Raw genomic sequence first — 72,089 nt, forward strand, 5'->3', positions numbered from 1 at the left:
CAGTGGTGTCTGGCCACAGCTGTGTGCTAGGATGTTTAAGCTGCAAAGATGAAGAAAGAAAATGTGCCTTAATTCATTTCTTATTACAATTTGCCAGGCTTGCTGGCACCTGTGAAATTGTTTTGGTCACAGTAATGTCTTTTCAGAAAATATTACATTATAAACAAAATCTGTTGCTCAGCTGAAAACTTGATTTATGGCATGCAGCTATTCTACCTAACAGCTATATATAGTATATTGTACATCTTTGACAAGCAATTAGATGTTTATGAAGACACTTGTTGCTTTATAATCCTGCTAATTTCCTCATTCCCAAAAGCAACATTAATGTTTGCTAATGAACTTCAGATTAATTCACTTTGAATTATTCTCAACCCTTCTTCTGCCCCCCGTGCATACTAGATGTCACTAATTTTGCTTTGGGGACCTTAAAAGGATTTGTTGTTATGAGAGTAGATTCAAATGGCCTGTGCTATTATTATTTAAGAATTTGGTTTACCTTAATTTGAATTCAATTATTCTCTAATGTTCTGAATTTGAGTTGAAAGATAATGTGTTAAAAAATAAAAAGACAAATTATATAAATCAATACAAATAAATTGTATGGATGATATGGTATGAATAGGTTGAACTGTTGATATGTTTTTCTTTAGCATCTAATGATAAATAATAAATTGAAACAAGCTCAATGGTCTGAGTTCATTTCATAATGATTTAAAGCAATATCACATAGGAACCAATTGCAGTATAACACATTTTCTTAAATAAAGTGAATCTTATACCTGCTGATTCCATAGAATATAAGAAAGTAAAAAACAGTGATCAGCTTTTCCTCTAAATATTAAAAATAACCCCACTCTGCTTATCTTACTATTTTTCTTCAGTCTTCATCTTCGTAATAACTGACCGGGATTCACTATCTACATAAGTACAAACACATTTGAAAATTTATTGTAATAAATATCCGTTTCTTGCTTTTGAACTCAATATCAGCTGTGAACCCAACAATGTAATCTTTGATTCACGCCACATGAAAGCTTTCATTCTCTGCCAATAGCTGCTTGCTAAGATATTCCTGCTCTCCTCTTCTTTCCTTCACAGATGATGTGTTACAAAATGCTAACTGGGATATATACCGACCGCCGGTCAACCAAAAGGGCTAAGAAAATACTCACAGGAATGAGATAGGATGCAATTCTTCCTCATCCATGTTGTTACTTTCATATGAATACAATGTTACCTGCTAATTCAATGAAGGCACCAGGCATGTTAGCATTGCTCTCACTTGTCGGATACTCTCTATTTTAAAAATCAGATATGATTTTATTTGGTTCATTTTAGGTGCATCAATTAGACTAAGGTGTTTAAATAATTCAAATACATAATCTACAAACCTGCCATAACACCTGTGGTATTCACATGCATTCTATCAAATGAAAATACATAATCAAATAAAAGCACTCATCTCAGTGATACGTAAAACCAACATTTCTGCAATAGTTTAAGTCTGCAGTGGAATTCTCGGTGCTGAGTACTATTGAATATCAAACCATTGTACAGAGACTCCATAACATGTACTAAGTATTTAGGAGGTAGGTGATTTAGAAAATTTAAATCGCTTTCGAAGTTTTCAATATTTATGTATGGCAAAGTGATAGAAGAACAAGTCCTAAACTAATCACACAAATTCACATAAATAGTCAGAATACATAGTTACTTTGATGATACTTTTTATGGAAACAGAGAAAAATAAAATTGTAATAAACAAAAAGTTGATTATATGTAGAAGACTTAATTTTCTCTGTAATAACTGATGTTTCCTCCAGTTATTACATCTCAGAATAATGTGAGAGGCATCTTGCATGTAAGATGAGCTACCTATCGCTGCATTACATGCTTCTGATGGTGCTTCTTATCCTCAGTGAGTTTCTTTTAAGTAGTTTTGCCTGAAGGGAACATAGCCATGCACACTGTGCAGGAGGTGATTTTACTGTGTGCCTGAAATTTGAAAGGCGTGACTCATTGTCCTTCATAGATTTTTATGGCATAATAACTCACTGGCAAGTATATGGAAAGAGTTCAAAGAGCAGTGTGGAAACAATAGAGATTTTCTGGATTTGAACAGGAAATACGTATATATATTTTCCAAGTTATATCCAGTTATTCAAAGAGAAGAAGAGGAAAGCTCAGAAGGAACAAGTTTCTCAGAATTCTCAGTTCCTAACTGATGTGAATTATGTCATCTTGATTATACAAAATTCTTCTGGAACTTTACAAGAGATTATTTTATGAGATTCATGGTGTTAACATTGCTTTTGAAGCTGAAATAATATCTGAAGTTGTTTTCAGCTCTCCAAATAGTACCAGGTTTTCAACTGGTATTTACATTGGTACACATTTACAATGCAAAAGAAACTAGTAATTCAGCTCCAGCTTTTACAGATGTACACAGAGGCTGCCCTGTTTGGACTAATTTTGGACTCAGAATTAATGTGTTTGCTCTGAAGGCAAAAGCATGTTGTTCTGAACTCACAGGCTATGAACACATGGTACTGATTTGGAATACTCACTGTCACTAATTTTGTTATTCCTTACTTTATTTTTTATTTTATTTTATTTTCCAAATGTCCTAAATGGAAAACTCCTTAACCATGTTGTATTCAAAGCAAAAAAAAAAGAAAGAAAGAAAAAAAAAAAAAAAAAAGAAAAAAAAAATCAGCAAATGAATCCATGGGCTTTTTGAAGTTATTCTCTATTCTGTATCTCACTTTTCAAGGAGTAGTCAAGTCAATAAAGACTTTTCACTAAAGTACAAAGGCAGTACTTTAGTATGCTCTTTGAATTCAGTGCAGATTTACCAGCTAGGTCTTATGAACACTGTAACAAGTAACGTGATATTGCACAAAGGAGACAGAAGCTTTTTATTATCGTTATTGAAAATTATACTGAGGTGACACAATCACATGCATGTTTACAAGAGTTTTCCAGAACTTCTGGCTTGTTTTAGTTTAATCACTGATCTGTAGAAGCTAAAGCATCAGTGCATTATCATATATTTTCATCCAAAATCCAAAACACAACACCAAAACAACTACTTCGAAGAAAATTAACCCCAGATGAAACCAGGACAAAAAAAGAATGGGCATACATAAGGAAGATTTGATATAGATATATGGAAATACTGAAGAGTAAGAAATGTATACAGCACTACGATTAGACTCCAGCTGCCAGATGTGATTTTCTATTGACTTCATGATGTCAAAGATGGAAACCAGAATAGAAGATAAAACACAGGTAAACTCCAGCTGGTCAAAATAACTGATTTAACAGAAATTAACTTACCTGTTTTATAATAAAAATATATATTAATCTATACAGACATCTTACCACTGAAAAAAAAGTTATTAGATCTATACAGAAACATAAGAGAAAAGAGGTAATGTTGTAAGCAGTCTTGTTTCTGATCTTTAATATATATACATGTATACATATATACATATATATATATATTCCCACACATGTAAGTGTTCAAGAGACATTTGGATAAAGCTATCAACAATCTGCTTTGATTTTTGATTAGCTCTGTAGTGGTCAGGCAGTCAGATTGGATAATCTTTGAAAATCCCCTCCAATCAGTTAATTCTATTCTATTCTATTCTATTCTACTCCAATCCAATCCAACCCAATCCACTGAAGGTATGACTTCTACTTTTGAAAGTTTCAGCAATAAAGTATTTGTCAGCTACTTTTGGAGAATCTTTGCTTTTTCCTGAATTAAGAATTGAGAAAATAATATACATGTTTTTATTACACATTTCCAAGTAAAATACAGGTTTTTGAGACATTGTATGTATATATATTATGTCTCTTGTCATTGCTTTCTAGAGCTGGGTGAAGATTACATTAATAAAATATATATATTTTTAACATGTTTTATGATAAATAATGGCAAAATGTTTCAAGGATGAATTCTTTAATGAGATCCAAAACATAGATTTAGGAATAAATATTTAGTCCATTTTAAAATTATTTTAAATTATAACAAAGAAGATATACATGTTCAGGGTGAGATAGAAGAGAAAATAAGATTCTAGCAAACACTGTGTGTTAAACTAACAACTAAATAACAGTTTTATGCCTCAGATTGACTTATTTTACTTTCAGGATGGTAAGCATGTGCAAATCACATCATCTCAAAGCAATATATATAGTAGTAGCAGTACAACTAAATTTAAAGCTTTGAGAGCAAAAGTATTTGAATTATCAAGCCAACTGATGTCATTCCTAAATCACTATTCTAGGACATAAATGAAACAGACTCTAGGCACTGTAGCAAAGCCATTACTTTATTCAAGAGGTCAGGTTATTCTGTTATTATTCATTAACATTTTGCATTCAGTGAATTATATATTCAAGAGACTTATAAATAATGAACATTTACATTTCAAAAGTAAGAAACATGATATTAACAAAATATAAGACACTCATTCTAACTAAAAATTTAAAACACAAATGCTAAAATCACATTGAAATAATAATCATAGTAATAAGTGTCCTTCTAGACAAACCAAGTGAAATATTAAAATCAGTTCTTTCTAGAACAGATATTTCTATTTTAACCAAATTTCCATTGCTAGCTAAATCTCAGGCCCATCTTAAATTTCTAATTAAAATGAAAAGAGGATATATTACAAAATATAAACAACTCATAATTAAAAAATAGTTACTTTATCAAAAAGAATATACAATTAATAATATGTATAATAAAGTGTTCCAAACAGGAAGTGAAGTACCACAGAACACAACTTTTGATTACGTTATTCAACTTTAACTGAGAAACTAGAAAGGGGAAGATTTAATCTAGATTTTTCTCTCTACATCTTGCTGAATTAATTACCTACTTTAATTCAGTTATGTATTTCCTTTTAATCCTTATCAACACTTACTCTAAAAAAAAAAAAAACAACCCACATAATCATATAAACATCACATAATTTCTTTTATTCAGACACAAACCTTCTTCTAAGTCATTGGTATGACCTCAGCTTGTTCTCACAGCCTACATGGAAGATCTTTGTTGTCAAAAGGGCTTGCTCCCTGGGACAATGGGATGGGAGTCACAGTGGGCTCTCAGGGAAGCCAGCAGAGACAAGGAAGGGAAGATAGGTGATAGTAAAGAGTTGGGAAATAAAAGCAGGAAGTCTTTGTGGAGAGCAAGAGAGGCTTCCACAGTGTAGCTCATGGTTTTCCACTGATCCGAAGAACTCATCCAGTAACCTGTGGGAGAGTGGGAGAAAGCCAGGAAGCCTCACAGCAAGCAGGACTCAGTGGGTTCTTTCCTAAGAGTTTTTTTTTTCCTAGGGAATTCCTGTGCCAGTGTGGTTTATTTTCTTGGGGATTCCTCTCCCAAGTACTTAATTTAGTGGAGCCTTTTATCCCCTGCTTCTCGGTTTCTTTTTTTTGTTCTTTTCTCTCAGCTAGCATGACACACCTGGACCCACAGATAAGCCAGCAGGGCACAGTGCCTTGTCATGCATGAGCACTATCACCTTTTGCAGTGGTCAGCTCCTTCTAGGCAAACCCCCCTCCCCCCACCCGAAAAAGACTGCTTGTACCCTGGCTTTTGCTTATATTTACAATCATAAGCAGAAGTATTGCAGCACAGTAACACCCACCACTTGCACCCCTAGATAATTCGCTGTTGTCAGTTAGTGTCTTATAACCAAAAAATCCTCACTAAGTGAGCTTTGAGCCAATAAACAAACAAATAAATAAATAAATAAATAGATAAATAAATAAATGAAAGAAGGTTTCAGGAAACTGTCTTTCACAGTGTCCTACCACCTTTGTCTGATAAGCAGCTCATAGTTGCTTAAGTATTAAAGTCTACAGCAAATTTAACTGGCCATATATCTTGCTCAGCAACCAGCAGGTCTGATGTCATATCTGTCAATTTTGTAAGGAAATCGTAATGCTCTAGAACATCTGAAATGATACAGAGGCCTATAATTTGTACTCCCAAATTTCTGTTCACGACTTCAAACACACGTGTAATGCAAAAACAGTTTGAAGTAATTTGGAGCCACATGGGTTATCAATGAAGACAATAAAGACAAAGCAAAGGAATTAGCTGAGAATTAGTGCTTTTGTAATTCCTTTTGAGGTCTGTGGGAAAAAAAAAGAGGAGAGAATAAGCCTCTAAGCAAACAACTCTTAGAATTCTGAGTGTACTCTCAGATCTCAAGTACCTTCAATCCTACGCAGTCAGACAGAAAATTTTCAATGAAGTCTTCCAGGTTTTTTTTTTTTTTTTTTTTTTTTATGGTATTATGCTATGAATTCCATCTGAAAATTAAACTTATATAACTAACAGATTCAATTAAAGTTTAATAATATTTTCACAGCCATCTTGTGATAATGACTGTTGAGTTTCCAACAATTCTGGCTTTCAAAATGGAAGAAAATATTCTCACATAAAAGTTCATCTGAAATTCAGGCAGAAATATTATGCAGTAGACATCTGACAACCATCATACAAAAAATGCTGTATTGCTGAGAGAAAAATAAAATCACATTTTGAAATAGATGCTGCAGATTGTTTAGCAAGAGTAGCATTTAAGTAGTAAGATTTCTAAGCATATATGTCCAATTATGCTGAGAATAAAAGGGAATCTGGTGTTCCATAAATAAATACACTTAAAGAGAAGGGAATACAAAGGGAAAAAAAAATCAAAACACAAGAAATGGAGCTTCCTGTGATTACAAGTAATCATTCTTCTTCTAATGTTTTTCACGGTTCTTATCAGGGAGTATAGTCCCAAATCTTGCTGCAAGAGCTTTTGTTTGGATGGTAACGTAGTATTCATTTCAAATTAATGTTATCTGGGCACAATTCCTCTTCATGTTAGTTTTCCAGATATTTGTTTATAGCTGTAACTTGAGGTTGAAACACAGTTCTGAAATAAAAAACATGGCTTCATTCATATACTTTCTAAATTAAAACTAACTTGAAATTTAATTTCAGTAATGTCACAAAATTTCACAATCAAACAAGTAAACAGAACCCATAAAAACTGATCAAAACAAGCAACTAAGAAACCTTCCAAAAGATTAGACTGGAGAATAAATTAACATCATCAGTTTTCTGAAATAAAAAACTCTAGAGATGATAGTTTCATGGAACACCATAATTAATCTCATCTTTTTTCTTTAATAGATATTTTGTAATCAAGTACCTTATTTCTGACAGTCTTGTTAAATGTATTTTATTTATTCCATTCACAGCATTTGTTGAAAAACTAGTACTCAGCTTTAAGGATTGCTTCTTCAATTTCTGATAGCAAAAGATCTTAAAATCCAAAAGCTTGATTCTTTCCTTAAGCTATACCAATTGATCTTAAGAAAGATACTATATCTTCCCCTAAGCTTTGTCTTATTTATGTACTTACAGTGTTGCAGCTGCAATCAATATAACTGACTTAAGTCCTAAATTATGGTAAAATTAAGCGAATGATCATAATGCCTTTTTAATGCAATTAGTTAAAGTTTAAACACTCTGTTCTCCTGAATGTATCTGCCTCCAGTAGTTCTAAGAAACATATTCCTTTTACATTCATTATATTAGTCGCCATTGTAATACCTTGCTGTTTCAAAGATGTGCTGTGTTGATTTTATGGCTTTAAACCAACAATACATTAAACAGATCAGTGATTTTTCAATATTTGTATGGGGGAAAAAAAGCACAATGAAAGACTACTAATGCTTAGACTGTTCTAACTTTTAGGAATTCCCTTTTTCTCTTTCATACACGTAGATAAGAAATAATTCTACCTTGTTTTCAAGCAATATCATTTTCTAACACAGTAGTTGTTTTAATTCAAAATTACAGGTCATTCTATGCTTTAAATAGTATCCAGATCTCACTTTAGATTAAAGTTTTGTATCGCAGTAATTCCTCAAGGATGTTTTATCAGGATGTACTCACATACTCAGTTTTACTCACAGAATTTTGGTTGTTTTGTGCCAAAATTGAGGCTCAAGATATATATAAATTGGCCAACTTAAGTCCCATATACAAATGCAAAGTTCCTTGCAAGTTCACATTTCTCATCAAGAACTATAAATTTTTTTAAAAAGCCAAAACTATACAAAAGAAATGCAAAAACTCCATTTTGGAATACAAATGAACTAAATATGTCTTTGAGGAGTACATTATGTAATCACAACATATCCTAATAAAAGCTAATTAGTTTAGTTTTGTATGGAAAAATACAATGCAAAAAAAAAAAAAAAAAAAAAGTGTTTTTTAAGTATCATATCCCGAGTAGACATTTCAAGAAAGGCTTCTTCAGAAAATGTATATCAGAAATAATAACTATTCTAAAATGAATCATTATTTGACAGGACTAATGCTCTTGTTAGAACTTTCATACTAGCATTCTAGACATCTTATTGATTCGTAAATCTTGCAATTTGTAAGTGTTATTCTCATATTTTTATTAATTGTGAACACACTGACAACAAAATTATCCATCATGACTAGTAGATTACTATATAGGAAAAGAGTAAGAATGATGCATAACCAAGAAGCTGGACAAAATAAAACAAACAAAAAAAAAGATAAAAACAAAACCTTCAAATATCCGTGGGATATAACTCTGTAGAACTCTGAACTTCAAGGCAGTGTTAAGAAAGAATCAGCTTTAAACAATAATATAAATTCACTTTAATATCTCTTAAGTATGCGAAAATTGTTCTGATTTTTTTCACTAGTTCTGAAGTCAGTTTTTGAAGTAAAGAAGAAGCTCTTATTTATTTCTTAGTTCAAACCATAACATTTCCCGAATTATTTGACTCAAGGAGAAACAGTAGCTTTTTGATTTGCTAATAGGTTTTTTGTTGTTTATGATCATTACCCATTTCTGCTACTATTTCCTTGATTTCTGTAGTTCAGTGGCTGATGTTTCATATCACTCTAACAAGATTACTATTAACATTTTTTTAAAGTTGTGATCAAATATTACTAATGAAAGATGCAAATTTCAACAATAATCTCCAAAAATATATGAGTAAAATTGGTCTTTGAGTCCTTCTATTTCTATTTACAAATTTTGGTTCAACGTTCCTGAAATACAAAGTTAATCAAAAACTGCTAGCTAGATAAACTCTTTTCCTTAAGAAACATAGCTTAAGAGGATAGAGCATCACGTCTTAGCAGTGAGGATTTATGTCTGCAGCTTGAATTGTTTATTGTCCATTTCCAGTAAAATTATTTATTCCAGACTAAAGGTTATCAAATTTCATTTACAGAATGAGTTCTGCTGACGTATTAATTAAGAATAGGAAGGTAATCTTCAAAAGTATAATTTGTGCTTTTCCTCCTCTCCTACAGTTCTGAATTCTATGTTGTGTGACTTAAAAAAAATAATCTGAAACCAGTAGAATTTTTTCCACTGCAACCAATGAGTTTTTAAACAAGGGTCATTTATGCAAATGAAATAAAACTGCTTGAGCCATTTGCAATGCATAATTTAGCTAAAAATGTTAACCTCTCCTTCTGTTCAAGACTTATCTGCAAGCAGATCACACATTTCTTCAATTATTTTTTTTTTCTATGTAGGCCTGCTATCTGGAAAAAAAAAAAAAAAAAAAAAAAAAAATTACTGTAGTGATTTTATAATCACAAGTATTCATCAAGTATTCATCTATTTATAGTTGTTTCTGGTAGTGAGTACAGATTTATTTCTGTTTTTATTTCAAATGCTGTAGTTTAAAAATCTCTTTTATTTTATTTAGAGAGAGAGTATGACCTGTTTATCCTGTTCTTGATATTAGTATTTTCAGAATCAGATTACAGGTAGATCATTGGATCATAGAACATAGAATAGTTAAGATTGGAAAAGACCACTGAGATAATCTAGTCCAAACATTTCTATGTCCCTGCATCCCTCTGACCCCATGTCCCCATATCCTCATGTCCTGTATCCCCGCTGCAAGCCAGAGTTCCCTCCTAGGTCCAGCAGCACTTTGGATGGTGCCATCACCTGCAGGTGAGAGCTTGTTGGAAAATGATTGCACCTCTGTGGTTCCAGCTACTGCCCCCAAGCCCTTCCCCAACAACCCTTCACGGAAACCAGTAGGTTGCTCCTAAATAACCCAACTTCTGCTGAAGTGACGTTTTCTGCCCCACGCACACGTGAGAATGGCCCCGGGTTCTCAGTGCCACTGCCCACACCACAGAGTGCCACAGTGCTGGAAAGTGTGACTCCGCCCCTGCAGTAGGTGCCATGGTACAGGCCCATGGAGTTCCCATTAACACGTTCACGTGGATTTCAGGACCGGGGAGAGGCAGCGCTGGGGGAGTTGGGGCTTTTCTCTCCCCACTCCCCTACCCAATGCAGTATGAAGTTGCACTGCTCTCTTTTGCACTCATCCTTGTTGTCACTCCTGGAGCAAAAGCTGCACCCACACCAGCAGGATTGGGAAGCTCCGAATGTTCACCCCTAAATGTGCGTGAGCAAATGCTGCCAGTGCTGCTCTTTGGACAGACTCCTCATGTGGGAGTACAGCTGTGTGTCCTTGGGAGCGGGTGGATATTCTGTGTGATACTGTAGAGAGTTTCTAGAAGGGAGACTGTGAGATGGTGTATCTGGTTTGACTTTGTGAGAGGTTGAAAGGATTAAGACAGACATGTAATCTCATCAGTATCTACAGACCGTTTCCATGCAGAGGAAAACCTACTTGCTAACCAGGAGCAGAGCTCACTTGGGAACCTTAGGAACCTTACACTGTAGATTTTAACATCACAGAGCCAATATCTTAGCTTTCTATCAGTCTGGACAGTGTGGTGTTGCAATCTCCCATTGTTTAGCCTGTAAGACTCAGTGAGACTTCATCTGTTCATGTCATGAAGAAAGCATAGATTGTCTGCAAAAAAAGTACTAGATATATTTACTAGAAGCCCAATTTCTTGTGCAGACTGTGTTTGATTTTGGACAGAGGCTTTTTCTTTTTTTTTTTCATTAAATGCAAGAAACAGGAAATGCAGTTCAGCAGGTAGGACATCGGTCTAATTAGAAGAGTAATGCTATACTGTCATAATCATTTCTGACAACTTAAAGAAAATAAATTTATTTAGTAAGTTGTAAACATATTCTGCTATAGAATGTTAGCAAATTGCTGATACAATGTGATCTTGAATAAGCAATGTCTAAAGCTTATAAATATTTAACTGCAAAGAAAAAAAACAGTCTAATGTGTTTATTGGCAAAAAAAAGAAAAAAAAAAGAAAGAAAAAGAAAAAGAATAAAGTAGTTGCTAATAAATGTATCAGTTTATAAAAGAAATAAAACAGTATAATAGAAATGCCAATTATACCAACATAATTATGTAGATATAATTAACAATATAAGACATTGATTGGATGTTACCCATAAGAAGAAAAGAAGTGATCATTTAAACTTTCTAATAGGAAAAAAAGAATGAAACTATATTATAAACATGCACTTTAGATTTATTTCCTATATGGGGAGAAAATTTGCACTGCATATTACTCAGTATCTCCTTCCCCAGCTGGGATTCTCTTGAGTTCCAGTCTATATCACACCAGCAATGCTTAAATTAAAGCTCATATGCTAAAATCAAAAGGATCCCAAACGCAGCTTATTTTATATTTCTTAGATGATGTCTTTGGGGTTTACCGTATTTCATTAAAATACTCTTTCAATATTCAAAATTTGTTCTATATTTCTCCCAAGTGGAATTAAGCATCTGACTGAGGCCCATTCCAGTCATTGCCAGATGATTCTATTTTTTTAATGATTGATTAGTTTACTCACTGAAACATTCTCATACTCTCTAAGGCAGGAATGGGAAAGTTTTGATGTGAATGTAATACACTCTTTATCATCAAAAGAAGCATAAACTTTGTCTAATCTTTGTTCCTGACCTACAAAATAAATTCCAATAGCACGTGCTCTGAAAAGTCAAAAAGCATAAAAAATTTGTCTTCCTCTTTTCTTATATTCTAATTTGTTATAGCTGACATTTTCTTTAATATACAAATGTGCTTTCCTCACATTTCCATTTCCATTCACATGTACAAAGAGGCATTTCTGGGAAAAAAAAAAAATTCAAATTGATCTGAGAACTGAATGGTAAATTAATTTGTTGTTTTATGTCAAGGCAAAGCTGGATACAACTTCTATTGTGGGTAAGGTACTAAGAAGCATGCTTCAGTCCTATGGTAAGACTCAGAAGAATTGATTGCATTCTTTCGTAGCTTAATAATTTGACTTCTGAATTAATTTGTTGGCCTGTGATTTAATTCAGTCCTACTTTTGAGATTGATTTCCTAATTAAAGTATCTAATTTCTCTAATAATTGATAGTGCCTTAGAATTAAAGTTAATTGCTTGATTTCTTATTTGTTTGGTTCTTTCATAGTTTTTCATAAAACCTGTAAAGATATGTAGAAAGTGATTATACAAAAAACCTACCAATTCATACTGACAGTCCTGAGAGTTTACTGAAGTATATCCTTTTACCTACTGAAATAATTAATTATCTCTCAAACTCAAAAATATGTTCCCAGACAGAACAAAGGATTTCAAGAGTTTGGGCAAGTTTTCCATGATGCTAAACTGAATGATTCCCTATATTTTTTTTAAATGACACCACTCATAATCCTGCATAGATTGTGACATAAGAATACCCAATATGTATATGAACTTAAAGACTGTGGTCATAAATTATGTGAAAATCAACACCTTGTAACACAGTTCTCATGTACAGAAAACTAAACAAATGATTTTGTATTTTAAGTTGTAAACACCATAATATCATGCTGTAGTAGAAATAAAGTATAAATTCTGCTTAGTATTTTTAAATATTTTACCTGTTGCTGCATGCAAGAAAGTAATGTAAAAAGAAGAGACAAAATTACATGAATTTTCTCCTCTGTTAGCATTGTAAATAGCATATATGTATGCACATACACATATATGTACATATATAATATATGTACACCTTCAGATTTTTCCTGAAAAAAATTTCTTTTGGCTTTTTTCATATAGAAACTTGTATGAAAGTAAGAAATGTCAGCAATAGAGATATAGTTAAAAGCTTCACACTTGAATTTTCAATTAATTCTTTTGTGCAGAATGGAATGTAAGAGCCCATACTTTTAGTCAGTGATGTTGAGAAAAATGAGATACAAATGAAAGGAGTTAGAGGTGAGATCATATGCGTATTTGACGAGCTATAACAGAATTGTTTGCAAAGCTTTATTGAAATACCCACTTTCATTTATCATTGTTAGCACAGCTACAAAAATCTGAGATGTAATATTCCTATATAAATTAAACCAACTATAACAAAATTAGACAAGAAAAGGAACAGAGAATATTTTATTCCAAAACAAAAATATTATTCAGGAAAATATCTATACATTATTACTTTGATTTTCATAACAACCGGTTTGGGTTCATTTCTTTAAGAATGTCTAAAACCTGTCAGAAGATAAAAATCAAGGATGTGGAATAATGTTCTTACTCTCTTTTGTCCAAAGGGTAACTTCCGTATTCTGGTAAGCCCAAGCTCATCTTCCTAACCACTGAGAGAGAAGATTATCATTCCTCAAAGTGCTTTATTCTCTTCCACTGCATGCTGCAAGATGATAAAGTCCAGGCCAACCTAAATTGTGTTAGATGAATAAGAAGCTTTGTTCAAACAAACACCTGTTCTCAGTTCACCAAGATATTTAATTTATGAATAAGTATATAATCATCTCCAGAGGCAACTGAAATCAGATAACTTTATCCCCAGGTTCTCATCAAAATATCTAAATGGAAAATATCATGAAAGAAAGTCTTATCATGAATTCAATTATATTTTCTTATTGTCCTGTATGTATTTAGACTACGATGTGATAGAGATGTAATATGCAGGGACACCAAATAGAGATGAGCTCATAAATACAGTTGAAAGGCAATGAAAATTCACCTATTAAGGGAATTCAGATTCAGAGTCAATTTTTTTTGGTTTCTATATTTCATCATTTTCTTATGCAACAGTCATAATATTAGTAAAAATGCCTTAAAAGTTGTTTTAGTCAAACAGATAGATTTCCAATGGCATTTTCAAAAGAATTATGTTATTGAATGTATCATTCCGGTTAAAGGGAAATATGAAAATAATAATACAATCTGGCTATTCCAAGAATGAAATAAAGGCAAAAAATGCAATCAATATTTTATATTGGCTTGCTTAACACTCTGAAATTTCCTGTGACATTGTAGTTTGTGATCAAACTAAAAAATAATGGAAAACGAAAAGATCGTAAAAATGATGCAAGTTTTTGAGTAAAAGAGAAACAGCTGAAAGAAAACACAAAACAAAGTCTTGGAGAGTTTTTACAAGTTTTCAGAGAAGAAGGAAACAAAATTTGTCTCTGCTCTTTTGAAGGATAACCAAAGAATGTTTATGACTTCATGGTGATACAAACTAAATAATATGAGAAATCTAAATAACATTGTAAAGCAAACTATTCCATACTTTAGCAGAAATACTTAACAAAGATATAAGCCTAGAATAACTAAGAGAAAATAATACATCACAGCTCTGAATTGAACATTGTTTTCAAGAGGGAACAGCCTGCGTCAATTAACTCTTTCCACGTGCATTGCTGTCACCTGTCTCTTAACTTCATTCTCTCTCCAAACCACTATATTCTTGAAGAAAACAAGTGATGTTTTGGCTACAGGGATAAGCCTAAATTATATAATCATTTGAAATTCTTTCATTAAAAAGTTGTTTAAAATTTAAATTATTTTTTCCCCTTAAAATTGAGATCTGCATATGCATGTAGAGGTATGGGATATTCATTAGAAAATATCAGTGCGTATTCCCATTACACAAATGCTCTAAGAAAGCCAGAAAAAGACCAGCAAAAGATAAACACACTTTTATCTAAAAACAATTATCAAGATAAAAGTTTAAATAATCCGTTTTAGTCTGCTAAAGTCAAACCAGGTTTAAAATGCTGATGCTAAAGTACAGCTAAATGTATATTGACAACTTTTTACAAAAACATATTTTTAAAGCATTATTCACAATATTAGCTGTACAGTTTGCTAAATACACCTGATTGTTTTGTAATACAGAAGAACAAATTATGTTTCATTATTTAATTTTCAAAACATTCAACACGATGCATTGTACTTTAAGTCAGCAAATCAGTTCATGTAAATCAAAGGTATCTGCCTAATTTAGCAACCTTTGCAAATAGCAGGCTGCATGCTTAATTTTTTCTTTATGTACTTTTTAGTCCTGAGAAAGGGAATCTGATATGATAGACCTGTTCCTCTGTGTTTCACTGAGAAGCTTCCATTGGGCAGGTGAGGAGGAATTTTTGTGTTTTTCTAGTTAAAAAAAATATTATCTCAAATACTCTTGGACAATTCAAGGGAAAATGAAAAATGAAAATACAGAAGCCTGAAAACGAAGTAAAAATTTCAGAAATTGTTTATAAGTATGTACGTTTCATAATTTTTCCACATTCATTCAATTATGTCTTCTCTATTAGCTACATTACTGATAGCACAGAGAAGTAATTTCAGAAACTATACACTTGTACTTACATTTTATCTTCCTTTATATACATTACAAGCAAAAAATACGTTTTCATTCTCTGAATTTTGATTTTCCCTATGGCCACTGTTTAAAGAAAAAATTGGTATGAAATCACCACTGAAAAAGCTTGCAATGACAGTACTAAATATTGCCTGTATCTGGAAGTCTAGCCATTTCTTATTCTCAATGCAGACCTGTCAGGTGCTAATATGATCATTGTTACTGGAAACTTTTGTAATCAAAGGGAGTTTTCCCACAGGCTTTGAAAAAGCCAAGATTTTACCTTATAAATTTCCAAATATTTAGAAATTTCAACTCATCCACATGCTTTTGGGATATGGAAAAGTCAAAATGTACACAGCTCTTTTTATTAGAAGGAAATTATATCTGCTGACTTTTTAAAAATGCCAAATACTTCTGAATTTTCTTCCAGGTATTTGCTGCTTCTGGATAGGTACTGGAATTGTTTTATTCACTTCTCTAGAAGACACTTAACAGTGAGCTATTTAAGCATTTCAATGTCAGTTTCACTTGAGCTTTCCATTGTGTAAGGCACATTTTCTACAATATTTATGTATAAATATTTATATTATAAGTATGCTCATCAAGAGAGCATTGCTGTATTGTAGAGGAGAATTATGCTCACAAACTAATGCTTAAGAAATGTATGTAAGATTTATTCCATGTCTGATACATCCAGTTTGGAGTCTGGAGAAACAAAATTTCTCTTCCTGAGAGATGAAACTAGGGTGACTGCAACATTCTACGTGATTTGAAATGTCTTACTGTGTTGGTTTTGCCCCTACCTTCCCTGAACTATGGGACTGATTGTGCTGTGGTCAGTGTATTTAGTACATTCAGAGATGATAAAGAGAGGGAAAAAAATGCTTCAAATTTCAGTGAAATGGTAGACCTTACTCTTGAATTAGAACACTTTTCTGCACTTCTGTGCTATTTAATACTCTACATCAAATTGCTGCAGAGTGCTTTCTCTCCACTCATTTCCTTCAGAGAAAAGAAGAAGCCTTCAAAGGCTCTTCTTGTCTATAAAAATGTATTAAAATTATTTAAAATTACTTTCAGATTTCTGAGTTTTTATCAAATAACTGTTATCACGTACCAGATCCTTATTTTCCCTTCAAACACCTCTATTTAATAAAATGCTGAGTAATCTAATGTAAAATTGGGAATGTTTTGAAACTATACTTTTAATGACATCAAAATTGTGTTTCTAAAGATAATATCTGAATATCATCTAGCCTAAAAGTTGTTGTTAAATACGTCATTCATGTTTCAGCTCTTCCCAGATGTCTATTATTATGTAGGAAATTTTAAATCCAACTCAGGAATGATGAATTGGATCTTCATTCATTATAATTTTTGATAAATCTGAGCATTCAAAAGCTTCATTACAGCACAATAATTATTATTTGATGATCAATTTGAAGTTTTCTTGCAAGTCTATACATAATTATATTAAAAGTTTGTGTATAAATGTAACATTTGTTAATAAATCAAATATATGTTGTAAGAGTTTTTCCATTCAAAGTTAAATTAAAATTTTAGGAAGGCCTTGTAACAGCTGGTATCGCTGATAACAAAGCAAAAAGCTACTTTGAGCAAAGTGATCAAGTTTTCATCAAAAAATGTTCATGTCCAGTATGTTTCTAAAGCTATTATCCTTGGAGTTATTTAAAATGTAGGCTGCTGAATTTGTGACTCATTATTCAGCAGACTGTCACCATAGAGTTCCCCATTACTAAAAACTATATCTAACTTTTTCTTTTTTTTACAAGATTTTAGCTAACTAATAGAATTGCAGCATAATACCACACTCAGCTTTGACAACGCAGTCAAGAATACAGTACAATGTAGCAAAGATTTATCCTTTAGAACCTGTGACTATTATCTTGTTTTCATTGGCATAAGATGGAATTATTCCTAGGTAAAATTGATTAAAGCAGTTGAGAACTGAATTTTCATCAGCATTCAGTTTTAGTTTACATTCTTTTGTAAGAACAGTTGCAGTACAGATGTCACTTTTACTCTCTGCAAAAATTTTGGCTACATCATCATCACCTTTATTAACATAGGTCACTTAATTTTAGATTGCGGAGCAAGAAATCATGAAACATAAAAAATAATCTTCCAGGTAAATTTTACTTCTTATCTGGAGCATCCATATTTCAATAATAATAGAGGAAAATATTTATTGGGGAAAAAGAAAGACCTTGTTTAGCTCTCCATAGTTACCTTAGTAATGCCATGAGAAAATTTTTTGAAGGGACAAAATATTTCTCTAACATTAAGTGTTGGATTTAGTAATGATGAATCCCATGAGAAATCTTAGCAGCAAATTGCTGACTAGCATATAAAATTCAGGAAGACCTTTATCAATATTATATCCTTCTCCCAATATCTTTATTTACATTTATGTTTTGTTAGCTTTCTATAAAAAAACCTCAAGTCCTGCATAAATCTATTAAATAAAAAAAATGTACAAAAATTCTCAAGGAAAACTGCCCAAACCAAGTATGGCTTTAAAAAGCATGTATCCACAATATCAAAAAAGATATCTTAAAGGGCAAAAAATTTTCCATACTTTTATCTGCAAAATTTTGAACTAATATTTGGGGGCTTTGATTCTTGCAAATTTCATTTATTTTTCCAAATCTTTGACAAGTTTTTTTCCCCTGCGTGATGGCTGTTATTTATATGCTTATTCTGAGATAGCACAGGTGTTGCAGTCTCTGTAGTTGTATTGCCCTTCTGTGAAAATGTAACGACATGTTGATTTTTTGTAATAAATATGAAGGGAAAACCATTATGAACAGACAGTAAGCTCATATATAAACAGGTAAACGTCTTTACTAATTAGCTTAGCAGAAATGAAATGACAGTAGAAAAATGCAAGGTTGGACACTTGGGACACAGAAAGACAAAAGTCTTTGAACTGTTCAGAAATGAAGGCTGTAATTTAGAAAGATAAAAAATACATGATGCTGTTTCTTCAATACAAAATGAGCTCCAATCATTGTCTTGAACTGGGACCTTAAGAGAATGAGAATGACCAGGACAAAGACAAAGCTTACTTTCTGTAATGTAATGAAATATTTGAAGTTTTATATCTGTTTATATTTATAAATTTATATTTATATTCTGAATTGCAGAAGCCTAGCAAGGCAGGTGTTGCATCAGCAAAAAATTAAGGTTTTTCTTTTGAAGTTACACAGTCACCGACATTGTCCTATGATTTTTATTTACATTTAATTGGAATTCAGGTTCTGTTCCAGAGAGTTTCAGTGGTAAAAATAGCATCCAAATGTTTTATGTTTTTGTAGAAAAACATTACGTTTAAGTCATTTTAAAAGACTGAAAAAAATATTCAAAAGACATAGAAATATAAAAGAAAAAAGTTCAAAATATGTTCAAATCTGGATCATCTCTATTTTGTGAGAGAAATATGAAGAAGAAAAAAATTAGCCTAAATATACTTTTCTCATAAATTATCAGTGAAGAGGGTTTTCCTAAGTGATGGAGATATTAAAAATTACAGTTTATTTTCAGGCTCTCTTTTTCTTATATTTTCCCCTAATATCTATATTATGTCCTACTCATTATATAATCACTTAAAAATAAAACTAAAAAAAAATCTGTTTTCTACAGCTTTTATGCCACAGTAACAAAGTACAATTTACATTCCCTCAGATCAACTCGAGGTTTTGAGAATGGATATAAAAGCCTTCTACTGTTTTTTCAAGCATAAGGGCACTAAATATTGGGAATATTTCCATCTTAAGGTATTTTTCATCCTGAATCTGTTGTAACTGAATGGATCCTTGACTGTGGCACAACTGCATAAAGTACAAATCAAAATGGTAAAGAATAGAGAATTATGATCTGATAATGGAGAAATCAGGAGATAAGGTTCCTCATTAAAATATATATTGTACATATATTTGAAAAAAAAGAAAAAGACAAAACAACATCTCAGCCACTGAGACTGAGCTGTCAATAGAAACACTAAAAAAACCTTTAATGAAGAGTTTATTTCAAAACATGCCTCCATAATACCTTTATCTATCTCTTGCAAATCTTTCATCTGTAATATCATTTACAAATCTAAAATATTGTACATGAATACATTCAGGTATATAAGAGTTGTGAAGTACTAGTAGGGCCAATTCATTTAAAAATGGTATACAGAAATGGATATGATTTGGCTTGCAATAAACAGCTTTCTTTTATGATTTCAAGAACAGCTTTTCTGTTCTGTCCCTTTTTTCATAACTTGATTAGGTAGCTCTATTCTGAACTGCTCTGATACAGAAAACAGTGAAAAACTGGAGTTAACTGTGTTAGTGAGTGGTTTTCAATCTGTTAAGGGGTAAATTCTTCTTATGTCAAAAGAATAACTAAAGGCATAGAACTAACTATTTTTATGTTCTAGTTACATGAAAAAAAAAAAATCAATGTTGTTCAGAAGTGAGTATCTTTTCTACCAAAATATCATATTAATTAAAGAACTGTACTATTTTCCTCCAGGACCCCAAAACTCATAAATTTTGATTTTTTGGGAAAATTAGCGTAGGTTGAAAGTTATTTCAAATTCATTTCTCCCTAATCAGTTAGCTCATTAAGCAATTTTAACCACCATAAGTAAAAACTTTTATGTTAAATACATTAAAGTAGGGAATCAATAGTAAAGCTAAACTGATCAGGGAGAGGATCAAAGCTTTACATACAGTTTATTGGCTGAATGTTCTTGGAATATGATCTCTGTGAAATTAAGTACTGATGCTTAATCTACAAAGATCTACACAGATACATAACGAGTGTGTGCTTATGAGTTTTCAGAAAGATACATGTACAGGTCAAAACAAAAATACACTCATTCTTCACACCTTAGGCTAAGTAAATTCTATTCCTGGGCATGTTCACTTTTCAGTGAATATGCAAACGGTAGCATAAACAGAACAATACTAAACTGCCTTTTATAAATAACTCACTTGATATTAAATAACTTTTCACATTTTACTTCTTTCACCATTTATACTCCTTAACATATGGTTAGGTAACACTACACAAAGTTTCTGATTTTCAAGTAATAAAAAAGTCGGGTTCCTTTCCTGAGTAATTAAATTATGTTAGGATTCCTATCCAGTATTTAATGTCATAAATGTGCAAAATTATCATTTCTTGCATGCATAAAGGGAAAAATAAAAAAATTAAAAAAAAATAATAAAAGGTCAAAACTATTCAAGTTATTCTGTGGAAAAAATCATGGGCATGAACAATCCTTGCTTAAAGATCTACTCTAGAAATATTTGTAAAATAATATTGTGTGGTTCAGCCTTCGTCTTAGTGATTTGCAGGTAATTTCTTCTTTTTGTACCAATAAAAGGATTGCTTATTCTGACCACCAATCTAGTTCAAGCTATGACCAATAAGATTTGATTGATTTAGTTTTACTTTTGTTTCATTTTGGTTTTTTAATACTTAGTCAAGTGTCACTTTTAATAAAGTTTCTGTAATTGGGATTTGGCTTCTAAATTTGTTAATGATATGGGATGCAGAATTGAATAATCCACTCTTTTATTCCATAGTTTTCTTTAAAGAAAATGAATCTACTGCAAACTTTCTTGTTAAAAGGAACAGATAGATTCTGAATGCCTCAGAGTAAACTTCCTCTGAAGGCACCTGATCCTATCAGGTTCCAAAAGATATTAAGCCTCATAGCTCACAGTCTTAGTCACTGTGCTTCCTTGACCTCTTGATATTATTTCTCTTTGTTCTCAAAATTACAAAATAACTCATGGGGATTGTTTCTTTGCTGTAACAAAGTAATCAAGCTTCAAAAACAAATTGAAACAACAGAACAAATGAAAGCAGAACAACTCACTTTCTCTGTAAGTTTGTATTTCATTGCTCTTTCACAGTAAACTCTTGCCTCATCACCTGCTATTTTCAATCATCTAATGGGAACCATTCTGACTCCCAGTGTATGCAGGGATTGGAGAATAATGCTTACTCTGCTTTCCTACTGGCAGAAAAGCTCATTCACTCTGAACGATGGTTACACCGAAAGAGTCATTTTCATTCTAAGTCTAGTTGCTTTCTATCTTTGACTGATTCAAATCTGTGTTCTAAGGTCAGTAAGCTAATAGTTATTTTATGTATATAGTCATTCACAGACTGGAAGTTTAGCTTTGGAATTAGAAGGATCGTTAATACTCTTTTAACTGGGCAAATGGCTTGCCATCTTGGTTTTTTTACACCTTCTGTGTTTCTCTAAGTTGTTATCCATTGTTTCGTTAATGAGCAGTGCAAGTTATATTTACAGATCTCAGTTGTTCAAGGCCCATTCATTACTATTAATTAATAATATGTGTATTACAAGTGCATACATGATATCAGGAAATCAGGCAAGATTTTCTAATATTGTGAGAAAGATTATTCTTGTTAATAGATGCGAAAACACTGATTCCAAGTGTCTAATCTAGTATGTCCAGATAAGTTCTATTCAACTTTTAAACTATCAACTATACCATTATAATCAGGCTTTGAGGCTGATCTGTAAACTTAAACAGTTGTGAATTTGATTCACAGTAATGAATTAATTATCTGTGATAGTGTCCCTAAATTCAGAGAAAGATATCCACTGCACAGCTGGAGTGAGCTCAACAGGTGTGTATAGATTGTTACCGTGGCTGAGCTGACAGCTAAATAACTTTTTCCCTGCATATACATAGTCATGTCAAGTTCTTCAATCATTTTATCCTGTCTCTAAACAAAGTTTACCAAAGATTGTCTCCACTTCTCTACTTCAGACAGCAGATGTTAAAAGTTCTTTTAAAAAACATTTTAAAAGCTCTAAATAATACGTAGACAATATACAGAAGATCCACATGGGAAAAAAAGAAAAAAAAGAAAAAAAGAAAAAAAGAAAACAGTTTTTAGACCTTTCACATATCTTCACATGCATTTGAGGCTTTGGAAGATATTTGGAAGATATTTCTGGTTTGGTTCTTTAATTCTATTGTACTGGCTGTGACTGGATAATCACAGAAAAATAATGTCTAATCTGTACTATAGTTTGAATATCAGTCTTCAGTCCAGAATTTGCAGAGAGAGAAATTACTTGCAAATATAGCACTATTTTCTTGTACACAGAATTCAGCAAGAACAAAAACTTTTTCAGTTGCTGTTAATTAGAAATATAGGCCATAGGAATATTTCCCACATACTGCCACTAGCATAATGTGTTATGCATCATTTTTTCTCTTTTCATGTTTATAGCTTCTTCTACCAGTTACGCTGTCTCAAGAATAGTTGAACAAGAGTTTGTACAGCCAACCTGTTGGCTCTCTAACACAGCATGGCCAGGATTATATTTCTCCCCCAGTCCTCAGAGATGAAGACCTTGCTCCACAGCTCTGCATGTATGGATTTCTGTATCCAATAGTAATAACCCTGCCTCCTTTTGATTCTCTCAGTCAAAGACCTCCATACAGGTAATTCTCTTAATTCTCTTTTACACCCCACTTCTCCACCAACTCTCAAATTCTCCTAGGGCAGACAAGTTGCTTTAGGGGTACTTTTACTGTCCCCTTTTTTTCAGCTGGCAGTTTAGCTTGATTGCTCACCTGTTTTGAGGCACGTGGCAGCCCCTTACTTACAGGACTGGACTTTCACTGATGTGCTGACTCCAGCTGTTGCTTGTGGGAATACAAGAAAAACTGTTCAGAGCAGAAGCTGTGGAGCAAGATAAACAGCAGTTACTGGCTCTTCTCTACTGTGGGGCAGACCCTGAACTGCTCACAGAGGCAACCAACTTTATCTGCTCTGTACCTCCATGGATTTATTTCTCCAGACAGGGCAGCAGGGGGTGAGACAGTGCCAGAGTAGCATGTCCGTGAGGTCCAGCTTAGTCTCCTTGATTCAAGGGGCACATACTGCCAAAGTTTTCTGGGAGGGAAAGTGGTCTGCATGGTCACTGCTCAAGATCAGGCTGGATGGGGCTATGAACAACCTATCTAACTGTAGATGTCTTTGTTCATTGGAGGGCAGTTGGACTAGATGACTTTTAAATATCTCTATCAAATCAAACAACTCTATGGTTTTATAATTCTGTATTGTTTTTCTTTTAATTAAGGTATTCAAAATACACATTGAGTATGATTTCAAATTACAACTGAATATATGCCTGACTGGATAATTGCTGTGATGATCTCCAAGCATTAAAATGCCTTCTCACTTACCTAAGTAATCTTAAATCCTATTAAATCCTCTTCCCTCATCATTCACAGACATTTTAACCTTGTAAATCAGGGTTCAAAGAGATAATCAGGTTATTTGCTGTTTGCCCAGAGAAGTGGGAATCTCTCCTTCCTGGGAGATACTCGAAAGTGACTTGGACATGGTCCTGTGCAAACTGAACAAGGTGGCCCTCCTTGTGCGGTGGATTTGGACTAGATGGTGTTCAGATATCTCTTCCAACTATAATCCTTCTGTGAATCTGTGATACTGTTATGGTAGTTGTCAATGTGTGGACTTGGTAACTTGATTTAGTCTCATCTATGGTTAAAGAGAATTCAAATAAACAGTTAAGAGTGTCTTGGTTGACATACAATAACTTTTTAAACTTCAGCAAACTTTTTTTTTTTTCTTAGTCTTTATACTTTTTCCCTTTTTTTTTTTCTCTTTCTCTTTCCCTTTCTCTTTCCCTTTCCCTTTGCTTTTCCCTTTCCCTTTCCCTTTCCTTTTCCCTTTTCCTTTTCCTTTTTTCAAATACTTTGAAAGTCTAGTGTAGTTGATATGCTGTACCTCTTTTATTGGAAGTATTTGTCTCACCTAAATATTTTCTTTCCTAGTCTCACTGAAACCAGTAGGATAATTTATATTCCTAAGATTCAAAAAGAGCTTTATAAACCTGATTTCTCAGGAGCCACATCAGGGTCCTCAGAACTGCCTTTCAGTGACTCCACTGCTCTCTGAATGCCTGCTTCCATGCTGAGTGTTTCATTTTTCTTCCTTTAATGAGATATCTACAGGGTTACATAACTATCATAACCACTGCTCAAAACACTCAGAATGTGATTCCCAAAATAGACAACTCTTTACACTCTTGGCAGGAAAGCTGAGTTGCATATATCTGATCAGCTAATAAGTCTAGGTGCCTGGACACTACCATCAGCTACGTATGACCAGTTTGGGGAGAGATCTTTGTGGTAGGCAGGAAGGTATATAGAACAGAAGTTCAAGAACCTAAATTTTAATTTTCTCTTTGGTTTTATATCCAGAACATTTATGATTCATTAGCTCTTATTCTGAGATCTTCTGTGTGAGAAGTTTGGTCTGCAAAGTGTCCCTGAAGTCAAAATACTCAGTACTGATTTTACCCTGTCTTGTTACTCTGTTTAGAATATAAACAAAGGAAATGTAGATATCATGTCAGATTAGCACAGTCTAAGGTACTACGTGTCCAAAAAAAATACTCAACTGTTCATCTATGCTCCTCTAGTTCTCAGTAAATACAGTGCAATTAAACATAGCCAGGTTGGAAAATAAAGAAGTATAAGCAGAGTTCTCCATTGACCAAAAGGCACACCTGGGGACTTTTACCATGGATCAGCTAATACAAAGTAATTAAACTGTAAGAACTCAGTTGTATGAAAATCCCAAGCATGCTTCCTTTATGTCTCAGAAAGATCCTGGAAGAATGGTGTGTGTCAATATCTCTGTACTACTTTCCTTCCTTAATAATTCCATAATCAAAGCAAGATTTCTTCCTCTGTTCAGTACTAGTCTTATCACACTTATTCTCCTTCACATCTACAATATGTGATCCAAATTCTCCTCCTATTGTGAAACATGTCAGAACATGTGCCTTTCTGATTAACAACATCAGACTTTGTGTATTATCTGTTGGACATCAACAGGATGTTGGACATCCTCAATTGTGAGGATGTAAGGGAATTGAGTTAGAGATGTCCTGTATAACCCTGTGAAGATTAATGTACACTGCTGAATCTCTGACAACAGGAGTTCCCACTGGACAATGGGATGACAAAAGTAAGATATTTTGTTATCTGTGACCATGTTATGTTCTAGTCTCACCATGCTATGAAGCAGTCATTCAGATCTGAGAGCTGATGAAGATTGCAGAGATGATGAAGATAGAATAGCAGAAAGTTAAAAAAAAAATTATTTGATCAGAATGATGCATCCCAAACTTCCTCCTAAGAAAGCCTGTAGTTTGGAGATTACATTATTTAGCCTCATCAGAATAACACCTTGCAGATTAGATACCCTGCATGAATCTGAATGCCAGCTGTTTTTAATACATCTGAACTCCACCAGACTTTCTGTAGAAATCTCAGCATAGTTGTTGTCAAAAGTTGTACAATACAATTCTGCAGTAATTCCTAATATGCTTCCTAATCACACATGGATATGGATTAAAAACTAGTAAATGCATACCTATGTTATTTCTCTCAGATATCAGACTGTCTGCTTCTTATTTTCTCATGTTTGAATAATTTTAGAATGACTCTACTTTGCTGTTTTTCTTTACTGACATAGTTTGCTTAATATGTTGGTCTGAGTCTTATTTTCATATCTAGAGAAAGCAGAAATGGTCCCTTCTCAAAGTTTGTTTCATGCTGAAAGCAATGTTTTCTTAGTAAATCACAGAATCACAGAATGGCCAGGGTTAGAAGGGACCTCAAGGATCATGAATCTCCAACCCCCCCCTGCCACAGGCAGGGCTACCAACCTCCTCATTTAATGCCAGACCAGGCTGCCCAGGGCCCCATCCAATCTGGCCTTGAACACTTGAACACTTCCAAGGACAGGGCATCCACAACCTCTCTGGGCAGCCTGTTCCAGTATCTCACCACTCTCTCTAAAGAATTCCCCCCTGACATCCAACCTAAATGTCCCTCTACTTAAAACCATTTCCCCTTGTCCTGCTGTTATCTGCCCTTTCAAAGAGTTGATTCCCCTCCCCTCTGTAGGCTCCCTTTAGGTATTGAAATGCTGCAATGAGGTCACCCTTCTTTTCTCCAGGCTTAACAAGCCCAGCTCCCTTATCCTGTCCTCATAGGGGAGGTGCTCCAGTCCCCTGATCATCTTCGTGGCCCTCCTCTGGACCCTCCCCAACAGCTCCCTGTCTTTTCTGTACTGGAGGCTCCACACTTGGATGCAGTATTCCAAATGGGGCCTCACAAGAGCAGAGTAGAGGGGAACAATCACCTCCCTGTCCCTGCTGGCCACCACTCTTTGGATGGAGCCCAGGATACCATTTGCCTTCCGAGCACAAGGGCACACTGCTGGCTCATATTAAGTTTTTCATATATCAAGACCTGCAGGTCCTTCTCCACAGGACTGCTCTCAAGGACTGCTCCTTCCAATCTGTATGGATGCCTGGGATTCCTCCAGCCCAAGTGCAAAACTCTGCACTTTGCTGTGTTGAACCTCATCAGGTTCACCCAGGCCCACCTTTCTAGCCTCTCGAGGTCCCTCTGAATGGCATCCCTTCCTTCAACCGTGTCAACCACACCACTCATCTTGGTGTCGTCAGCAAACTTGCTGAGGGTGTACTTGATTCTGTCATCGATGTCATTGATAAAGATGTTAAAGAGCACCGGTCCCAAGACAGACCCCTGGGGGATGCCACATGTTACCGTCCTACCGGACATAGAGCCACTGATGACCACCCTCTGTCTGCGGCCTTTCAACCAGTTTCTTATCCATTGAGTGGTCCACCCATCAAATCCCTCCATTTTGGAGAGAAGGATGTGGTGGGGGACCATGTCAAAGGCCTTGCTCAAGTCCAGGTAAATGACATCGGTCGCCTTTCTCTTGTCCATCGATGCCGTCACTCCATCATAGAAGGCCACCAGATTGGTCAAGCATGACCTTCTTCTGGTGAAGCCGTGCTGGCTGTCAAGGATCACATGCCCTTTCCTCGTGTGATCAAGCATGTCATCCAGGATGATCTGTTCCATGATCTTCCCAGACACAGAGGTGAGACTCATCAGTCTGTAGTTCCTGGGGTCCTTCTTGCTCCCTTTCTTGTAAATGGGAGTGACCGTGACCCTTCCTCCAGTCATCCGGGACCACACCTGACAGCCACGACTTTTCAAATATGATGGAGAGCGGCTCTGCAACCACCTCAGCCAGCTCCTTCAGAACCCTGGGATGCACGCCATCCGGCCCCATAGACTTGTACGCATTCTGTCTCATGAGGCAATCTCGGACCTGCTCTGTCCTCACAGTGGGGGGGGATTTACCACCCTGGTTCCCACTCAGAGGTGTAGAGATGCAGGGCTCAGGGACATGAGAAGTACTGGAATCCTGGCCGCCAGTGAAGACCGAGGCAAAGAACTCATTCAGTACCTCAGCCTTCTCTTTGTCCATTGAAGCCAGTTCTCCTTTTACATTTACCAAAGGAGGTACACTCGCTTTGGCCTGTCTCTTCTGGCCAATGTACCTGTAGAAAGTCTTCCTTTTTTTTTTCATGTCCCTCGCCAAGTTCAGTTCCGCCTGCGCCTTGGCTTTCCTGATCCCACATCTGCAAGTCCAGACGGCATCCCTGTATTCTTCCCAGGTGACATGCCCTTGTTTCCAGAGCTTGTACTCACCTTTCTTCACTCTCAGCGCGCCCAGCAGGTCCTTACTGAGCCATGCTGCCTTCCTACCTCCTCTGCCTGCTTTCGTATTCAGAGGGACGGAGAGTTCTTGCACTCTCAGCAAGGCATCCTTGAAGAGTAACCAGCTCTACTCAACATTTTTGTTTTCAAAGACAGCATCCCAGGGGATCTCGGCCAACAGTCCATTGAACAGCTTAAAATTTGCTCTCCCAAAGTTCAGGGTCCTGACGCCACTCTTCACCAGGGCCACATCCCTCAAGATCATGAACTCAACCAGAGCGTGGTCACTGCAATTCAGGCTGCCTCCAACCTTAACATCATTAATGATTTTCTCCGCACTGGTGAGCAAAATGAAGGACATCATGTGCAGCCTGCTGTAGGGAGCCTGCTTTGAAGAGGGGTTGGGATTCATGATCTCTAGAGGTCCCTCCCAACCCCTACAATTCTGTGATTCTGTGACATATTTGGAAGATAACAGAAATTGAAAAAGTAATGGTCTATTGCACAATAGACTGTGTAAGGCTGTGTCAAATTTGGGGGCCACTCCTACTGGATTTCACCATTATATGTTGCAACAGGGGTGTATTAGCTTGATTTTAAGTGGAATTTCAGTATCATAGCATAAACTGCATTTTTATGCTAAAAAAGCTTTGCAAAAGTAGGAGAAAGGAAAGGAGAAGATGAGAGGATATTTCTATAAAAGACCAAAAAAATTACATTATTTATGTGGTAACACATGGGGCAAAAAAAAGAAAAAGGAAGGCTTGAATGCAGTAGAGTTTCTATCATACTACCAAGCTGTCAGAAAACTGTGTTGTTTTTTTTTTTTTTTTTCTTAATTCTCTCTGTAACACTTTTCAGTCTCCTGCAAAAGGGAATTAAGAGAAGCAGCTCTAGCTACCCTTAGAAAAACTGTTTAGCTTGCATATTGTGGAAATGTCTTCCTCAGCTAGCTACTGCCATTTTATATCTCTGCAGCATATGGGATCAAAGACTAGAACTGCCACCTCCTGTTTAGAGTAGACTGGAGCAATCACAGAAGTGTCAGGGCTGTTTTCTGCATCATGTGATTGGGAATAAGACATGCAGTGTTAAATTGCTACCAACAGGTTAATTTATTCCTATTTTTGCATTTGACCAATAGTGTCATGCACCTAGAACTAAAATTTTGAACCCCGAACAGAAAGTGTCTTTTTGTATATTTTCAAATACTCTTGAATGGACAAGAAATATCAGTCACAAAGATGCAAGCAATAGTGTTATTTCATAGGAATTCCAAAAGCTAAATCATAGACATACAGGAAAAAAAGTTAGAAATGAAATTTTAGATGTGTTATTCCAAATATTTTGCTCTGAAAGTAAAGCTTCCTATTTATTTCTATAAATAATTTTGATAATAGATACAAAGAGCACAATAACACTGTTTGATTGAACAAATTCTCAACTACAAAACACTATTTTGCAACGTAGTTGTCACCATTATCTATGTATTTTCACCAGCAACGAACAAGATCCTGCGATCCTTACTTGTAAAACTCTGCACCAGTGTAAGTAACCCACTGTCACACTCACCTTGGCTGAAATATACCACACACCACCTCACTTGCTCACCTGCATTGTTTTGTCTCCATAAACATTCAGCAAATGTCCATGAATGTCAATGGGTAATATTTCCAACATGGAGGAATTTGCTTTATACAAAGTTCCAGGTCTCACACCACTTCATCAGACTGCCCTACTGCTGCCATCTGTCCCATGGCAACAAAATGTAATAGAATATTTGTGGGAAGATTTGACCTCTACTGATGTATCACCCACATAATAAAATAAAAGGCATCACTTTCAGAGCAGCCCTCATAGATATATAATGTGTGTCATTCAGTCCTTCTAGTTGTCTAACCAGAGGATGTGCTTTGTCATAAGCAGAAGGACAAAGTTGTCCCTCTGTTTTCTTGCCTTAGAGGTAGGCTAAAATAAGAGGACCAGATGCACGTGACATCATAGCACTTTTGTGAGCTGCATCACTTGAAAAGACTCAAATCTTTTGGTATGTTTTCTGATTTCATATTGAAAGGCTGGCTTGCATGCTGATGCATCAGTTTGTGCGCTGAAGAATTATGTAAGAACTTATGCCTGAAGACTTCAAAGGGTTATATGGACTGTTTAAGTGCCTTTTACTTCCTTCATGGTCTTCTACATCCAACTAGAACTGGTTATATTTTTAGTTTTGGAAGTTTCTGATTCAGCTGTGATGGTGATTGTGCACCCATTTCTGCCCCAGGGCTTGCATGTTATCTGCATAATAATTTACAGGTTTAAATTTTGATAAGACTTTTTCTTTATAACTCAAAATGCAGCTTAAAAATAAAGGAATGTAAGCTATTAGGTATATTATTCAGTTTTGTATATTAAAAACTGTGTATATTATTTTCAGTGCACTAATAAATCTAGGTTTTAGAAATTATGTACAATTGTAAATGCACTGGAAATTGTTTCTTCTCAAAAATGAGATTCTGGTCCACAAAAATAGAACAACTTGTGCTGTTTTTAGCAACTAAAATTCCCAATTTATTCTTACTAAAGGCTAAAATTAATATAGAAGCTTAAAAACTATTCTGGATCAAAAGTTTACATTTTTTTGTGTGCCTTAATTAAAAAAAAAAAAAAAAAAAAAAGTAAAAAAGCATTTATTATGCTCTAAACATTTTTTTTCTACCCACATTGAGTGATAATCAAGTCACTGAAAACTCTTCAATTCTCACTTTGAGCTCCTCTATTAAAAAAAAAAAAGGATTTCACATTTTAGGTCTGTTAATGCAATCAAGAAATTATGTCAGTAGAGAAATGCAATCAAGAAATTATGACAGTAGAGACAAATTCAAGAAATTTTGGTAATTTGACAGTTCAGAACATAAACGGGACTCTGAAATGCATCTCACGCTGAAGTCCTGAAACACTCAGTCCCATTCTGATGAACTATCATAACCAAATGGAGTGATTATTATAACTACAGTGCAGTTATAACTGTATCTTTAATTAATTACTTTTTCTCATGGACATTGAGGCTCACATATCTGCGTATTAACATTCAGGCAGCATTTCTTAACCTTCTTCTTCAAAAGTTGGTATTCTTGTCTGTGTCTATTCAAAAGGGAAGAGAAGATGAAACAGTTACTTCCACTCTATTTACCAAAAGGTGTTCTTAAGTCGGTGGTTCAAAGAATAGTTTCTTCAAATCTTCCATTACACCTACTTCAAACAATGATCTCGTAGCTTTCTCAGTACTATTTCTTGCTTTACATACTGATTCTAAATATCTCCATCTAGTTCTTCTCTTGGTGTAACTCTGCTTAAAAGAATACTGTAGTGAAAGCAAAACACTGGGGATTACAGAAGCCCTCCAGAGTAGTTCCCTCTGCATCATTTGGAAGAATAATTTATCTTGGTAGTGACTCTTCTTTCATTAAATTTTGAGAGCATTAGTCATGAAAATGAAAAGCATTTGTTTCTGAGGAAAAACAAGTGTGTGTTCTTGGCATGTAGTGGATAGGTGATTACACTGTTCTTTAGTCTTCTCCTATAGCTGTAATCTGAAAACCACATTTTAATAATGCTAAAATAAACTCTCCTTGAAAATGAGAGTGTTTGTTGCATGAAAAACATTATTATTTATGAAAAGAATACTTTTATCATAAAATAACGTAGTCATTGTATTACAAATAAAAATATTTTTATATTTGTGTTGTTTTTTTAATTTTTTTTGCTTGTTAGGCTACAATCAGACATTCAGCTGACTAAGTTCTCACTAAGATGGAAGGTATGTGTAAATTTCTGTCGTTTCTTTATACTTGTGGAAAGTAACTCCTTCATCTATCAGACCACCTGGCTATGTATGGTATTTATGCACCTAGCTACTCACCTTCACAACTAATACAACTAAAGAAAAAAAAGAAAAAATAGCTAATGGCTGGTTTGTCATCCTGCCCTGATAATTGCAACCATTTGAATATACCACTATATGGAGGGATGGACAACAGTGTCTGAATATTTTGAGACAGTAACAAGGATTGTTTCCAGATAAGTACTGCAACCAGTAGATTTTTACTGCAGTCATCATTTCATCTGTATTTTCCCCATACATAAATATGAATAGAGAAGTTAGGCATTTCTTTACTGTCTCCCCTGTGATTTGGATTTATCTTCTCCTCTCATAGAACCGAGTTGTGGGAATGATAACTTTAATATTTATTTATTTATTTATTTATTTATTTATGAGCCACAGAGGGTGGGGGTTAAGCTCTGACCCTGTTTTCAAAGGCTATTCTCAACAACCAAGCGCAGGAGCTGAGCTCCTGAGGGACCTTGGATTCTTACTTGAATTACCAATGAGTAAAGCCTTGAAGCTGCATCTAACTCTGCTGCATTTCAGGTGTTTATGTGGTTCTGGTTTGAGAATCTTGCTTAAAACTTGGTAGCTAGCATAAAGCAACTCTCCCATCACTATATATTTTCACATTTTTACTATTTTTTCAACACTCCTCTTTATGATCAGAGTAATAAATGCACCATTCTAGGCTTTTCTCTGACATTTTATGCTTCTGATTTCACCAGTAAAATCTGCTGCAGCAACACTAAAGCAATGTCTCAAGCTGTTAAATAAACTGGATGACCATATTAAATATATGTTTTACAGTGTTTAATAGAAAGATATTTATCTTAGACAAAATATAAATGATTGGCCAGTTACGTGGTTCTTGTTCTGGGGGAGGATTTTGTTTGTTTGTTTCTGTTTTCTTTTATTAATTTTGGTTTTTATTCATTAAAAGGCAAGCAAGAAAGAAGAATTGTTCATTCCTTCACCTTCAGCTAGATTTGGAATGAAGTAGCCTAGGTAAATTTACTCTTAAAAGAACATAATTATGATTATAATTATACATAGCTTTATTTAAGATTACTCCTGTTCATTCTTGATGTTTTTTTTATAGATTTGCAGTCTCATTAGCTTTTCCTCTTCTCATTTTTTTTTTCCCCATGCAATAAAGTGATGATCAGGTTCAGTGTCTAATGAGGCAGCCATTCTGAACACGTCGAGACAAAGAAGTGGTTTCCCTAGCAACAAGAACCATGCCAAAGCTCTCAGAACAGTAATTTCCCTGCATTTTAGTACCTTTCCTGTTAAGGATTCCTATTTGTTTGAGTTCATAGGCAGTGCCTGGCAAGACTCAGAGTTTGCAACTCCTTAATATATATAATAAAATACAGCTAACGCTATGTTTTATGATTAAAATAAAAAGTGGGGAGCTGGTATATTTTGTCATTTTTATATGTTGATTTATGGAGGCTTAAAACAATGGCTTCTACAAGATACATCTGCCTGAGGTTTTTAAATATACTACCTGTATCTCTTCAGAACGGAACAGATCCCATTTGTTGGAGCTTACTCAATTCTGAGCCATATTCTTGCTGCATATAGACACCTAAATCTAGGTTTTAGTTTTGGAATATACATGAATTTCAGTACATATAGGTATGACTAAAGATTTAAAATCATATAAAATATAACTTGAATTTAAATCTCTATTAAATTGTAGAAAAAGATACTGCAATAAAGTGTTGAAATATTAGCAAATTTTAGCCATTTTTTATTATGTGAAAATGAGAAAGTTACTACAACACTAATTACCTAAAATATTTTTGCTTTCTAGGAACAATTTGAGATCTATGAACTTTCTAAGATAAAACTTTTAACATCCGGTAAAAATTTGAGTTCTTCTACATCCTTACATTTTCTTGAAAAGACAGAGCAGGTTGATACATCATCCATGTTGACCTGAGTTAAGGTTGGTCAGCATCCTGAAGTTATTCATATAACTGTCTAACACAGCTGATAACTGATCTGAGAAGTGTTCTCAAAGTGCACCTATTCACATACATTAAACACATAATTACAATTTCCACTTTAGGACACAAGCATTATTCTCATATCCAAAGCACTCACTGGAGATTCTAACAAGCATATATTTCATTGCATCTTTTTCAAAAGAGGATTCATATCAACTACCATCCCCTCTCCCGTCCTTACTTCATCTCTTCTTTCTTTCTGTCATCCTGCCCTGATAATTGCCATTTGAATATAGCACTATATGGAGGGATGGACAACAGTGTCTGAATATTTTGAAGCAGTAACAAGGATTGTTTCCAGACAAGTACTGCAACCAGTAGATTTTTACTGCAGTCATCGTTTCATCTGTAAGTAGCTAAACTTTTAAATCATTAATCCAGTTCTTTTTTTTTTTTTTTTTTTTTTTTAAAGAAAGTTCCTGAGCTCTTTAAAGTCCTTCAAGTGAAAATTCAGGCATTAGGATCCCAAGAGGACAAAACCTCCCTACAGCCTTGAGTAAAGAATCTAAAAGTCTGAATTTAATATTACTCTCTTCATTATTCACTATTGATGATCTGTAGGAAGCTATATAAAGAGTGTCTATGCATACTGAGTGGAGTCCTGCGTATTTAGAGAGGATCCTAGGCAGGTACTTCCACTAAGATCTTGAACAGATGGAATACTAACTCCCCCTGTGTGCAAGATTGGAAACAAGGTTTTCTGACTGCCCTACATTAGAAGCCTAAAACAAGGGCTCTGAAGAGATCCTTGGATCTGGTTCTTATACAGCAACTAAATTGCTTATCACAAGCTCAGCTGGGACTGAGAGGGCCAGGAATATATTGATTGGCTCTCTTTAACATCCTATCTCTAATTCAGTTTTGCTATTATATGCAAAGTCAAGCTAGTTGCAAAATAGTAGGAAACTAAGGAAGATAAGTAAAAACAAGAAATAGGAGTAGAAATAAATAAAAAGTGGAATCCTTTTTTGAGCTAGTAAGGATGATGTTCTCATTTTTTTCCCCTGTGAAGACTGCAAAGAAAACTTATTTCAGCTTTTTAAGACCACAATGACTGCTTCAGACACAAAATGAATCAGACCTCTTGTTGCATTATGTCAGTGGTATTTCCACTCTTCCCTAGTGTGATTCACTGCCTGCAGCTGTGGCATTCGAACTCAAATATTTTCTCTTTCTGTTTGGCTTTAAAGAGAAAGACTTGCATATATTTACTGGTTTTTTAAGAGAAGGAAAAGGAAAGTGAAAGGTCCATTAAGGATTAGTCATTTGAAACCAAGGAGTTATAGAAAAAAAAACCCACAATGTAAACCTAACGTGAATTCATTTGTTCTGAGAAGAGCATATTTCTATTGTAGTCACATTCTAGTATGGAACACTGAACAAAAAGATGTATGACTGATCACATGTATAAATAATGAGACAAAGAATGTAAAAAACACGATTTTTTTTTTTCCTCCACTGTTAATGGTCAGAAAGAATCCTTTTTATCTAATATTTACTTACCTGTTTTTTAAACAATCAAAATTTATCGATATAGATAGAATATTTTGTTACTATTAATACATATTAAAACATACCTCTTGAATTATGTTTATAATTTGAATGAATCAGATAAAATATAAAGCATAAAGTTGCTATGCTGTATCATTCAAGCCACTTTGCAAGTTCCCTGCTGAACTTCACTTCCAAATGTACTTTTATTATCTCCCACTTTAAAAAAAAAAAAAAAAAAAAAAAAAAAAGGAAAGGAAAGAAAGAAAAAAAGGTAAAACCTGAATTCAGTATTTCTTTCCATGTCATGTTTCTTAAAAGCTATTCTAAAAAGTTTTCCCATACCATGTAAATTATTTTCTTTCCATAATGGTTTGTTGTTTTGTTTGCCAATACAATGACTAGAAAACCGTTATTAACACTTTAGCTAATTAAGGTTTTAAGAAAACATTGGTTCTGTTGTTCTCATTTACAGACTTTAAAATAAAATGAAACAAAAAACCTACAATTGAGATTTATGAAAACAAAAAAAAATTGCTTTTAAATCTCAAGAAATGAATGTAAGTGTTCGTATTCTTATGCATTAATTGTTTGTTCCAGTACATTGATATTTTATATGGAAATCCTACTCTGCAATTAATACGCCTGATGCAAATTAAAAATCTGATTATCCATCCTTCTCTGTTGGAATGTAAGATTTTATTATTATTGAGGAACTCAGGATACCAGAACCACTTTTTAAAGTCAAATGCTTGATACCTTAAATCTGCATATAAAGTACTTCAGTTCAGATTGGGCAATACATAACTTAAGATATCATGATACACATGAAAACATAATAATTGATAACAATAACACCAATGAGTTTTGCCTCTAAAGAGATATTTATGTTTTCTAGCATTACAAATTAAAAATATCTAGAAACTAAACATTAACTGGTAATGAAATGCTTTATTCTGGCTAGTAGGACATAACTAGTAGTCAATCTAGTTGACCCTGAAAATCAAGACATCACCAATGTCTTGCTAAGCGTAATCCAACTCTAGTGAGCATATCTGGATTTGTACATACAGAATCACAGAATCATAGAATCATAGAACCATAGAATGGCTCCCAGTATGTACACATATTTGGGATTGCCCCAACACAAGTGTAATACCTTGCACCTGGCTTTGCTGAACTTCAGTAGGTTCACTGGGCCAAACTTTTGAGTTCGTTCATGTATGGGATCCCTTCCTTTTGTTGTATCATCTGCACCACTCAGTTTGGTGTCATCACAGAATTGCTGAAGGGGTGTTGTATCAATTAATATTTATGGAAGTATAAATGAAATGTGTCACTCTATTAGTGACTTCTGAAGATATTTTTAGCTGAGGTGATTGTTTGGTCAGACATTGATAACAAAATACCCTTTTCTGATACAATGTGCAATGTTTATTATGAAGGAGAAAGGCGCTGTAGCTGTTAAGGACACAACTTTCCTACGGGTAAAAGCAAGAAAAAATTGTACATTTTGCTGATTTGTTGTTTTATTGATCTTCTGAGTCGAGTTCTCTCAAAGGGCTTATCAAAGTCAAAATAGATGGATATCATTGCAGATGTCATTTCCTGATCCAGTTTTCAGAATACTTTGTCTTTCATGCTGACAATAACATGAAGGAAAATGTTTTTAGAAGACTTTTTAACACTAAATATAGATCTTAGCATAAGATTACTCTCTGATTTAGATAAACGAAAATAACATTGAAAAATGTATGTTATTTAACTTTCATCTGAAATTTATTATAGCAAGATCTGGATGACTTTAAAAACCATAGCTGCTTTCCATAACTAAAAATACTTAGATATCTTTTGTATTACTGTGTGTGAGGTTTTTTTTTTTCTTCACTTTTTCCATGATTTTAAAGTATTTAAAAGTAATCTACTAGTGTTTATTTCCTGAGGGTTTGAGGAACATTCTCCAGTTCCCTAACCAGTCTGTTTATTAAAGCCATCTCATAACTACAATAGGATGAGATCTAGGTGTGAACTCTCTGGCACGTGTTCTGTTTGTTTGTTTGTTTTTACATAAAAGAAAATAAGATACATTGGCTATATAGGACACATAGTATTCTGCAGCAAGTCCTCAGTTTAGATATCATGAAGCCAGAACTGTGTCAAATTAGCCCCATAGAATAATTGTTAACAATATGTTAATATTATCTGAAGATCTCAAAGCCTGTTGCAAACAGGAATAATTTTGCCTGCAAGTGTGATAGTGGGAATAAACTTGAGGAATATTTAGGGTAGAAAAGAATCTCTTGAAGTTGTTCACATATGTGCCTCTTTACCATATATGGGCTAAGAGTATACTCAAGGAACTCTGAGTTCCTCACACATACCCCTAGCAAACTACATGAAGGATAATCAGAACTGCAGAGCTTTTCCACAACTTTTGTCCCACACAGTATGTACTCTCATTTACCTTTGAAGTCTTGCCTCTCTTCTTATAATTTTTTCAGTAACAGTCTCAGTTTGCTCAAAGGGAAGATATAATGCAAGAGTCAAGTTATAGTATTTGGCCATAGCAATGAGAAAACTGATGCATTGAATTCCAGTGTACGGGAGTTTGGAAATGGATTTTAATTTTCTAAAACAAAGTTTCCTTTTGAGATCTGCAAGTTGCAAGTTTTCCTATGGAAAAAGACACTTCTATTGGAGGTGTACTAGCAACAAATGAATCCCCAGATGTTACTAAATTAAGAAATTAATTGTTTATCTGTGGTGCAGATTTGTAAAAAAATGAAGATATACTCCAGAAAACCTCAGGGTTTTATTTGTTGTTTGGGTGGGGTTTTTTTGTTTGTTTTTGTTGTTCATTTGTGTTTTGTTTTTTAATTTTTAAAGATTATCTGTCAGAGATAAAAGCAGATTAATTGCTCAGAGTGAAGAATTTTTTATGTGCTGCTAATGCTTTTTCTTGTTATCATGTAAGGATCAGCTGCTACAATGAAAATGCTAGAAATTTCTCTATTCATTGAGATTACACTTCATCAGGTTGGTTCTTTAATAAAAAAAATAATTGTGTAATTGTTTATTCTATGCACATTCATTTTTTATTCATTGTGTGAGGAAGAACAACAAACATTAGCTTTTGTAAAGACATAATTTGTGGTAAGGTGAAAAGTGGGAAGGAAGAGAAAGCAGTTACAGAACGTTATTACTATTGTACGTAATCACAAGATAAACTCAGAATGAATAAAACCAGCAGACTGGATTCCACAAAGGATTTAATAAGGTTGATTTTAAAAGGATGATAAAAGGTCTAGAATGCTTCTAAGGGTATTCCTTACTGATGTATTTTTCCCCTAATGTGCAGTGAGGAATAAACAGTAATTAAAAAAAAAAAAATGCCTAAACCTTAAAGAAAAACATAATACAGTTTAAAATCTTGCTGGTTTAAATGCTGACAGAAGTTCTTGAAAGATTTCTTTCATCTACCAAATACAATCTCTTGATTCTTGTTCAGGAAAAGAAGTCTTTGAATTTTGTATCCAAGAAGAAACAAATCCACAGCTAAATATGAACTGTTGTCACTCAGCAATGCTAACTCACTAGTGTCAAGTTTTCTATTTATGTTTTTGTCACTTAGCTTTTACTCTTTCTTTCTGAATGTTGCTGATGAGTTTTAATTCATCCTTAATCTCTCAGCTTTCCTTTTTTTGATGAGGTCATTATATGTAGGTCATTCCAAAAGTAATGCTTCCTATTTATTTCCATGATAACCACAACAGAAACAAAGAGACAATTACACTGTACTATAGAACAAATTCTCAACTACAAAACACTGTTTTATAGCACAGTTACCACCACTAGCTATACATTTTCAGCAGCCATGGACAAGATCGGACAAGATCCTGCAATCCCTGCTAGTAAAAATCTGCAAGTCCTCTTGGAACGTAGTTTGTCTTTAACATTGCTATCAACACTGCTAAAATGCACCCCCTACCTCCTCATTGTGTGCATATCCACTGTGGGGTCTCCATAACTGTTCAGTAATTGTCAGTGAACGTCAATGTGAACAATTTTTTCAACAAGGAATTCAATGACACATCTTTGCTTCATTCACACTTTCACATCAGACGCCATTCTGTCAGACTGCCCTCTGCTGTCATCTGTCACATGGCAACAAAATGTAATGGAATATTGAAATTTTCAACCTCCACCTTTGACTTTGTGGGCCAACAGAATAAAATAAGAGGCATCATTTGTATATATTCTCTTCTATCAAGGAAGAAATAAAGCAACATCAAAATAATCACTTCTGTTATAGCTATACAGGTGCCAATTCTTCTTATTATTTTCATTTATGTGTAAATCCAGGAAAAAAAAATTGCAAATGACAGTCATTCTATTCTATTTATTTTTTAGCAAAAAAAAAAATTAAACATGTCTAGCTCCAGTTTTAGGAGGGAGAAGAAGTTCTATTATATATATATATATATACCTGAAGGCAAGATTAAGACATAATGAGTCAAATGTTTGCCTGATCAGTTTATTACAAATCCTAGCAAATCAGGGAGATGGGGAAGGGAAAATAGGTGATAGAAAAAAGATTGGGAAATAAAAGCAAGAAGTCTTTGTGAAGAGCAAGAGGGAAGTTTCCAGTGTAGCTCATAGTTTTCCGCTGATCTGAAGAACTCATCCAGTCACCACAGGAGGTGAGAGAAAGCCAGGAAGCCTCGCAGCAAGCAGACCCCAGGGGTTCTTTCCTAAGAGGCTTTTTTCTGCTTGGGAATTCCTCCACCGCAGTGGTTTCTTTTCTAGGCGATTTTCCCTCCTAAGATTTCTTTTCTTAGGGAGTTCCTCTCCCAAGTACTTAGTTCAGTGGAGACCTTTTTATCCCCTGCTTCTCAGTTTCTTTTTTTTTCTTCTTTTCTCTCTTAGTGTGACACACCTGGACCTACAGATAAACCAGCAGGGCGTGGTGTCTTTGTTGCCACGCACAAGCATTATCGCCTTTTGCAGTGGTCAGCTCCTTCAAGCCGCACTCCCCTCCCCACCGAAAGACACCTCCCCTCCCCCCGGTTCATCTTATCTTTACAATCATAACCAGAAGTACTGTGAAACAGTGACACCCTCCACTTGCCCCCCTAGATAATTTGCAGTTGCCAGTTACGGTCTTCATGAAACAAGATTTTAGCCAAGAAAAAAAAAAAAAAAAAGAGTTCAGAAAACCATCTTTTACAGTATTTATTTATTATGTATTTATTTATTTCTTCTTAATTGTCATAGTATCATCAAACTAGCAACCTTTTATGTCTTCAACTCACTTTAACTACATCAGGAGCAAAAATTCCTCTGCTGAAAAAAAAAAAATTTCTCTGCAAAAAAAACCTCTGCTGCTACTTACCTTGCAGGATTTCCTTTCCCTTTTTCATGTTGTTCAGTACTGACAAAAAAGAAAGGAAAAAGGTTTTGGACACGGGGCATAGTCTAATGAATGGCATTAGTTCTCACTATGTATGTTTCCACAACATGCATTCTGAATGCAGTAGAATATGAGAATAAATCACTGCTTTTTCCTTCATACTGTAGAAGCAAGTTTACATGAAAATGAATCAAATGAAAAATCCCCATCAACCTACTGTACAGAACATAAAGAAATAATATTTTGAAGATATTTAGCTTATCACCACTTCAGTTTCAAGAGAATATCTCAAGTAGTGTATCTTTTCAGAAAGATCTCAGTGAATACAATATAATTTAAAGAGTTAGCAAGCAGATAAAGGATGTTACAACATTTTGTGAATCTTCAAAGTTCAATCTGTTTCTGTGATGCATTCTTTAAGGCTTGTGGCTGGAAGTCCTCAACAGAAGCCACACCTCAATGGAAACATTTTGTGTTACTAATTCCTTAGCTTGTAATTTCAGTGAACAGCCAGTACAGCAATTTCCTGCACCTTCTCAGATTTGCACTGCAGTGCTGGATACAGCACTGCTCATACTGCTGTATTGTCACAGCTGTGGGAAATCAATACCTCCTACACCACATACCCTGAAAACAGATAAATGTTTAGGTGCAAGAAAATAAATAATCTATAGCAATACATCTATTCAATTTAGAGATACCATGTTTCAGTCTGTGCTTGAGAGCTCCGACAGATTTTCGTTTCTGACTCATGCAGGAAAAACAGTTGGGATACTGCACAAGCACATGACTGCAAAGCCCTCCTTCAGAGACTGCTCTCTGAAAAGATTTGCCTTTCTGGGATTACATGTAGCTTTCAGAACCCAGAAATTCTCTGATTTACTTGAGCTGATTACTGCCTTCATATACTACAGAACTGGCCCATAAACAGAACATGCAAAGTAAGTACTGTACTGTTCCAGTACTTACCTACAAACAAATTATGCATCCTTCCTTGTTTGATTTCTTTGTACACTGAAATCAATATTTATTATAAACATAAGGAAAAATAACATCATCTTACAGGAGAAATATTGCTCTTGCCTAGATTTTGGTAAAAATAAAACACCACGAGAGCAAAAAAAACTTTGAGCTTATGACAGGGAAGTGACTTTGAAAGGCAGTTTTACAGTCGCATAGAAAAAGGTGCAAAAGTTCTACATCAATTGTCAATTGCCATAAACTTCTTAAGAAAATATTTTAAAACTCTCAATATTGAGTCCTACAGCAGTTAGTTCTTTGCTTTGCAGGAGTTGGAATCACATCAGAATTGTGGAGCTAGTCCTTTGTTCCCATATTTCACACATGTAGATGTATAAGCACATTGTTTAAAGAATAGCTAATGCCAATCTAAAACCAATCTTCCTTTCCCCTGATTGTCACTTTCTGATGCTGCTCATCTAGTAAATGCACTTATTACTAAATTGTTCAGTGATTCCTTTTGGCATGTAGATATTATTGGAAAGTATTACTATCCCAAGCTTAAAATGGAAAAGTTCTACTCCACACGTCCCCCTCATGAAGACATGCTCATGACTGAGCAATATCTAACAGGTACAATTCCCCTGAATTCAGAAAAATACAAATCAAGTTGGGAAGAAATTTTAGATGTTAAAGTATTTATTCCTCTCCCCCACTAAATTACTCTAGTTTGGCATTGAATACTACCATTGCTTACACCTTGGCAGTAATTGCTGTTCTTCTGAGAGATATCAGCCTGTCACAGGCAGATTAGCTGGAAAAATAAAGTGATTTGTACACTGTAAGACAGACAGATATGTACTTAATGGCTAGACATCCACTCTGGTGGCAATAGGCTGATATTATTTGGAATGGCTGTGACAGCTGACAGAATGGCACCTATGAAATTTTCTTCACACTAAATTCACAAAGAATGAGACTGAGAACTAGATGTACTCAATAAAAATGAAGATAAAACTTGAAAAAAAAAAAAAAAAAAGAGAGATAATTTTAAATTAGAGTTTTATATGCAGAGTGGCTCCTTTTGAAAATAACTGCATGCTATTTATAAAATGGATGTTGTAAGGGGAGGGCTCATGATTTATTCTCCTCATACCACAGAGGGACTCTAAGTCCTAGTCTGGAAAAGAACCTAGGTCTATTCATTATAGATTTTATATCTGTTACCAAGCAAAATCATCTCCTTTAAATGAAGGAAAAATTCATAATTAACATGAGCTCAAAAGTCTGCTGAACCTAATGAAGTTCAACGAAGCAAAGTGCAAGATTTTGCACATGGGTCAAGGTAATTCCAGATATGTATATAGAATGGGAGAGGAACACATTGAAGGTAGCCCTGCTCAGAAGGACTTAGGGATCCTGATAGATGAAAAGCAGAACATGAACCAGCAGTGTGCTCTTGCAGCCAGGTAGGCCAACTGTATCCTGGGCTGCATCAGAAGGGTGGCTGGCAGGACAAGGGAGGTTATAGTCCAGCTCCAGGCTTCGTGAGGCTCCATCTGGAGGATTGCATCCAGGTCTGGGACCCCCAGCACAGGAAAGATGTTGAGCTTTTGGAGAGGAACAACAAAGATGATGAGTATGTCTCCTATGATGACAAGCTGAAGCAGTTGGTCTTTGCCAATCTGGAGTAGAGAAGGCTGTAGTGACAACTCATCACAGCCTTCCAATATTTAAAGGGAGATTATAAACAGGAGGGAAATAAACTTTTTACTTGGATAGATAGTGTTAGGGAAGTATCTAATTAAAGGAGGAAAGATTTAAATTTGATGTTGGGGGAAGTATTTCACTGAGAATGGTGAGGCACTGACACAGGCTGCCCAGAGAGGTTGTGGACACTCCATTCCTGGAGGTGTTCAAGGCCAGGTTGGATGGGATCATATACAACTTGATCTAGTACTTGATCTAGCTGTTGGAAACATGCCTGTGGCACAGGAGTTGGAACCTGATGATCCTCAAGGTCCCTTCCAAACCAAGACATTCTATGATTCTATGATAGTGTGGTTTATGTTAATACTTCATTAGTTTTAAAACCCCAAACAATTCCCAATATTTGCTGTGGAAGGGAACTGGGGACAGGAATGTAAGTTATTTAACCATGTGTAGTAATCTGTTTTAGATCTCTCACTTCTAAATTTACATCATTTTTGTTTAATAGATGAATTGGTGTTCTTTTTCCTGCACTATTTTTCATATATGTAGATTCTGAGATCTGTAAAATTTAACAAAAGAAACAACTTCAGGCCAGGTATATTATTTCAGCTGTGCAGTCCTTAGGCATCTGTCAATCACAGAGGAAGCTGTGATGCAACCATGATTATAAAGACTGCCTCTGAGCCAAGTCATAGAAACCATTGTTTTTCGGTTTTTATTTTTTTTATACGAAGGTTTTTAACATTGGTAATATGCATCTAGTAATGAAATGCCAGTTGGGCAAAATATCTTTTATTTGTAAACAGAAAGTTTTATTAATAATTGGGTGAGTTTTTTTTATTTCTGTATGTAGCATATTTTTTTACATATGTAGCTAAAAATCTATATAAAGACAGCTTTGCACTTATGGACTTCAAAGAGTCAAAAAAGTTATGTCCCACTTGCTGTAGGAAATCACAGTTATGATATATATCAATAGACTTTACTCTTCCAGTGTCTGTTTCAATAAAGGAAATCAAATGTTTAGATTCTTGCCACTAGCAAGACAATTCAAAGATCAGGATGATGGCTTTCAAGAGAAATATAAATTCCTCTTATCTTAACCAATAACTATTACAAAGATAGCCACAGATTTCCAGTAGCTAATTGTTTATTTCTTCAGTCTTTCTATCTGCCCATACTTTCTCTTCCTCTCAAATTAATTTTACAGAAGAGTACAATTCCAAAAAGTTCCCTGGAGACTTGAGATAACTGAAAAAGAAAAGCTGTTGAAGCACTGCATACAAGGCATACATTTCACTACTCAGATGCAAGCATCTCTGAAACACTACTCACTCATCTCAGTGATTGCCATGTTTTCTTTACTTTGTTGAATAAGCTGAACTACACTCCAATCCAAACACTCCTTAAATTGGGACGGTAAAATCTAATGCTAAACCGGTCTGATATTTGACAATTCATATTTCACCTCACTGTGTTTGTGGATGAAGTATGTCTGTTGGTCAAACTGTCCTTCTGTTTCTTATCTGAACTATCTAGATCATTGCAATGTAAGATCAATAATTTAAAATGCTGCCTTTGTGTTACTTGTGGTTGATTTCTTTTGGTTTTATTGGACAGTGTTATTAAAGATCTTCATCTGTGTTTAATTTGCTTCATATATGACACCATCCTGGTCCTCCCCACGCTGTGTCTCCCACAGATGGTACACAAAGGCATACATAAAGGGATTACAACTGTGAAAGCTTCACTGAATGAGAATAAGCATAGTCTTCTGATCAAAGCTAAAGGGAGATAATTTTGCATGCTTTTTCTAGATTGTTGGATTCTTATAATTCTTCCAGGCTAACTCTGATTTACAGATACATTTATCTTGTTGAAAGCCTTGTAATGGATAAGGTTGTACTTTCATCTATTTTTTTCATGCTACCATCCCCCTGACAAGTAGCAGCCTCTCTATTTTGTGTGGATTAAGTATGCGCCAGCTGTTGTTTTTACTCAGATCCCCATTACATAAACTCTGCTTTATTAACAAGACTATATTACTCCCAATATTAAAAAACAAAACAAAACAAAACAACCAAGCCACAAAATTTTCCCTTGCATACTTAATTAGGATTGGTTTTGTGTTGATGACATCAGATTCAAAGCCTTTTATAAATGTACATACTATTGTATTTACCTTAATTTACAGAATTTTGAATGTTTTCTGCACAGCCACAACATAATTACTAATAAATATGTAAATATACAGCAACATACATATACAGACTTATTCCAATTTTTGAATTATTTACATCAAATATATTCATAACTCACAGAATGTTAAGCCAAAGTCATCAGTATGGGTGAACAAATCCATGCCTTGAATCTTATGTTTTGTCTGATACTCCAAGGTGGATATGCAGAAGATCATTATGTATTCTTCACCACAGGTCAGTTGCTTAGCTACCAGAGGAGTAGAGAACTACTAATTGAAAGTATTCAGTATTGCTGGCAACATTTGCTGCAGGACAGTGGTCTTGAAAACAGTCAGATATAAATTTTGCAGGAGGATGGATGAAAGAAAAGTCTGTTCGACGCCACATTGTAAAAGTAAAAAATGTCTTTCTTAGGTAGTATGGTGTTTGATTCTCGTCAGCAAAATGGTATTTATTGTGATAATCAGTCATTAAACTATCCTATGATGAATTTAGTAGTTTTTCTCATTAATTGTTACCAGCAAGTTAATATACTGTGTTCATATTTTAAATATAATTATTCTTCAAACTGCTGGAGTTAATTCATATTTATATAGCTCCAGCACACTACCAAATATTTAACTACTTTCTGGAATCTCAAGCTGATAGGTATTGCTATTTACAGGGAGGAATTTTAAAAAAATGGACTAGTCATAATATTATCTTCTCATGAGATACCTAAAGCTCTTGCATTTGTTTTGCATTTAAACCTGAAACTCAAAAGTAAAAATGAACCTTTTTTTTTTTTTTTTTTTTTTTTTTTAATCTCTGAGAATAACTGAATAGAAAAGTTAAGGCCATCTTGTAGGTAAATGAGATCTTTCTAATTCAATCTCCTCCCATCAGACTTTTCAAATGACAACTTTTCAAACTTTACCTTTGAGTTACCAGGTTAAAAAAATTAAACTGGTCTAGAATTACATTCTGCTGCAGTCTTTGCATCAAATGCAGTAGGAAAGCATTCCTTGAAACAAAGGAGAGAAACTTCAGGAAAATCACATGCATGGAGAAGTGTCACCCAGACCCAGTTCACATGAATTCAGTAAATTTTTGTTTCTGTGGATAAGTTGTTTTAAAAGCTAGGAGGTGTCATAGTGGTGATTTCATAGATTTGACAGAATGTAAGTGAATGGAAAATACAAGTCTGCAATATTTATTCAATTCATAAGGAATTTAAAATTTAAGATAAACTCTTGGAGTTTCTGGAACTATTAAAAATATATTATTTGCTATAGAACATCTGATTCTTTTATAGTAAAAAAATATGCTATTACACTGCCCTACAAATTCTTATTTTTTCAAGATTATCTGTTCACATACCACAAAGCTTGGTTGAGTTTCAGATTCTACAAACAAGGATGAGAGTCCTCAATCTGAGTAAATAAAATAAAGTGACAAAGTTAATTTGGGTCTTTATTTTTATCCAATTATTCTTTTGTATCTTTAGCACATGGTTAAATCAGGTGTAACACTGACTCCAACTATATATATAATGTAATGCAGTAAAACCCTTTTTCTATTTTCATCATTCATTGTGAAATTGGAAAACAAACAAGAAATTGCTTTTTGCCTAAGTTGCACAGTTGCCCACTACAGCGTAAATGTAGGACTATTCCTTTGGTGCCTTTTAAAAAGTCCAAAAACCTAGTCATCAGGGAAGTCATGGGTGCATCCTGTTGTGGTAAACTTCAGCTCACAAAACTAAATAAGATATCCAGTTGGATATTTGTATATTTATGACTGCATCGTCTTGCAGTGAGGAATAGGAGAGCAAAGCAGCTTACATTCCCTTTCATAGAACTAATACGTGATGCATAGGGAATACTGCACAACATAACATCTGAAGTGGAGAGAGATGTTAAGTATATCAGAGTCTCCTTACTTCTAACATATGGATTCAACTAGTCTTAAATTTCCTCAGATAAAGGAATTTTTCTCTTTCTGTAAAACAGTTATAGTTCTCGCTAGTCTCAGCTGACAGCTGACATCCCAAGGCTCAAGAACACTGGCAATGTCATTGCTTGCTTGCCATCCCAGGGGATGCAGTCTCCATTGTATTTAAGCATAAATGTTCTCTTAGCTTTTCTACTCCATTTTACTTCTTCAACTCCAGTTATTTCAATTCCTTTGAGATATTAGATTTAACTTCATAGATATAACTGGAAATGTTAACCTTGTAACTCTTCTAATAGAAAAATTCTATTGCCTATTTTAATATGGCTTGTATTTGGTATAAGTTCAGAAATCCTTGGATGGACTCTGCTTCTTTTAGAACAGAAAGAAGGATAGAAAGTATTTGTTCATCACATTACTGTTGTCTGCCTCCTGCCACGTTCCTGTTAGTCACTCCTACCAGAATGAACACTGCTCCTTTGCAACTTCCCTCACACAAAAGAGGGAGGAGAAGAGAGAAATTACAGAATCACAGAATTGTAGGGACTGGAAGGGACCTCTAGAGAGGTCCCCAGCCAAAACAGGCTCCCTAGGCCAGGTTGCACTGGTAGGCATCCAGGTGGGTTGAATATCTCCAGAGAAGGAGACTCCACAACTTCCAGGTAGCGTGTTCCAGTGCTCCATGTGGAAGGCTCTGAAAGAGCCATTTTGCTTGTCATTGTCACTACTCATGATCAAGAAGCTGTGCCTTGCAGACCAGAATGATTTGCTATGCCAATAGCTTCCCAGACTCCTATCAAGCATCTGTCAAACAAGAAGACACTAAAAGAGCTGGGACTTCTTAACACTAGGATGAGAATAGTCAGGGGAACTTAACTGTGTGTAAATACCCAGTGGGAGGGAATAAAACTGGCAGGTACTCTGTAATATCAAGTGAAAATAAATAATGGGCACAAAGTAAAATACAGATAATTAAATTTAAACGTAAAAAAAAGTGTGATAAAAAGTGTGATTCACTGTTAGGCGATAGAACATTGGAAAAGGTTATCCAGAGAGGCTCTGGAGCCTCCATCCACGGAGACAGTCGGAGCTTGAATAATCTCTTGTTGATCTTACTATGAGCAAAGGGATGGACAAAACAACCTGTAGATGATCCTTCCGACCTTGAATATTCTGTAATTCTATGGTATGGTATTTTTGGATCAAGAGACAGTTGCATTGCTGATGTTTGATAACAAAACTGTGAGCATAAGTTTGAAATTAAGTTTCCCCTTTAAATTTTAAGTTTTACAGTCGAAAAAAAAAAAAAAAAAAAAAGAAAGAAAAGAAAAGAAAAGAAAAGAAAAGAAAAGAAAAGAAAAGAAAAGAAAAGAAAAGAAAAGAAAAGAAAAGAAAAGAAAAGAAAAGAAAAGAAAAGAAAAGAAAAGAAAAGAAATCAATTATTGTAAAATAATTGGTTTTCAGTGTTTTACTTCCAAGGAAGTTACAGAATTTCACTTTTTACCTTCCTCATTCAATGTGTATCTTTTTTTATTTCCTGTTTTTTCATTTGAAATATTCTCACCATTTTTTTTTTTGTTGTTGTTTTGATTTTTGACTTTATTTCTCATTACTTTACAGACTGCAAGGATATTGAAGAAATCTGACACAACAGCAAAAGTCTCTCCCTCTCACTTGTATGTTCTCCTCTCTAAATTATAAACACAGTTTGTTTCCTTTAACTCAGTAGATACTCTGATCATCAAAAGCTAACAACATTCCTCTCACCTCCCTAACACCACTTTTTATGCAACCCTACTTAAAATTCTGGGTTTCCTTTATTTCATATGCTGAAATGAGGCCTAAATAGATTTATGTACAGAGAGGTTTTAAGGCAGTAGATATCCAGAAAAAAAAAATAATCCTATCTGATCTGTTATTTTAAGTCAACCAAGATGCCATCTTCCCAAATTTTGACTTACAGTTAATTGTATATTCTTTATCTCAAAAATGTGTTTATTTTCTTTTCCATATGGATTCAGCTTATGCTCAATTTGTATGCAAAGCAAATAATTTGCTCATACTTGTAAAGGATATGCATTATCAGAACACAACACCTGCAGGACAAAAGAGAGGTTAATTTCATTGTTGCTGTGAAGCAAAGGAGATCATTATAGAGCCTGCAGTAACCAAGCTGTGTGAAATAGCTGCTTTAGTCATTAACTTTCCAGCACTAAATTTCATATCAGACTCAATTAACTACTACATAGCTTTTAATGACAATATTTTTCAGATGCAGCTCTTGTTTACTAATAAGATTTCCCACCATCAGCCATCTTTGCTGTTACTTTGTTGTTGTTAATATTCAGGTCTTGAGTCTCTCCAAAGAAAAGGATGCAATGGAAATCACATTTACTGAAAGTACTCCTTGAATTATGTTCCTAAATTTGAAAGTATTTAAATTGCACTTTGCAATAACAGGCAATGAGACTATAGAAGATGAATGCCATCTCTGCATTATATCCACAGAACAGATCAGAGCTGTCACAGAACTTTCACATATGTGACCAGAATATTTCAGTTGTTTAAGACGTTCATGATCAAAGCCCTTTAAATAAAAAGTGTCCTACTAATTTGTTATTTTCTTAACATACTGAAAGCCAAAGTGTCACAAAATAAACATAACCACTAAATAATTTACATAAGTAATTAGCATAACATGCACGTATAAGTAGCAGCTGGATTAAGAGATCAGATTGTTCACAAACTGCAGCAAAATATCCTAGTCTTTAGTTTCTCTGGTGTCCACTTACAATTTTGCCCCTTTTTGAGGGAGACACACCAGACAGATCACACAGTCTATACCTTTTCCTTATTTATTTGTTTGGTTTATTTGCCAGTTGATACTTCTTTTGTCTGCTCTATGGAAAAAGCACAAATGGAAGTAGATAGCTTTTAAATCAGGGGTATATTTCAGCTTTGAAATATACCCAGGCACTCACAGCTTACGAACAAGAAAACTTGGTTTTGAAAACCCTTGTGAAAGCACTGCTCTCTAATCTGGAGACAACTGCAAATTGTATACTTAATATCTATATTTATTGTTAAATTGTGTTTTATTTCATGGCCTCAGAAAGCCGAGGCTGTACTACAAAGAATTATAAAACTCTGGTAAAGTTTGTGGAAAAAATAACTAATGCAGGTATCCACTGAAAAGAAGACTTCTCAAAATGAAGGGTAAAAAGTAGTCATAAAAGTTGATAGAAAGGTTTGCTTTTTCTAATGCAAAATAAAACCTGCTAATGTAGCACGGCATGTGGTGTCCCCCAGGGGTTGGTACTGGGGCCCATCTTATTCATTGATGACCTAGATGAAGGGATTGAGTTTACCCTCAGTAAGTTTGCAGATGACACCAAACTGGGAGGTAGTGCCGATCTGCCTGTGAGCAGGGAGGACCTTCAGAGGTACCTAGATAAGCTGGATCGCTGGTCTGAAGTGAATGGGATGAGGTTCAACAAGGCCAAGTGCTGGTTCCTGTACTTTGGCCACAATAACCCCATGCAGCGCTACAGGCTTGAGGATGAGTGACTGGATGACTGTGAAGAGGAAAGGACCTGGGGGTGTTGGTTGATGCTCGGCTGAAGGTGAGCTGACAGTGTGCACTGTGCCAAGGTGGCCAAGAGGGCCAACAGCATCCTGACCTGCATTAGAAATAATGTGGCCAGCAGGAGCAGGGAGGTAATCATTCCTCTGTACTCAGCACTGGTGAGTGTGAGAATCCTTCTTTGTTTTTTGCCTCAAAGCTTGCTTCCTGAGGTATTTATTGTGATAAGACTCTGATTGATTTGTTGAGGAGGCAAGTGATGGGTGCTACCGTGTGACAATCGACATCACTTTGGGAACATTTGAAAACACCTTCCTCCAGAGCTGCTTGCCTTCGGAAGAGTGCTCAGGAAGATTTGAACAGTTGTTTCTTAATCTCACGCTGGGTATACAGATGTTAAAAGATCCTCCTCTCCCTCCTATAAATTGGAGCGAGACAGTGAGGCCGTACCTCAAGTACTGTGTTCAGTTTTGGGCCCCGTACTTCAAGAAAGACATTGAGGCCCTGGAAAGTGTCCAGAGAAGGGCAACAAAACTGGTGAGGGGTCTGGAGCACAGGTCTTATGAGGAGCAGCTAAGGGAGCTGGGATTGTTTAGTCTGGAGAAGAGGAGGCTCAGCGGAGACCCCATTGTACTCTACAACTTCCTGAAGGGAGGGTGTGATGAGGAGGGGTTTGGCTTCTTCTCCCATGCAACAAACAGGATCTGAGGAAATGGCCACGATTTGTACCAGAGGAGGTTTAGGTTAGACATAAGGAAGAACTTTTTCTCTCAGAGGGTGGTCAGGCACTGGAATGGCCTGCCCATGGAGGTGGTGGACTGTCCCTGTCCCTGGCAGTGTTCAAGAGGCGCCTGGATGATGACCTACGAGATATGGTTTAGTGCTTGTGGTAGCAATGGTAATGAGAGGGCGGTTGGACTAGATGATCTTGTAGGTTGTTTCCAACCTTGCGATTATATGATTCTATGTTTTTTTCTTTTTTTGTGACTTCCCAACCTCCCACCACTTTTGTTCCAGCTCATCTCCAGCTGCACACTTCTATCAACTGCTGTGCTTTACTATTCTCTTGGACAAATAGTTAGAACTATAGGAAAGAATCATTAGGTGGCAAGTGGGTTTTATTATGTTTTGGGAAAAGTAAAAAAAAAAAAAAAAAAAAAAGAAAAAAAGAAGAAGAAAAAAAGAAATCAAACAAAAAAACAACTGTCAGTTACTATATAGGACAAAGGATCTATCTGTCATGATTATTAATAACAACCACCATCAGCAGGTTTTGAGCAGGTTTTGTAGAGATCAGGCCATGGTGAGAATGCTGAAATAGGATCTGTACACACCATCTCACAGATCCTACATGTGTCTATCCCTATCTTTCTTCTTGTTCTAGAGCAAGCAGAGATAACTTCTTTATTGGGTGTTTTATTCAGGCAGTACTCACAGCCTGTTGGCATCTCATCCTGTTTTGATTAGAAAACCTAGAGGAGCAATATCTAAATGGTAAGGAAAATCGAAAGAAGAATCTATGTTTAGTACAACTCTCCAATAAGGAGTAGGATTGCTGCCAAGAGCAATATTATTCCAAGAGAGCATATTTATGATCTCCATTGAGGTTCTGTTTAGTAATATGATGTGACAGAGAGATGATGCACTGCATCTCATGCTGAATCTTCATGTTATAAAAACATAATGATGGAGCCCTAGCTATTTGTTCCTGAAAGCAAAAACTACTCTAGCATAGGGCTGATTTCACTCACCCACCCACAATGTTACAGAAGAGAGAGATCAATACAAAGCACAGTAAGAAAGCACAGCTGAACAACAAAAAGGAATACAATTCCTTCACAGAATACAGAAAAGAGAGTGTATATCCATGTGTGTTATTATTCATCATTCTAAAGTTCCCACTTTAGACCAAGAAATATGATTTTCAGTTAGATCACAGTCAAAGAAAAATGTGCAGTTTAGAGAAATTATCCACTCTGTCAGATGAGCAAAGTCTCTTAGAAAAAATGTTGTGCATTTGAAAATTTGTTCTATGAAAATTATTAACAGAATTTTTTAACAGAATTCTTTACCCTCATCTTGTGCACATAAAATAATTATATTTAACAAATATAAACTAATTTTATCTGTCTTTCAAACAGTGTAGTGGAATAAAACTTCTCAGGTAAACTTCATTTAAAAATGTGAGTTCCTTATCCCTCTCTTCATACCCTTCCCCCAGTATTATTTGCAGTGTAATGGTATAGAGTATTTCCCAGATCCCTTTGGGGAGAATCTTTTATTACTAAAGGGAATAACAAGTACTAATATAGCAAATATATCTTACGTGTGAAAACCTTGTTGTCTAGCCAAAAATGTTATATTTGTCGAGTTCACAGAGGAAGATCTCCAAGGTTATACAACTTTAATATAAAATTAAAACATAATTTTGTGCAGGTTACATCTCAAAGTTTACACAGTTTTAATTTGAAGTGTGTCCTTGGGGGTGAAAGGCCATTAAATTTCCTAGTGATCCATGAAGACAATTCCGAAATATACAGTATGTAAAATGAGATTGTTTCTGTATTTGCATGTTTAATTTATTTCTGCTGAAGACTATTATTAAAGATCTTTGGACTATGATTGCTCTCTCTAATGAACTAGCCGAACTTTTCAGTATTGACAGTCACAGATTTACTGTGAGACCTCTCCTCCTTTTAGGTAAATGAATGAGTATCTCCCTCAATGAGTTTACTCTCTTCCCATCCAAAAAAAGATGCAATCATACACTGTTTATGTGCACACCTGTAGTAAAAATAATTACTTCCTTCTGAGTATTTCATCTAGCTTTCAACTTTTTTCAGTGAAACTGTTGTTAGTAAATTAATTGAAAATGTTTCATTAGTAAGAGGATGCAACATCTTAAGAAATAATAAACCTATTTGCACATGATGTAAAGTATTTGATGTCAGGTAAACATCCTAACAGATATCCCTAGACATTTTTCATCATTAAGTGAATGACTGACTATTGTAGAAGTGCAAGTTGAAAAAAAAATATTTATCAGGAAAACACAATCTTTCAGATTTTATTTTAATTTTTCAGAAGAAAAAAAATTATTCCCTCATTGCTTTTTAAATGATAGATTAATTGATAAATGTAAACTAAACAGAGCTTTGGAAGACCATCTGGGTCCAACCTGGTTTTGAAAACAGTGCTTCAAATTAGGTTTTCCTCGTGCTTGTCAAGCCAAGTCTTGAATATTTCCAGTGAAGGGGATTCTTCCACTTCTGTAATGAAATTTAAAAAGATCTTTTATTCTTATTGTAAAAACTTATTTTCTTCAAGGGTGCACTGCTAGTCCATGCTCAAATTACTATCCCCCACATCCGTATGAGAAAAATTACATGCGCAAATTAAGACATGTTGCTATTTGGATGTTTGTTTAGAATTAGATATAGAATTTGAAAAATTTCAGATTGTCCGCTCACAAATGATGAATGAAACACTGTTGTCTGCAAGATTAGTATTTTGTTTGTTTGTTTTGTACTAAAAACATCTAAATTATCTGTTGATGGAATTTGATAAAATATAAAAAGGACTACACAAAAAATGGCAAAGCCACTGCAGTTAGAAATAAAAGCTTTTTAATTTTACGCTTGATTATAAACTGACCACTGATTTTGGAACTGGGAAGAAAATTTCTTTAAATAAAATTAATGTAGTCCGTGATTTCAACACAACTCTTCAGGAATTGATCTGTAACTTGTATTTGTAAAGTAATCAAATGTATAGTATAAAGTAGTACAGTGTATGGAATTATGCAAGACATCAACTCATGCTTCCTTATGTAGAAATACTCAGAGAATCTAAGGTTTATGATTCATACTCATAAGATGTCAAAGCAGTTCTGAAGTGAGTATTCATTTATACAAATTCAAAATATTTCTTATTATAAATGTTATTTTTTTGAGATTTTAGAAATAACAAAAAAATGGATAATCTATCATGTTCTCCCAGCTTCAGATTTGACCTACTGTATGAATTCATACATCTTAAGCTGTATTTCTCTATTTATTTCATGTGAATATGACCCTCTAATTTTGACTCTCTTCATCAGTTTTGCAGAGGGACTTTCAGCCTCACACGTACTTATGCTGTTTCTGTGTATATTGTACATAACTCTTTACTGAAGTTGAACAAATAATAATCCCACTCTCAGTGGTGTTTTAATCGCAGATATACAAACAGGGATGCACATAAGGAAAGTCCTCTGAATAATTGTGGGAATACAAAGGTGCTTATGTAGATGAAAAGTTAAAGGATTGTTGACATAATCCAATGGCAGATTCACTTCAATTTCATACAAACGTTTGCAAACACCATCATTTCCTTGGCTTCCAGCTGAATGGCTGATGATCACTGGAGCCTTACAAAGGATTATGATGCTGTAACAGAGTAGCTGATGAACAGTATCTTGAAAAAAAAAAAAGAAATTTAAAAAAAAACCAAAAAAACTGCAGTTCTACAGTTAGGAGAGGTGGGGAGCATATGGGAAGATATAATCAAAATAATACTATTTTAGAAAGAACTATCATTCATATCAGTATGACACTCTGGTACTGTATGGAAACTGCTGAATCATGGCCTGAACTTCTGACTGATGACCTGAGTTAATGAGTCAGCCATGTGAGCACATGTGAAAGCAACTCACCTGTGCTGCTAAAAGGGTGTAAATTTGTAAAGGCCTGGCTCCACCTCTCCTAGACCCATTTTAGAGCTGACTACCAGTGGGGAAGGATCTCTTCTGGAGATGCACTCTGCTGGAGTTTTGTAAGTGAGCCCAGGATATGGGTAAGCGTTCTATCTTTTTTGCTTTGGTGTAATAACTGTGTGGCTAAACTCTCTGGTACATCTCATAACTATAACATCTGTACATTAATTGATTGTACAGGTACTAAGCATAGACTGAGAATAAATTGTGCTAAGTTTTACAGAAAAATAGAACAAAAAGTAAACATCTCTAAAATTAAGAAACCACAGTAAGCAACAGAAGAATAAATTCTAAAGAAGGCAACTCTACCTTTGATTCATTCCCTGATGTAGTTCAATGAGCACCAGCTCGAACATATCTGGTAGCCCAATGGAGAAAGCAAAGCAGAGTAGGAGTACTCTATCAGGTAGAGGAGGTCAGGATTGCTGCTTATGGCAGCAGTGCTAGCTGAAAGTGAACTTGAAAGCACAGCTTAAGGTGTTTCAAATTTACACTTTTTTCATCAAATCTTCATGTTCTAGTCTTGATTAATTCCAATATTCCCCGAGAAAAGACTACAGTATTAATTGTTATTTATGAATGCTTAAAATGTATTAGCCAGATGTTCTACTTGCTTGATATGAACAGCAAAGTTAATGAAAATAAAACAGGGGTCAATGTTTGAAATAGATTGTTTAGCTGTTAAAAACAAGCAAATATATAAGAAAAAAATCTAAATAAAATGATACTTCTCTTTCAATAGTCTTCATATATAAGGTTTATCTTTGAGCTTTTATCACTTAATGTGGTAAAAAATTACCTCTCACTAAGTGCCTTATTTTTAAATATATTGGTGTGATACACTGTACAAATGGAGCTGTTAGCCACAAAAACTAGCTGTGTAATAGTGAATCAACAATTTTATTTACACCAGTTACAACTTTTAAAGCAACAATGCTTCCACTTAAAAACAAGATTCAATTTATGTAGCTATGAAAAGGAAGACTCAAATTAGTCAATCTTCTGCAGGAAAAGTAACCATTTGGATGTACTGCCCTGGGCTCGTAATGTGATCACTGCACTGCAGATTACATTAATTCAGGCCTGCAAATTAGTAGATACAGACAGCAACTATTGCATTTGATCTGTACAGTGCAATGAAACTGATGTTGAAATGATGTAAAGACTCAGCAACATGTCATGCATAAGTATTTACTATCCTGTGACAAACAATTATTTACATGGCACAGAAATGATCTACTTTTTCACACAATTGTGCATCTTGGACTCCAGTTAAATACAAACAGCTTCAAATATTTGACAGGTAAGCAGATTTCATAGTTATTGTTCAAGAAAACAATTTGAGGAAATCAATTCCAAATGACCAACTAATTGTTTTCATTGCTTTAAATGAGTGGCAATATTAAAAAGAAATACTATTTGCTTAAATATACATAAGTAGAGAGATATTTTGGAATATTAGGCTAACCAGGCAGCAGGATGTGATGCTATGTTATAGCTGTCAACAATTTGCTGCATTGCAGGCTAATGGTAGTCGTTTGGGAAAGCAGCATTAATGCTAACGTTCAAAGATTACTTCATTAATCATTACAGTCAGGTTCTAAAAAAGACATTAATTGACAATACAGAAGTGTTAAAATGTAGAAAATATTGCCTGATAGTTTTAACATTAGTCAATTTCTGCTAGATTTTTACCTCTGCCTTTGCAGCAATATAACAAAATCAGAAACAGAATTTTCGTACAGAAACCTCCTCAGAGACTTGCCTAAACAGTTGAACATGCAAATGTAACAAAGCAATGGTGAATTCTATTTCTGCAGTTTTACACATACATACACAAATATTTATAAATAAACATACCTATGCATTTTGTTTAATATTCCCAAATATCTCTGCTGATTTATGCCAACTTGCACCTTGCTTTTCAATATTTCACATTTGTTTCCTTAGGTTTGATTAGGAAAAAATAACATCAGAGAAAAATAAATAGTTGCTGCAAAATTCCAAAAAAGTTATAAACCATCAGATTTTGTTTCTTGACTGAAATCATCAACCATTTAATTCTCCCAGATGCTGATACTCAGCAATGCATTATCTCTTTCTCACATGTAATTTTTTGGTAGCTATCCAGCAGAGAATTAAGATTTCAAGAACAAACATACATTTATACAGAGAAACAGAGCATAACTTTATGTGATTGATGTCAAAAAGAGTCTTTCTATTTTCTACAGAGGTTTCTCCTCTGTATACCTTAGAATCTTGATTTCCATATGAATTTCTGTGAAACAGTTTTTCCTATTTGAGATTTTAGGATATATAAATCTAGTCTTTGGAGCCCCAAATTTCCCTGAATTACACCAAATTTTTCACAAAACCAAAAGATTCTTTCAAAAATTTTGGTGTTCTAGGAGCCTGTGTTCTAATGGTCCCATTGCTTAACTCAGTTGCTTCTGCTTTCTACATCTAGTGCATAATGCCTATTACCTTTAGGACACAAACATTAAACTGCTATTCATGTCAGGCCTTTGACACTACAAGAGTAAATATACATTTATTAAAGTGATAGAAGGGCTCTTGTACAGAAAGTGTGAAAATAAGCTTTGAAGGCAGTTAATTGTTTGAGTCTTAAAGGGACATGTTGTGATCATTTGAGGAGAAGTACAATTGTGTACTATAAATGGAACCTTTCCTATCAGAGGTCTCATCAAACTTGTGTGTACACTGCTGCCATCTGCTTTTGTTAGGAGTGGATGTTAAATGTGAGAAAAATGATGATTTACATGATGATGAGATGATGAAGGGGAGGGTGTGCATCTCAAGTGTCAGGGAGCATGAAGAATTAAAGAGCACTGTCTACGTTGTGTTCATATCAAACACTGAGAACCTTTCTAAACAATCAAAGATCCCAGACCTTCTAGATAGGAAAATCTTGACTTTCAAATAGAGATGATGATATTCTTTTGCTTTCCCAGACTGGTTACGCAAAACATTATTAGGAAAGATTTCTTCCTTTCACTTCGCCTGTAGGCTGATCATCTCTCCCTTAACTCTTGAGAAAACCAGGAAAAGAGAAATGAATCTCTACAGCATTCAAACACCTTTCTCCCCATACAGTAGCTAAAAACAAGGTGAGGGTCCACACTTTTTTTCCTATGAGACAAGATATGTCCCTGTCTTCTCCCCATGTTATTTGATATAGGATTTTGAGCATGCTAGATTCCTGTACCTTAAATTCTGCCAAAATTTAATAACAGATGGGGCCATTTGATAGCCTTTCTCTGAGCCAATATTTCAAGAATCCCTGATGCTCTTGCAGAGGTGGGAATCTCTGCATCACAAGTTACTGATTAATTTTTAAGGGGACAAAACCTAAACCATAGCTCAGATTTCCTTTCTCGAGCTTTCAACTTCCAAGCAATACTACCTCAAAAGATTCAAGTATAATTATTTACCCCACAATTTTGTTATACATCTATTTGAAAATTCCAATTATGAAAATAGATATCAAATTCTCAAACTACCATTTCTGTTTCTTCTTGAAAAAGGGAAAAATGGCAAAAAATAAACCTCTGAGCTTTTAAATAAGGATGTCATGTCAGTTAAACCTTCATTTTAGCTTTTCAAACAATCTTAATGCATCTTGAATTATACACTCATCATCATTGTAGATAATGTAACATTCAGAGAAAAGGACAAACTGAATGGAAAAGAGACTATTTCTCGCTTTCTCCAAGGAGGGCAATCAGTCCAGTGAACAATTTACCCTTGGATTAATCAGGAAGTCTGCTCCAAATTCCATTATTTGCATCGTTATTGCTCTGCTAAAGTTGAATTAGGTCAATGTGCTCACAGGAGAATCAGTTCAATCACAGAGGTTAGACATGGAAAAAAAGAAAGGTACTAAAAGAAGAAAAGGTATCTTTCAAGGTTATTTTTCAAGGTTATTTCTTTTGATGTTATTTCTTTCAAGTATGCCTATCAACAGTCAGACTTTTAATTTAATATATACTACATTACAGGCTTCTTTTATGAGAAACACAGATTCCTTCAGAATATATTTCTCAGAGAGTAACAAATAAAAGGTGATTACAGTTCCACGCTTCTATATTCTCTCTTCGATGATTTTAGCTTTTGGTTTTGTTTTGATATGTTAAGCAGCTTTGATGAGCTCATAACCACGGGTGCCTGGCCAAAGCAACAAGAAACTTAAGTGTTGCTTCTGTATTTATTCACATATATATTAAAATTATTCTGTAGAATAAACTTCAAACAGACACCCTGTGACAGAAATTCTGAACTTGATTCTATATCATATGATTCTGTATGATTCAGAACTATGATTCTGTATCATAAATGACCACTACCAAATTCTTCAAGGAACACTGTAAAGAGTCAAACTGCAGAACCTGCCATTTGCTTCCATGAAGGCATACTTTCTTTCTAAGGCCTGTCTCTTGTCTTAAATTTTATGACAGGATTTATGGGTGAATACTACTTTCATTTTTAAGCAGGCAATTTTCAGATTAAATCTTATTCATGGAATATTATTTGCTTTTATTCTCAAATTACTAATCCAAAGTAGAAAAAGAATTCAAAAAGAAAGATTCAAATCAATACACACATTATACATTCCATTTTGAACTAATGTTACTAAAACAGATATAGATTTTTGTCTACGATCTTTACCATCTTCTGTTGAGATCTACGATCTTCTATCCTCTACTAAAGCAAAAGGAAAGCTTCTGTTTGGCAAATGGCACCAGTGACCTTTGCTAACTACAGGTGAATAAGCAGTAAGAGCATGAAACACTGACTTACAGTTTTGTAGAGAAGTTTTCATACAGAAAGATATTGAAATTGGAATAGGTATTTTGAATGCACTCTATAGTTTGTCATTATTAAGTGGGTTTTTTTGTGTTTTTTTTTTTGTTGTTAAAGTCCTCTTGAGCTGCTGCCTTAGGGATACTACAAAAGGGGACCCATTGTATGGCAACTCCTTGAATCTTTCCTGTCCACAGTTCAGATTTTGAAACCTCAGTACCATTGCAGGAATTGGCACATACCAGGATTGCTGATATGTGCTCAGGGATGGGTTTTTCAGTCTGGTCTGGAGGCTGACATCTCCAATATACATTTCTTTGACTCAAAGAGAAAAGGGAAGTTATCATACTTCTTATAATTTCTATAGTGCAACCTCATGTCTTTAGCTATGTTACTGCCATCGTCTAGATGAAGCCTATGGAAATAAATTTTTAAGGGGACAAAGAAAAAGAATTCTGATGCCTAAACCATAGCTCAGATTTCCTTTCTCGAGCTTTCAACTTCCAAGCAATACTACCTCAAAAGATTCAAGTATAATTATTTACCCCACAATTTTGTTATACATCTATTTGAAAATTCCAATATACATCTCCAATATACATTTCTTTCTCTCAAAGTGGAAAGGGAAGTTTTCATACTTTTTATAATTTCTGGAGTGCAACCTCATGTCTTTAGCTATGTTACTGCCATCATCTAGATGAAGCCTATGGAAATTTATTTCTTCTGAAGTTACAGCTTTACCTTTTTGAATTGAGTCAAAAAGCCTCAAACTCTGAATTTACTGAAGTGAATTTAGCACCATAAAAACATGTGGATAAAACATTATGAAAATGACACTGTAGATTCAGTATAAACATTTAATGAACTAAATAAGGGAAGATGTCAGAGTCAGTAATAAATTTAAATATTTAAATACTAATAGTAGAAAACCTAATTCAGAACCCTCTATTTTGTTTGTATAATTTTAATAAAACAAGGTTAAAATAAAAAAAAAAAACGTGAAAGATTTAAATTTGCAGAAAAATAATCAAATGTAATCTCACTAAATATTTTATGTTTTAATGCTTTATGTAAAATCTCTGAATGTGTTAATTATTGTTTAAATTTTATTTCACCTTAACATTCTGCTGCCAAAATTATAAAGTGAATAGGGGCTTAATTTATCCTGTGAGGAACTATCTTTCCTCACTAGAGAGGAATGAAGGCACAGGGACACATTTCCTGGCTCAATCTGTATTGCTCAGCTTCTGTCAAGGGAAAAAAAATCTCAAAAATTGCTTGAAGACACATGGATACCCATATTAGTTCTTCTACCTCTCTTTTCATAACCTCAGCACAGGAGACTTTTCAAGGGTGGGGAAGATTATAAGCAGAGGAAAAGCCAGATGACATGCTTCAGTGATACTTCAATGATGTGCATTCCCTAGTGAGGTGGAATGATTCAAAAGAAAGTTTGTTTGAATTTGTTAAAAATGACCTTAGAAGCTGAAACAAATTACAGAACATTTCCCATTAGATTTACATCTTGGAATACTTATTTTTAATTATCATGCATTTCAATAGTATAGAGAGGCCCCATTCATTGCTCATGACTCTGCTATATAATGGAAAAGTTAGTCCTATTACTGTAGGCATCATTTTCATAAATCCTGATGGCATGTTCTCACAAATTTCAGTGTGGTAACGGAAGTGAAGTTTGAGATAGTTTGATGCACAGTGACTAGGGAAGTATATTTTGGTTTTCTGAAATAAACAGGTCGTACAGAATTTAATAGTAGAAAATGAGAAAATCAGAACACATCTCTCTGTTGTTCCTACTATATTAAATTTTCTTTAACATTTTCATTTTTCCTTTCATCTAAAAATAATTTTCATAATATCTATATTGATTGTGAAAACAAAAGGTATTATATAATTATGTAAGAATGAGATTTGTATTAGTGTTAGTTGTATCTGGAGTCAGTTCAGAAGCTTAAAATATACTGCAGTATTAAAATTCATTTCACAGAATCCTAGAATCATGGACAATCATCTAGCTCAACTCCCTGGCATCTGAGGGACATCTTCCACTAGATCACACTGACAAAACCAAAGCACATGTAAGCAGCATGTTCCAGTGCCCCCCCCCAACCTTTGACTAAAGAATTTCTTCCTAATGTCTAATCTAAGCTTCTTTTCTTTTAGTTTAAAGCCATTACTCCTTGTCCTAGCACTATATGCCCTTATAAAAAGTCTGTCTCCTGCAAGTTTTCTTGTAGGCTCCTTTTAGGTACTATAAGGTCTCCCCAGAGCCTTCTCTTCTCCAGGCTGAACAATTACAATTTTCTCAGCCTCTCACAGGAGAGAAGCTCCATGATAATCCTCATGGCCCTTTTTCAGACTCCCTCCAAGAGATCCATATCCTTCTTGTGCTGGAAACCCCAGAGCTGAACACAGAACTTCAGGGTTGGTTTTCACAAGGTAGAGTAGAAGAGAATAATAAAATCACTAAGTTAGAAAAGACCTCCATGATCATACAGTCCAACTGTCTACCTACCACCAATATTTCCTCATTAAACTATGTCCCTTAGTACAATATCTAAACATTTCTTAACAACTACAGGGTTGGTGACTCAACCACTCCCCTATTTCAGGGACTGACCACTCTGTTGGAGAAAATTTTTTTCCTAACATCCAACTTGAACCTCCCCTAGTGCAACTTGAGGCTGCTCCCTCTCATCCTATTGCTAGTTATGGGGGAAAAAGAGGCCAACTTTCACCTCACCACAACTTCAATTCAGGTAGTTATAAAGATCTAAAAAGTTCTCCCCTGAGCACCCTGTTCTCCAAAATTCAAAATTCTTCTGAGGAAAGAATCACCTTGTCTTACTTCCTTCAATCCAGCTCAGGATAGAGATGGCTTTCTGGTCTGCAAGTGTATATTACCAGCTCACTTTGAGGTTTTCATCAAACAACAACCCCCCCCCCAAGTTGTTTTTTTCTCATGGTTACTTTCAATCCATTCACCACCCAATCTATATTTGTGTCTAAGATTGCCCCAAATCAACTGTTTATGAGGTGATTCAATTCTACAGTTAATTGTAATGAACAAATAAGAAAATATAACATTTTCTTCTTCTTAAACAATAAAGATATATTTAGATGACAGAACTGTTTAGTAATCTGCTTTATATGTACAAATTTAACAGGATACTTGATGCACTGTGAAGGAAATCTTATATAGACTCTCATTCTCAGTTCATGGGAATTATGAATGGTACACAATAGAACCATCAAGAAATTTTCAGGAAGAGAAATGGGTTCTTCCAGTATACATAATATAAATGTAGACTGGGAGATTTTCTTTTTTTTTTTTTTAATCAGCAGTTCCTTCCATTTGAGTGGAGAGTGCAAGGTCTCCACACATCCTGTTAAGGTCTGGAGGATGTGGTGTGTGATTATGCTAAGTTTTGCACCCCCCAAGAATTTGGAAATAATTAACATGATCTGTATAGTAACCAGATGAGTAAAGTCAATAAAGATGCAGCCTAATTAAATCACAGTCCTTGCATCTTTTCTTTTCTTTCACATCCTGTACAAAGACCAGTCAGCTAGTAGCACTTCTTATACATTCATTGTGCACTCCCCTGAAGAGTTCAATTATTTTTTGATGGCTACTCCCTGCAAACTTTGACTCTGAGCCTTTGTAAATCTTTATCATTCCTTGTGTACTGAGTCAGTCAAAAGATGTGTACTCTGTAACAAAATATGTGCCCCTTAAATAATTTCACAAGAACACCGTCCCTTTACAATAACTTGTTAGAGTTCAACTGTGGGCAAGATGGAGCACAGTCATACTGATTTCAGTGCCCTTGCCACCCAAGGGTTGCTTTTGGAGTACTTAAGAGTTGAAAGAGGCAACCAGGCAACCAAGAAAGAGATTTCATTTCACTCTCTAGTGGAGGAACATCATGCAGCATTTTTGATGACTGCTGACACATAAACAGAGAAGTTTAAGGAAAGTCCACATCTTCTCATAAGACAGGACAAAGGCCACAAGGCTGGCTCACTTTTTTCTGTTTTGTTTTTTGTTTTTTTTTCTTTTTTTAAGCAATTGACTTCATTCTACTAGTGTTCTAAGTACTTATAAGTACAAGGAAAAAGAACTCTTCATAAAAGAGGAGGTACAGGAACTTGGCTGAGGTATAGACAGCTGCATTTTTGTCCTGCTTGCTTAATAGTGTAAACAACATTTGTTGGTTAGCTTTGTATGTGACCATTCAGGAAACCCTCTACATAGACAATGTATCTTGTCAACCATTTCCTGTGTGTGTAAAATGTAATTCGTCACCCTGCACTGCCTTGGCAGCAGCCTTGTAAAGAACATACTGAATTAATGAATATTTCATAAAGATGTGATTTATTAGCATTCCTTTGCCTTTGCTTTGAAAAAAAAAAATCCATTCTTCAAAAGCTGTGCACACAAAAGATTTCTATAGATATGAAAAGTAGATCAAATCCCCTGAAGACCAAAAAAGGATTTCTTAATAACCTCTGGGCCATGTAGACTTTAGCAGAGATATTTAGTCAATCTTGTATTAATATTTTAAATGGTAAAGAAATGCAGTACTAAGATATACTGAATTTTCTGTCAGAATCACGAAATACCCCAAATAAAGTTATTACCAAGAACTTTGAGTTCTATATATTTTAAAGAACATAAATTGAATTAGGTCATATCATGCCACAACTACCTCTAGGCCTTCCTGGGCTATACACCCTTCCATGCTGCTATAGAGTATTTTCTTTTTCCCAGAACTCACCAGGAAATCACCAAGTCATACGGTGAAATGGTATGTACTCACATTTTTGTCCTATCCAGTAATAAACCATATAATGCAAGACTTGTTGTAATAACAAGTGACCTTGCCCTGTTCTTATCTGTTTTGTTCATTGGATATGTACTTCTTGTGTATTTTGTGTATTATGGGAAGACATTTTTCTTTTCAACAGAATTTGCAGCCCCTAACAAACAGGCACAAAATAAACCATAAAATCAAATGTATTTTTGGTCTTTCAGGCAGTTAGTTCTTTATTTTGATAGCATAAAATGCATTTTAGCTGTATTCAATACATAATATTCTCTTTTCTTTCCTCAGCCCTCCCCCCCCCAAACATCCCTTATTTTCAGTGCTAGTACAGTCTCAGTGTTACTAGAATAGAGCAGTTGGAAGGGACCTACAAAAATCAACCCTTCAGGGCTAATTTCTATTCCAAACCTCTCCTGACATAGAGTTCTGTAATACCCATGTGTCTTGCCATTGGTTAGTAGAGAGAAAAGACTGCCACCTCCCTCTCCCATTCCCTCTTTAGGAACTTATAGAGAGCAATGATGTCACCTCTCAGCCTCCTTTTCCCCAAAGTAAACAAACTAGTCCAATACTGTAATTTTATAGATCCTTCCAGAAAGTCACCACACTTCTTTTGCTGCCCATCCATCAAGATTGTATATTAGACATCCTGCATAGCTCAGGTAAAGCTTTCAAACGACTCAGTGATTGGTGTGACATCCTCAGTGAAATTAAGGACTAATGCAGATTGTCAGAAGTTTGCATTATAAAAGATGAAAAAAATATATATACACATTTTCTTGAAGCTGCATTCATCCTCTTAGAAGCTGCTTCCTAGAGTCTTCGTGGATATAATAGATTCATTCTGTGACCAAAACAAAGCAGAGAACAGTTTAGTTGTGTTCAGATTACATATTAGTGCCTCTGCAGAAGCAGTCCTTTTTCTAATGCAGAGGTTGAAACAGTAGCAGAAGTATATTTCACCAACTACAAAAAGAGAATGAAAATGCTATCAGACAAGAGACATTCACTCTATTTTTAAAGAATTTTAGCACTAAATGGTAAAGCAAATAGAGATTCAAAGTAACACTTAAATGCAGGTTCTTATATGTTGAAAGTGCAAATGATTAAGTTATCAAATTGCTGTACTTGCCTTTCTTGGATAACCTGACATACAATGTGACAATCACCCCAAAAAAATTATTTTTAAATAATTTTCTTGGTTGTTACTACAGATTTTCAGAAGAGCAGTGCTGAATAAGAGTTTGAAGCAGTCATCAAATATATTCAATGAGTCAATAAAAAGTTTACATTCTGGTAGGAATTTGTAAAGCATTATCTAGCCAAGGAATACAAAGGTATAAGAAAAACTGACAAATATTTACTTCCATATGTATGTCCATCTTATTAATTCCTGTATCAGAAGATGCAGATCCCCCTCCCCCCCACAGTCATTTAAAGTGGTGAAAAAGATTGGTAGCACTACTAATAAAGGAAATTTAAATTTCATTGTACAAGGTCACACTAATGTCAGTAGATAGAATATTATCACATCTGAAAGACATTTTTTAATGTCATATGGTATAGGAAGAAGGGAACTCAAAATGCACACTGGAAAATAAAAAATTAAATCTTGAAGAATCAGTTCTAATTGATTTTGTGTTTTTTGACATCCCTGTAGTCTTTCAGAAAGCGCAGAGGAAAATATGGAGGTTTTACAGCTGTTTATGAAGTAGAAGGATAAGTAGGAAAAAATGTTAGAGTAGGGGTTTATGACCAAACCTCTATAACCAAGTTCTCAGATACAATTCAGGTACAGAATTGGGAGACTGAAAGTCAAGGTAGCATGTAAATCACCAAAGAGTCAACTGTCATTGTGACTGATACATTTCTTTTTTGGATGGCCCTCTAGATTGCATATGCCAAAGAATGTCAGCACATTAGCTGTATTTCATTTGCAGACTTTATTTTAAGAATGGAAAAAAAAACAAACAAAACCAAAACAAAACTGTTCTCATGATGTTCAGCAAAAAATCCATCTGGCTGGATTATATAATTGTGACAAACTACCAATGATGACATCACCACCTTCAGAAAAGGGAAAAAAAAACAAAGAAAATGTGGAATTAATGGGGAAACTCATCTACAAATTTCACACAATTCAAAGTAAAAATATTGAAGATAGCTTGAGAAATGAAGGAGGAAATTAATCCTAATCTCTTAAACATGGGTGCCATTACAAATTGACCTAAATGACTAAATTCATCCTTTCATAGGACTTCCAGAATATTATAGAATATTAAAGAATCATTTCAGTAACACTATTGCTTATACTACTATTGTGTTTTAAAAAAAAAAAAACAACAAACACACAACAGAAGGGTAACAAGATAATTCTGTCTGAAGATTTCCAGCGAAGCTTTAAGTAGATGTTTTCTTGTCCTGACGCCCTATCTTTGCTGTATCTGATTCTGATTAAATATTTGATCACATCTCCAACATGTGCAAGATGTACTTACAAAATCTGAAACAAACAGAAAAGAAAAAAAGCCACCTTGTTAGTTGTCTTAAGCAAAAGTGTAACTGCACATGAGCAAATATTTCCTATTACAGAGAAAGTGTATTCCCAAACAGCAGAATAATTCCTTGTATTAGTCCTCTTCAACTTGGTTTGACACAAACAGGAACATATTCTAAATTGCTACAAAAGAGTTTTTTGTTTCAGAAATTTAATGTAAGAGTTGTTTTTAATCAAAGCATGCTCAACTTCTTGTATAGAACTCAGGACAAGAGAAAAACTAAGGAGAATATGGAGGAAAATGCTTTAGCCTGCAGAGGTTTTCTATAAACTTTACTAATGTCATATGACAACGTATAAGGATCATCTCCTGTTGACTCACAAATTCAAGGAATCCCTGATAAGCAATAGAAAACAGAAAGACTGCTTAAATATTAAAGGCCTCTATCAATTCATTATACTTGCATGAAATATGATTATTTCAAATTACTAAATAGGGGTAGAAAAATGCCATTGTCTGAATTTTTAACAAACACCAATGCCAGCCATGGAAACAAATATACAAGATAGAAATAGAGGATGCATTTTCTTTTGTAGTTTTTTTTTTTTTTTTCATTCTACTGTAAGATTTATTTCCTCATTGTGACTAACCATACAGATATTATTTCTTCTGAGACTTCCTGAGTCCATAAAAGTACAAATAGGTATAATCTGGCAAGTCCACCTCCCACAAAACTCTTCTTTCCTAGCATGACTTAAAATGTATGGCTTTTAATATTATAAAAACTAGGGCATTGCAGTCAGTATGTTTTTGAAATCTAGTTCTGATGCTCCTGCTCTGACATCTACTTTCTTTTATCTCCAGCCACCTACATGTTGTCTATGCAGCTGACATCCTAGATACACACAACCCAACATCTCAATCAGTTACATCAACTTCTTACTTCAAACACTAGTATGTTAACTAAGGCTGCTGAAAAACTTACCCACACCCATGTTGCCATTTTTGCTGAAGAGTCAGAAATCTCCACAGAGAATGAGTGAATATTAAAGAGTCACATTACAATGCCTCAACTTAGTCCATCCCACTTCTCAGTTACACTGGTCATGCAACATGAATACAGGAGGGAGACAGGAAATACAAACTTAGCATAATTTTTTTTTGTTTTAAATGATGTCAGTATCACTATTTAAAATACTTGCCTTGTCATTTTTGGATGAAGATCTTCTTAATACGATTTAACCATTATAGAATATAAGAGAGAAAAAGGAAATATATTTTCCTTCCCTTCTTTCCTTTCTTAATTCTTTTTTTTTTTTCCTTTTCTTTCTTCCTTGTTTTCTCTGTACACACACACAGATTATTTTAAAATAGATTTCAAAACTGTTGAGGAACAGGCTAAGCTGAGACAAGCCAAGAATAGCATTTGGACTCTTTCTACAATACAAATTCCACATAAACCACAGCAATCTTTATTATAACATTTCCGTTTTATGTATATAGACACATTATGTTACATATTACAATATTTCATCTATGCAATAGTAAGTGAAATTAATCTGTCCTATAGTTATTAAGGAAAGAAACAGAATTCCTGTCATGTTCCTACTGTACTGGTTGTGAAAGACACGGGAAGAAAGAAAAGTAGGGCAAATGAGGAAGATGCAACTAGGTGATTTGGCTTCTCTATGACAACTTAATTTTTCAGAACATGCCATTTTTACAGTGGTATTATTTCAAATGCAAATCTTGCAGCTCATTTAATCAAAAACCACGTGAGTCTTGAGCTCTCTTTGAAATATGGGTTGTACAGAGGTAAATTTGAATTTTATCCCTATTGCCATTGGCAGAGGAATGCAATAAAACAAAATACCTTCTGTGTTTCACTAACAAAAGTCACATCCATCAGCTACGTGAATGTGTTGTGTCCATGCTTTTAAATGCCAAGTGACTATACCTTAGATCCTTGTCTCCCAGTTCATTAACACTGAAAACTTATAAAATGAAATGATAAATTTACAGAATAAAACCTATTAAATATATTCTCATTCCCTTTTGCTAGTGAGCGTTCTTATTCTAGACTGCCTTCTGCTTTAAGGGAAAGTAATAGTAACACATTGCTATGGAAACCATTTTTTTTTCTTACTAGAATTATTTCATTACCAATTATGCTGCATTTTCTGCATCTCAGAACTCCATAAGCATGCCCTTGCTTTTACATATAGTTCTTATTTTGACTGAATTAAACTTGCAATATCCTTCTCCTAAAGTAACAATTTTCTTGCTCCCAAAATATTGTTTTCACATTTAAGCAAATTAGTAGATCAAAATGAATCCATAATCTTCTTAATCTCATAAGGTATTTTCAAATGTTATTTAATTTATTTAAAGTGTATCAGGAAGAATGATGAAATTAAATTATTGATCTACTGGTAAGTAAAATACAGAAAAGTAGTATTTTCTATTTTACTTATACTTTCTAAGGACTCAGACTCTCTCCAGCCAGAACCTTATTGAGCTTTGTACTTCCCTGACGCTTGCAATGAATATAAATAGCTGTCATAAATTGTGCCGACAAACTGTTGAAGGAATTCATACTGCAGAAGTAAAGATGCTTTACAATGCTGCTATGCCCATTACTTCACAAACAGAACTAGCTCTAATATCCTTACAGTATGCTTCTGCAGACGCACACACACTTTTGCAGAGGTCTCAACTACGCTATAATGCATGCTTTCTATAGATGATGGAGCACATACGTAATTCTGAGTCTTTTTTAAATAAATGTATTCTTCAGTGATTAAGGTTCAGAAGGGGACACTACAACAGGAGAACATATTTGTTGAATTAATGAGCCTAGTCATAGCAACAGTAGGCTTAAGATAGTCTCAAACAACATACAAATTTAAAAGTTTTAAACCGTAATAACTTAAGATTTAAAAGATGTTTAGACGAATGTATATTAATATGCAGTATGAGTGTAATATGCAGATATCTAACTGTATTTACAATATATTTAGTATATATATTATAAATATAAAAATGCAAATATGAATGCACAGATAAATAACTAATGCACATGTAAAAGCTTTTCTATCAAAGGTACTTGAGAATGAAAATTTAAGTCCACATTGTATTCACTATTCATCTTATAGCAAACATTTTAAAAACCTTCTCTTTCAAGATTCTAAAACTTCAAAAGTACTATACACCACCATGCAAAAATAACTCAAGAAGGCCAAAGGGCAGGAACACCATCACTGGACTAATGCAGGCCTCTGTCACACCTAATAGCTCCTTATAAAATATAAATTGGTAAATTCTGAAATAGCACCACTAAAAGCAGTTCATTAATTGACTACTGGGACATGTTCCCAACCTGTGAGTGCCCTGTAGGACTAGTCCTGCTTCAGATAAAACAGAATTATCTAGAACCTTCAATTTACACTAATCATGTTAGAATTTACTTCGGACAAGATTAAGAAACAGACATTTGAAAAAGCACCAGAACTTTTTATGTTGTAACAGTAACAGAAAAAAATAAGAAAAAAACAGGTCCTTGGGAGTAGCATATTCAGAAGCTAGTTGTCTGCTGAGTGAATACATTTCTGTAGCTGTTAGACCTTAGCAACAAGGTTACTTAGATTTTAGTTCTTGCGATATCATAGGTACAAGAGTACATCAGAGCTGG

Source organism: Phasianus colchicus, chromosome 5 (assembly GCF_987193195.1).
Source record: "Phasianus colchicus chromosome 5, bPhaCol1.hap1.1, whole genome shotgun sequence".
Lineage (NCBI taxonomy): Eukaryota > Metazoa > Chordata > Aves > Galliformes > Phasianidae > Phasianus > Phasianus colchicus.